The sequence below is a fragment of the Clarias gariepinus genome, chromosome 4, assembly GCF_024256425.1.
Source record: "Clarias gariepinus isolate MV-2021 ecotype Netherlands chromosome 4, CGAR_prim_01v2, whole genome shotgun sequence".
In the NCBI taxonomy this organism is placed as follows: domain Eukaryota; kingdom Metazoa; phylum Chordata; class Actinopteri; order Siluriformes; family Clariidae; genus Clarias; species Clarias gariepinus.
In genome coordinates, this window is record NC_071103.1 from 26,180,264 (window position 1) to 26,252,352 (window position 72,089).

General features: G+C 36.7%; 3 protein-coding genes across 7 annotated transcripts; 1 reads left to right on the top strand and 2 right to left on the bottom strand.

Annotated features, from left to right (window-relative positions):
- Positions 1 to 16,338: 16,338 nt before the first annotated feature.
- On the bottom strand, positions 16,339 to 34,025 carry trmt11 (tRNA methyltransferase 11 homolog). Its single transcript, XM_053493780.1, has 13 exons — positions 33,921 to 34,025; positions 33,639 to 33,704; positions 33,288 to 33,361; positions 31,890 to 31,971; positions 31,723 to 31,815; positions 31,388 to 31,522; positions 30,912 to 31,068; positions 29,058 to 29,138; positions 28,790 to 28,954; positions 26,139 to 26,211; positions 24,271 to 24,405; positions 20,445 to 20,565; positions 16,339 to 17,436 (listed from the first exon to the last, which is right to left on the bottom strand). Exons 1-13 carry the CDS (start codon positions 33,996 to 33,998, stop codon positions 17,284 to 17,286), a joined length of 1,413 nt encoding a protein of 470 aa, XP_053349755.1. The 5' UTR covers positions 33,999 to 34,025; the 3' UTR covers positions 16,339 to 17,283.
- On the bottom strand, positions 33,642 to 43,355 carry hint3 (histidine triad nucleotide binding protein 3). 2 transcript variants are annotated; one of them, XR_008357884.1, is made up of 6 exons: positions 43,210 to 43,355; positions 41,751 to 41,868; positions 41,504 to 41,573; positions 41,255 to 41,381; positions 39,921 to 40,033; positions 33,642 to 33,704 (listed from the first exon to the last, which is right to left on the bottom strand). XR_008357884.1 is itself a non-coding variant. In XM_053493798.1 (5 exons), the coding sequence occupies exons 1-5, from the start codon at positions 43,336 to 43,338 to the stop codon at positions 39,995 to 39,997; spliced, it is 483 nt and encodes a 160-aa protein (XP_053349773.1). In that variant the 5' UTR covers positions 43,339 to 43,355; the 3' UTR covers positions 39,357 to 39,994. The 2 variants fall into 2 exon arrangements, 1 of the variants encoding a protein (XP_053349773.1); XM_053493798.1 differs by lacking the exon at positions 33,642 to 33,704 and having other exon boundaries at positions 39,357 to 40,033.
- Positions 34,061 to 36,309, top strand: si:dkey-29b11.3 (actin-binding Rho-activating protein-like). Of its 4 annotated transcripts, none has more exons than XM_053493799.1 (3): positions 34,069 to 34,129; positions 34,991 to 35,353; positions 35,588 to 36,309. In XM_053493799.1, the coding sequence occupies exon 3, from the start codon at positions 35,694 to 35,696 to the stop codon at positions 36,144 to 36,146; it is 453 nt and encodes a 150-aa protein (XP_053349774.1). In that variant the 5' UTR covers positions 34,069 to 34,129; positions 34,991 to 35,353; positions 35,588 to 35,693; the 3' UTR covers positions 36,147 to 36,309. The 4 variants fall into 4 exon arrangements, with proteins under 4 accessions (XP_053349777.1, XP_053349774.1, XP_053349775.1 ...); XM_053493800.1 differs by lacking the exon at positions 34,069 to 34,129 and having other exon boundaries at positions 34,806 to 35,156; positions 35,243 to 35,353; XM_053493802.1 differs by lacking the exon at positions 34,991 to 35,353 and having other exon boundaries at positions 34,061 to 34,129.
- Positions 43,356 to 72,089: the final 28,734 nt, after the last annotated feature.

Below are 72,089 nucleotides of genomic sequence, written 5' to 3' on the forward strand. Positions count from 1 at the left end.
CTTTATTGTCACATTTCAATCTGTGTCTCATTTGGCTGAATCACTTTTTCCCCCCACGGCTCTTGACTAGTGTCTGTGGTTTTTGATCAACTAAAATAACTTTCAGTGTGTGCAGTCTTCTTTTTAATAAAGGGTTTGTGCAAGTCATCCTAACTATACTGTACTATCTCTATTCTGCTGTGATATTCTCAATCACCTGAAGAACAGCTCAGTTTTCCTCACAACTTACTGCAATGCAGAAATTAATATATGAGATTCCAATCATAATGTGCCACACATAGTCACCTACAGTTAGACACCTACTGTAACTGTAGTCACCTAACTGTATGACCAACATGAGTTGAGCTTTACCTGCAATTTGTTTTGATGTTATATTTGTACATTTATAACCAGTCTTATACCTTTTCACTATAAGTTGCAGTATAAGTACTGAATGAATTTTAGTTGATAAAAAATTAAATTAATAAATGAATAACAAAGTAAAAGTTTCAGTTAAAAACTGGAAGCAGGTTTGATTTGAATTATGTTCTTTTGTGTGTGTGTTTGTGTGAAACCCTTTAGGAGTTAAAGAGAGCTCCTGTTGGGGTTGCCATGGCATACTCATGTTATCAGGTCAATGCTGCTCAGATAACAATGCAGTCTGATTTTTTTTTCCCATCAATAATCCCAGTTGCAATCCAGATAGCCAAATGGCGCCATGGTGAGAAGGAGAATACACGTACACATATACATATGCACACAGCCAGACAAAAGACATAGCATCTGCCTGGAAGACTGGAGTCCATGGTCAAAGTTTTCTTCTAGGATTAAATAAACTCAATCCAGGCATCTGACTGTGAGAGCCATGGGAGCTCCTCCTGACAAGAATGTGTGTGCGGTGAGGCATGGTGCCCTCTGTTAGCTTAACAGTTTGTTTTACGTGCTTGGGTTCACTGACCTTAGTCAGGGAACATATGGGACTACACGGACAAGATGCCTCTCAGGCTTGCAGTTCCATTTGCTTAGTCTCCTCACTCTGATGGCCTTTCCTTATAGTACATCAGATTTCTTTTAAATCTGATCCTGTCTAGTTATATAACTCAATGTGTCAGAGCGGTCTTACGCTGGTGTGGGGGGTCCTGACAACTTCCTGTAGGACAAGTGGAAAGAAAACAGATCTGTTGGTGATGTGTTTAAATCAACATTTCTACTAAATCCTCTCTATCAGTAATTTGTTGTTTGACCCATGACTGGTTGGTGAAATTAAGCAGATCCAAACAGTTTATCATGGTCAAAGTGCTACTGAGAAAGACATTACAGATGATGAAGTTAAATAACAACTATTTGTGGCTCTGGTTGGTTATTGTTACTTTGATTAGCAATAAAGTGTACATGCATTCCAGGATCATCTTCAAAAGTCAGTGCCTGTACTTTTGTAGTACAGTTTAGTATAGTTTATAAAGAACTTTATAGTTACTTTTCATCATTCCATTAAAAATAATGTTACTGACAAAATGTAAACAATGCAAGCTAAACCCACGGAAATTACACCTTACATATTGATACCCACGAAGATATAGATAAATACTGTAAGCTCTGCCTTGCTGGTCAGTGTTTGTATCCCCACGAGGGTAAGGCAACCTTGGGGATTAGACCAGGGTTGGTTCAGACGGGTCCTTTGGAGACAGACAGAGATCGTCATGCTGCCAGAAGTTAGAGTCACTCAGAGGTGAAAGATCCTGGCTGAGAGGGCAGGAAGAAAAGGGGGACTCGACCTTCACATGGAAAAGACGGCAGTGACGGGTGAGGGTCATGAAGTTTGCAGCGAAGACTTATGGGTGATGAATAGCACACAGGCCAGATTAATGTGGTTATTATTTCCAGATGGAAATATGATAGGGAGGATTCAATCTCCTGACAGGGATACACTAGGTGACTCACTAAGGCTTAAGGGAAGGGTATAGCTTATGGATGGTTTCTTACATACCATTTCAGTTTCAGGGATAGTCACAAGAGCTATATAAACACAGAGCCTAAAGATGGCACCAGTATGTCAAACTACTTCTACTTCTATGTTGTCTGTTTAGAAGGCAAGATATGAATACAAATGAATATTTCATACCATGGCTGGCAGGTGCATGGGCTATTCTGTTTCAGAACAGGTCCTCTGTGACCTTACAAGAGAGGGACAGAACCCTTCAGCAGTATTTGCCCTGACAATGAGCCCTTGCCATCCAAATTCATGTGTGTGTGTGTGTGTGTGTGTGGTTGTTAAGGAATTACCTCACGCAGAGTTGCTCTTCTTTCTCCCGCATGATGACCTTGCCTTGACCTGGAAAAGGATCTTTTTCACCTGTCTGAACTGGAATACTACCTCCTTCTTGATTCAAACCATATCTTTCATTGTCTCATAAATAATGCTATTTTTAATTAATTATCTTTTGAATAGTTTTTATTTATCCTTGTGTAGATATCTTTGGTGTTTGCACTCTTATTGCTGACCAGTATTCAGTGTTCTTTACCCACTAACTCCCTCGCATAGAGCCATTGGACATAAAGATTTACCCGTGACTGTATTACAAGCATCATATGTTTACCTATAACACATTATGTCTTTCCTTATGTCTTTCCCTGTTCAGTTATCGGTAGCTGGTTAATTTCATTCTCTACAGAATCCAGATTATATGATTGTTTATCATGTTTGAATTATCTTAGGCTTCTTATTAATACCCTGAATTATTTTTCTTTAAAAACATAGTTCCATGATTTTACTAAACCAATATTCTCAAACAGAAGTACATATTTGGTAAATTGAGCTTGTCATGTTAACTGAATGGTCAACTCCGTGAAATTGAGAAACAAGACCTTTAAAAAACAGTTGTTGAGGTGTCTAAAGTAAAATGCAAGAAGTGAAATGTAAGGAGAAAGATTGGTCAGATGAGCGGCAAGGCTAGAAGGTGAACCTCATGGTTCAGTGGCATACAGGCAGTAAGTAATTAAGGCATGAAGCAGAATGTCCTTTAGTCCATGCTGAACAAGAGGCACTGTAACCAGAGTACCAAGGAACACATTACCTCAAAGACTTTGTAGAACCTGACTTGTGCACGCAGGACCAAAAAAGTGTGTGCAGGGGCGGGGAGGGTGGGGGAGGGGGATCAGAAGCATCTATGGATCTAGTGATGGAGATGTCCTAGGTATAGTTGGCCATTTTGGATCTTCAAAGGGCACAGGTGAGAGCAGCATTGTGCACTCTGGCTTCTCACATTACTCTTTCAACTTCCAGAGGAGGAAGGACATCAAAGAGGAAGCTTAAAAAGCCTGTCAATGCTTTCCTCCACATACCTCTGCAAACTGCTGCTTTGCTCTCCTTTAGTGAGGCCCACAGCTATAAGGCAATGGTCTCTAACTGTTTTCTTTCAGACCAAACAATTGAAAACTTCTAAAGGCCTCTTAAATTTGTCTGATGATGGATGCATTAGAAATCTCTGTGGACCTAAGGGTCTATACCAGTTCCATTCACTGAAATGAAATCTATTCGGCTGCAAAAATTTCTATGCTCAGTTTGGGGGTATCTAGCCAATTTTATCTTTAAACCTGTCAATCTTAAGGTATTATTATTATTATTATTATTATTATTACAGCAAAGATTTTTATCTGGAAATTTAAAGAACATTTGGTTTCCCCCATGTCTCATGCTTTTGGGCAGACAGACTCCTGCATTTGACATGAGATGAACTTTTAATGCTCATTGGCAAGCAATTGATACCGCTGGCTAAAACCAAATGTGAATATACACATATTAAATTTCCATAATATAAATCAAGTGGGATTTAAAATTTTCTCAAGATGTGGTTTTTAACCAGAAGCTTCAAAATGCATTGTGGCATTCATGTATGTACAGGCCAAAGAAATATCAGATCAATAAACTTTGCTCACTTATAATTTACGAGATTTTTAGCTACTTGGAGGGGAATAAAACAGAAGTGTCCAGTTTTGCTAGGATGAAGAGTAACACTCCTGATCCTACAAAGTGCCATTTATAGACCACCTGATTAGTGAATAATTAACATAGTGATGCCAAGCAACAAAACTCTGCTATTGCATTGCACAGCTGCAACTTTTTAAGCCTCTTTTTTCCTTCTATTAATCACGCTTACAGGACAATGATTTACAATGCCGAATCCAGGCCAGTATAAAGCGTTAGTTAAATGGTTAAAAGCTAAATATATCAAAAACGTATGTAATATACTATATACTGCATAACTCCTGTGCTTAGCTTAGTATTTGATCTATATCTTTTTTTACCAAGTCGGTACAATATATATAAGCATCAAGACCTTACTGGACAGCAACATCTTGTTTCCCTTAAAAGAACAGAAGCTAGAACCTGTCAGACCAGCATTTATAAATAGGGCATGCACCATCTCTAAGGACCTCATGATTCACCTTCATCTCAAAATTCCTGTAGGGTAGAAGTTCATGAAACTTAAAAGAGCAGCAGGGGGCTCTGCCGATGATCATATCTGCACAAATGGATTTCATTTCAGTGGAATTACAAAGTCCAGGCACCATAAAAGAGAACAGACGTAAGGAGATTGTTAATGAGTAATTTAAAATCATGTACGATGGATTGACGTTGTTTGCGAGTATTCTGCAAGACGAACAAAGATCTGTAATAAATTTTGACTTGAAAAAAACGAACAAGTCTTGGTTTACGAGTACCGAGTATCATGTATCACACATGCGCTTCTGGTTTTGATGCCCAGTGTCACGTGATCACAACTGAGCCAACGATTTTTCTCTCTCTTGCGCTGCGGAATTGTGGGTAATCGTCTCCCCTGCTGGGTCTTAGTGCACGTCTCTCACTGATACAATCAACAACCGTTCACGCGTATACTGTATACTATAAAACTGTAACCATGTGTGTGTGCGTAAAACATCTTTTATTTTGTGTATGTATGCGTGTATGTACAGCAAGTGCAAGTGTAAAGCAAGAGCAAGTCTCATTAGAGAGGTTAAAGATCCAATTTCTCTCTCTGTATCAGCCTGCTTTTTGTGTCTTGTGACACCATGCCACACACACACACAGACCCCTCCTACTATCGCCTTCACAGACACACAGAGACTTACACACACTCTTTCTCTCTTCTCTACACAGAAACACTGCTCTGTCGCGATTCTTTTTAAAGGTAAAGTGCAGGTTAATTTGTTTTATTTTTACTTTACAGCAGTGATTTCGTTAGTGTCGCTTAATTAGAGTGAGAGTCATTAGAGAGATTTCTTGTTTATTTTTCCAATAAAACAGTGTTTCCACTGTGTGCGCACATGTGAAAAGAGTGGAGGAAGGGTAACTGTGTAAGACGGGAAGGGGGAGAGGGGAGCTTACTTTAGATTTACACACACATGCACAGCGCCTGCGCTTACAAACAAAAACACGATATGTCGGGATTTATTTTTACTTTTTTTAAAGGTAAAGTGCAGGTTAATTAGTTTTATTTTCTACTTTATATTTTTGTTAATTATTTATATGCATTTATTTTATGGGGCTTTGGAACGAAAAGTTTGAGTTTTCATTGTTTCTTATGAGAAAATTTGATTTGTTTTACGAGTGTTTTGAAATACAAACAAATTATGCTGGTAATCCAAGGTTCCTGTGTATATTACAATGAGATGACCAAGCAATTTGATTGCATGAAAGGCATTCCATCAATGTTGATGCACATAAACAGCCCAAGGACATTTAACTGTATGTATCACTCCACTTTACAGATGTTTTAACAATCATTATTTACCCTAACTGTTGCAAGCTGCATATCTGTACTGTAAGTAGTACTGTAAAGAGGGAAAAGCAGCTGCCTGACAAAGCCCACATTTAAAAGCATTCACAGAAGCACTTTCCGCAAAAACACATCTGATTGCATTACATCATCTTGAACAACACTTTGCTACCAACTACTATGTACAGTAGTTCCAAATAGCCTCTAAATTGTCCATGACAAGCTTCTAACACAGGGCTAAATTGCAAACCCCTCTCTAACTACTTGCTGTTCAGAGTAAGGGATTTTAGCCCTTTAGCTTTCCATTCTATGCTGTTTATATATTTCTGCCTGTAAAATTGTGTGTAGGTTATGACTGGATTCCTAAAGTACATTTGTCAGATTAATTGTATTTTTTAAAGAAACTTGATCCTGAAACAATACAAGTAAGCCTTTGATGCATTGCATATAATACACACATATTAATTCATATTAATTAACGGATGGTTCTTAATTAAATAGATTCATTTTTTGTCCAAAATAATGTATGATGTTCTTTTTTCCTGGGCCAAAGGGACAAATCACAGCCAACATTCTGAAATTGAGACTATTGGGAGATACTAATAAACAGAACCAAATTATTTTAAACAAATAAAAAAAAATGTCTGTACAGATGCAGTATTTAAATATTTGATACACTGACTGTGATTCTACAAGCATAGCATCATATAAACTTTAATTGGGGAGAGCAATTCCATACAATTCTAAAAAAAAAAAAAAAAAAAAACGTAAGCAAGGCTCTACAGTGTTTGCTTTCAGTAATGTTACAAATAAACTGACAAGCAGGCATATAATTTGGTATTGCATTTGCCTTTTTCCTGTTGCTGGGTTTAAGATTCCCATGAGAACCTGTAATACCTAAAAGAACAGAAGAAGAGCCCGGGACTCTTTAGTGTCCTGCTCTGTGATTTCCCCTCTGTGCTCAGTTTCAAAATGTTCCTTCTCCACGCACATCTGATTCAACTCACAAATGCCTTGATAGTTAGCTAAAGATCTGGATCAACTGTTTGGGGGAAACAAAACCTGGAAAGTGTCCAGGCACTAAAATTTCAAGAGTTGACAAGAGATGTCTAAGAATAAAATCAAACTACTCATTTTTACAGTGTAGACAGCACACAGGTGCAATCCTGATAATGAGGGGCTGATGTGCTATCAGCAGCAAAGCACCATATGTACTTGGTGAGGCTCCAGGCTCCATCTTTTTTATGGTTCCATCTGGTAGAAAGTGATGAGGTGCTAAGTGTCTCATAAACTACTCACTAAATCAGGTAAGGGTCTTACAAATCTCTGCAAACCTCTGCGCTACCTGCAGGTTAGCTCCACTTTCCAGTGATGTTTAATGCATAATAACTTCTACTACATATTTGAGAAGGCATTATTTATTTTGGGGGATTTTTTTTATCTCTCACTACAGACCTAGAAGACTGTTGAAAGTATGGGATATTAGTTCGATGATTGCCTGCTTCAAGGAATTACACAAACTCATACATCTTCTGATTACCACTGACAGACTACTCCTGAAACCTTTCTCTCAGTTTATTGTTTATTATTTTTATGTGATTTAGGATAACCCCTGAGTTATGTATAAATTACACCAATTGACATGGGAATAATTTATCTTTCTTTGCAATCTAATAAAACACACACACAAAAAAAAGGCTTTTGTGCCACCCTCATGGGTTGTGTACTAAAAGCCACTGCAAACCCCTAAAAATAAGTTGGTTGATATATATTGAATACCGCATGGGTAAGCTCTCGGAATATTAAAAGTGACTGAAAGTCAACACCATTACAGTTTAAGTTTCAAGAGACTTTAATATATTTCATAAGAAGTAAACATAGAATGACTTCTACTATGGCATCCAGACATAATAATTCTGTAAAAATGTGAATAGCCTGCTGAGAACAAAAGATCTGTGAGATCTTGCTTTCCGTCATCCTAGCCACAGAATTCAAACTGTGAGTTCCAGAGGTACATATTAGTCTTATTTAATTTGTTTTTTTCATAATTGTCCTATATGATTCTTTAACACAATTTAGTGCAATTTAGTGCACAATTTAAAGCCTAGTGTAAAGCTATTAATAGCTTTATAAAATAAATAAAAAAGTTATAAAGAACAATATATGTCATGCAGTACAATGGGAGCATAATACCAGGGGCAGCTGCTATAAATGAAATTGCAACTCCCCTCTGTTTTTCAAAGATAAAAAGCTTTAACTTTTACAATTGAAACAATTTAATATTCAATTTTTGCCCGTTTAACTTGATTATAAGGTCTGATTAATAGCAATTTATTTAGGTTTTTGTGGAATCAAGCACAACAGTACAAGGAACTGACATACTGTAAATAAAATACACAGAAGAGTATGAAGAGAGGCTGGGGCCATATGGCTATGCAGCCTAGTGACAGTAGTGCCAGTTGATTACACAAAATTCCACCTAGATTTGTGTATCTAACACATTATCAACAATGATTGATAAAACAGATCACATTAATAGATACATCCACAATATGTAGCTAACATTCATGTCTTTGGTATTTTATGCTGAGCACGTATCAGATATAGTTTTACAGTTATTTTACATGATCTCCTGACTAGTTAAGCAGTTTTCATTCTAAAGTGTGTCTTTTTTGTGGAAAAAAAAAAAAATAAATATAGTAGGTGGCTTAGCAGTTACCTCATACCTCCAGGATTCAATGTTTAACTCATGCCTCCAGTCCGTGTGTCTGGAGTTTGAATGTTCTCCTAGTACTTTGTGGGTTGCTTCTAGTTACTCTAGTTTTCCATCATATTTCAAAGACATGTTGTAGGCTGAGTGGAGTTTCCAAATTGCCCATAGTGATAGTGTGTGTCATAGGATTGGTACGCATTGTGCCTGGGATTCCTGGGATAGGCACCAGGCACCTGCAACCCTACACAGGATAAGCAGTATTATAAAAAAAATGAAGTACAATTTGTGGTTTGTTTCCCCACCTTCCTGCAAGGCCTCAATGCTGGTACAACAATGCAGGTATCTTGATGTTAGACTGAATGCTTTGGGAGTCCATTTAATCCTGGTAGACAGTCCTGGAAGTTTGACTGTTTTGAGGACAGACAGTGCGACAATTCTAAACTCCAACCAAAAAAAATGTAACAGTCATTCAATGCCAAACCATTGGAGTCAGCATATACCCCCAATTTCATCACTGTTTTCTTCTCACGTAACTACGCTAATAGGATACTGAAGTATTTGCACAGCTTACCAAATTGTTAGGTACCTAATACTGTATTATCAGTTCAAGATCAATGCTAAATTATCTCTATTTAATCATTAAGATAATGGACAGTTTGAAGAATGAATGACAAAGGATGCATTGCTGTGGTTTTGAGACTAGCTTGTGTTACAACATTTTTCTCCTGAGGTTTAAGGAGAAAAACATGAGGCTGTACATGAAACCTTGCCAAGCCAAATGCCAGACCAAAAAAAAAACCCAACAACACACATTTAGTCGTAATGGGAAATTTATTTTTCCTTTCTTTGTTTGTCAACTTGAAAGAAATGTCCTCCCCAAAAAATTGGCATCAAGGGTTAGCTTTGTGCCAAAATAAACAAAATCAGTCTAGATCAAAATCAGCTTAACCTAATTCTCTAAACATAGAAAAAAAAATGTAAATCAGAAAACAGAAAAAGCCCAAAGCCCACTGGTCAATAAACCATAATGAATGCTACATTTTAAATTAATTTTACAATGATGACATTTGGCAGATCAGTTTTTATTTAAATTCAAATTCTATTTTTTGTCACATGCACAACTAAACGTGATAAAATATAAGTAAAATCAAATCCACTATTAATTAAAATCATTTTTATTAAAAAAAAAAAAGTTAGCAACAAAAAATAAGAATAATAATAAAATGTGCAAACGCAAACGAGAATAAATGAAATAAAATATATAAAATAAAGTCCAATGAAATCAAATAAATATGTATACGTTTATGTATAAAGTGAACTGTAAAAATGTTGAATTTAGGTTTGTGTTTAGATTTGTATTCATAAGTCTAAATATATTGCAAATCTAAACATTTTTGGACTGTATACCTATTAGGGTAAAAACCATGGTTCCACATGTACATTTCCTATTATTAATGCTTATAAGATGCTCCTTATTTGTGAACATTCCTCCTGTTAAAAAGCATCGAGAGTTATGTGCCCAATAGCCAAGGTAATCTATTAACTAGTGATGGTTCACTTAGGAGAGCTTTAAATTTTGATCTAAAATTCTGCTTTTGAATTTAAGGATTTTGATCAGATTGAAATATAGCCAAGCCTCTGTAACTCTTTGTCCTGTGGGCCACAAACAGGTGGTACTCAATTTCAGCCAGAAAGGAGCATGTTTACCTATACAGATGTGCCTCGATAAGGGTGTGGAGCTGTGAGAGAGAAAACAACATCCTAGCAGCGTATGTATTTCCTGGCCTCGGCTAACGCATGCCCTCATCGTGAGTGCATTCCACCATGCAAGGCAGCCGTGAGAGCAAAGTTTGGCAGCTATGCCTCCCCCCTACACACAGAACCAGTGCACCCTCCCCATGTGCACTCAGACACATTGCTGAAATTCAAACTCAACGACCCTCATAGCAAACACTTTAGAACCAGAACAGTTTACCTAAAAAGATATCATTTCTTAAGTTCACAAGATTTAACCTTTAATGGATTTAAACCGTACTACTATGGACATTAATGTAAACTCTCTTCCATCAACAAGTGATGAAGTTATAAACATTATTGCATAAAGAATTTGCCTTATCTCATACATTTCAATAAAAAAGTCTATGTGAGCTCAGAAATATGGTTAGTAAATTCTTTTTGATAATATTAAGATTAAGAGCATTGACCCTTAGCCTGAAATCATATCAGCTTGCATAAAATAGCTTTATAGTCCTGTATAAGGTGTGCATATATCAACATGGCAGTACTGAATATATTTATTCTACTAGAATCCGTATAGCAAGCTGTTATCAAAAAATACATACAGTATAATTTAAAATATATAGCTGTAGAGACAATATGAATCTGTAAGTTCAATTAGAAAAGGAAATGTCCTAAAGATAGAGTCAGGGATCCCCTTTTACCTTTTTGGCATTCTTAATAATTACAATAATTATGATTATTATTGTAATTTGATAAGCCCAATAATACATTACCTTATTTTTGACTAATTGTTAGCCACTTTTTTCTCTTTTATCCAATTTTGTTGTTTGTCAAGGCCCTTTTTACATTTTATTAATCCATTAAACTCAGAGGACATATTGGCTGGGCCAACTATACATGTCTTTGTCTATTGATTTGGTAATAGAATAATGCATAGTAATTGTTATATATAAATTAGATGACTTTTTAATCAAAAGTGAATTGAATGGGAACTAGAGAGTTAAAGCACTTATATGAGCTTATGGTACATGGTGCGTTCAAAATAGACCCTCTGTGTACTAAAAAAAAACCTTGTTGTTTAATGGTATTGGAATTAGGCCAGGATAGCAGACGCAGACTTCAAGTTGTAGGACAGGCCGGTTATTGACACTGTTTATTTCCAGATCACTGACCTGTCCAAAGCCAAAAAAGACACAAATGTCTATCAAACATTTTAGGCTTTATATCTTAAGGATTAGCACACTCAGCTTTTGAAATAACTGTGATTATTATAAATGAAAAAATGTTGTTGGCAATATCATAATAGTATATTTTTAGGTTTTGGGCAAAAAGATAAATACCTTAAAAAGAAAGTTAGGATAAATAATTTTGAGTATCTCCTGCAATTGAGCTGTTACACTGTTTTTTTAAACCTATTTGTCAGTGAAATTAAGCAGTGTTTATTTGGTCCAGAGTTGTCCAAAATTATTTTCTGGCACTGACCACTAGGCTAATTTTTGCTTTCTCTGAACTCCCCCCAACACCTCCCACCCATTAGCACACCTGAACCAAGAACATTCAAGATCATAACTGAACGCTGTGCTTGGGGCCCAAGTATTCCAAATCAGCTAGGGGTTAGGGAGTTGTAGGAGGCAAGAACTGGTTTGTGAAACACTGCCTAGGTATAAAAAAATATATAACACTTGCTCTCATGTTACCATCTGCAGGGCAGTCTGGGTAATCACAAGTGACCTTTGAATGGACAGCCACAAGAAAAAGACCACTCCTGACAATTTCTGTATTTTATTAACAAACTGCCTGCTGCAGTCCTGATTATATCGCTTACCTTTAAATTTTACTACTAAGAGAAGAGCGCAAAATTGTTAACTCTTTATAAGATCTAGATCAGACAACCAACCCTGCTGGAAAGACAAGGTTTTTTTTGGACAGCACCAATGAACAACAGGTAATCCAAAGGCTCGCACACATCTGGTGTTAGTCATGTGCGCAGAGGCATATGTTTACATTGAATTTAGCTGAAATCCTCCCACAGCTCCAATCAGTCAAAACCAGTAAATGAGGAACTTTATCAGATTGGCACTGGGACCCTTAATTGGTCTTTGCTTCAAGCTGACCACCCTGTATCTCCATGTCTCTAAGGGAGTGATGGCTATATCAATCTTGCCCTAGATACTGCCGTTTAACTATTCCAGACATCTGAATCAGCATTTTAGATGAACCCTTTTCACATGAACCAGAAGACAAATTAAAATGTTACTGTCTACCAATAAAATATATTGGCAAAGGATGCCTTTTTAATCAATTAGCTTAGTCAAGTTCAACCCATGCAAATTTTTAAAAACTTAGATTTAAAAAAAAAACAAAAACATTATAAATACTTATAAATATATATAGTATTTAACAACACTGTTGGATATCAAAATATTGTAGTATGTATTAAAGAGTCATAGGAACATGCATAGACATACATTATATAACTATTATGTCAGTTATAAGAAATATGTCAAATACTAAGTGCAACATATATAATGAGGATCTTTTCTTTAGACCTTGCCATAGTTGTTACATGGTGGCAAATTTCCACAATGGGGAAAGTGGAAAAAAAAAACAACAAGCTTGGACTACACATCTGTTCCTCTGTTCCAGTGTTTGTTTACTTGAGTCGAAATGAAGGAGAGAAGGGGGAGTCCTTATGGCTTATCCCAGGAAGCCAAAATGGGAACTTGAAACTATACACATTGAAAAAACTAGCATCACGTGACTGCCTTTTCTATGGACAGCATATTTAAAGCAATAGCTCATTGATAAACATTTGTGGAGAGACAGAATACCACAAATTGTGGTGGAGAATTCTGAGGTGGATAACTGCATGGCCACTTGTAAACTGTGGCTGGGAAAAAAACAAAAGCTGCTGACAAACTGTGAAAAATATAGAACTAGAGGGTGGATATTTGGTCTCGCCTTGGCTGGTTGTTCACTTCTTCCCCTAAACATACTGTGGGGTGTGTGGGTGAATGAGAAGCATTTGTTTTTGCTACCATCTGTTTCTAATAAAGCAGTCTCAACTGGACTTCTTAGTTTGCTATAGCAATGTGCTTATTGTTTTTGCAGGTTATTAGTTTCATTGGCTTCATTGGAGTACCCACTTGAAACCTCACAGGTCATTAAAAAAAAATACATATTTAAATAGGATATTTTCAATCACTTATAAAAGTAAGAGGCAAAATACAAATTAAACACTTCGATTTGAGTACTTACTCACTGTCTATACCGCTTTATCCAGTATACAGGAGATATATGTATAGGCCTATATAAATAAATTATATATGTTATATAAAAATAAATCATATATATATATATATATATATATATATATATATATATATATATATATATATATATATATATATATATTATTATTATTATTATTATTATTTACAATTTGATTTTGACTCCATTGGCTCCATTAATTTTTCTTCACCAAAAGTACATAAAGTACATATATGGGGTAACTTAAATTGGGTCACTGCCCAATATTGAAGGATGCATACAGAAAGGACGACGTCATTTTGTTAAACGATGCATACAGAAAGGCATTATATATCTGAGCAGTTGAGAATGAAGGGCCTTGCTCAAGGGCCCAACAGTGACAACTTGATGGTTGTGGGGCTTGAATGTGGGACTTCTGCACCATAGTCCAATTCCCTAACCACTGAGCTACCCCTGAACCCCTTGTACGAGTCCCCCTTATGCTACCAAAACAGCTCTAACCCGTTGAGGCATGGACTCCACAAGACCTCTGGAGGTGTGCTGTGGTATCTGGCACCAAGACATTAGCAGCAGATCCTTTAAGTCCTTTAATTTTCAAAGTGGGGCCTCCATGAATCAGACTTGTTTGTTCAGCACATCCCAGAGATGCTCCATCAGATTGAGATCTGGGGAATTTGGAAGCCAAATCAACACCTTGAACTTTTTCACGTTTCTCACACCATTCCTGAGCATTGTGTGTGGCAGGGCACATTATCCCCCTAAAAGAGGCTAATCCTAATAATACTGTTGCCATGACTGTGGACATGCATATGATCTACACCAATGTTTAGGTAGAGGTTTAGATAGATATATTTTATATCACTTCTTGACTTAATTCCCATGCTTGCATCTCATTCCAGGCGTATTCTCTTACTGCACCTCACATAGTAACGCTTGCCTTTACTCATACTGTGCAACCTAAGCCTAGGTTGTAACATTCCTTGGACAACTTTTGGTATATCATCGCTGTAAACATCCCATAAGACTAATCATTTTGGGGATGCTCTGATCCAGGCCTCTAGCCATTCCAACTTGACCCTTGTCAAAGTTGCCTGGATCCTGACATTTGTACATTTTTCCTGTTTCCAACACACCAATGTTAAGAACAGAATGTTCACTTGCTGCCTAATACAAAAAATAAGTTGGATTTGAATAAGCAAGTTTTTAAGAGCTTTTATTCAGATAGTTCAAGCAATAAAAGCAATTAAAGAGATTGCTGGAATTACTGTAATTGGGATATGAACTGTACAATGCATTATTAAAACCTGGAAGAATAGCGGTAAACCATCAACTTTGTGTTCCGATAAATCCAGATTGACTCTATTTCAGAAGGGAAGCACATGAAGTAATGTACCCATCATACATAATGGCCACTGTACAAGCCTCTGGAGGGAGTGTTATGATCTGGGGTTGTTTCAGTCGGTCAGGTCTAGACTTAGCAAATTATAATGTGATTCAGCACTCTTGTCATCAATATCTGATCTCAGCCAAACATTTGTGCAACTCCAAACAGAAACAAATGAGTGTTGTGAGAGGTTGTCAAACAATAACATGACGATTACATGCCGTAATCAAAGCTTAAGATGGTCCAAACATAAGAGAGTGTGACTTTCTCTGGCCAGTACATGCCATGTACATGCCACCTCATTGACAAGTGCCACTGTAACATAATAATCAATCTTATTTACGATACTTGTCAGTGGTTTTAAAGGTATTGCTGATTGGTGTTGATTATATGTCCAAAATGCTTAAAAGTATAATAAATTGTCTAGTCTACTTGTCTGCTAAGGCTTTCCACAAAATTTTGGAGCCACAAGAGCATTAGTGAGTCAGGTAATGATATCAGGTCAGGAGTCAAATACACTCCCTGTGCAGTAATCAGAGAGGGAATCACAGATAAGAAATCAAAAAAGTAGTTCAGATAAAGATTACATTTAGACTTTGTAATTTATATCTATTGGTGCGGGCGGCACTGTGGTGTGGTGGTTAGCACTGTCACCTTGCACCTCCAGGGGCCGAGTTTAATTCCCGGTTTGGTTTTATTCCTGCCTGTAGTTTGCATGTCCTCCCCGTGCTTGGTGGGTTTCCTCCCCAGTCCAAAGACATGCAAGCTACACTAATTGGTGTGTATGTGTGTGTGCCCTGCGATGGATTGGCCCTGCATCGTGCCCTCCTGGGATAGGCTCGGGAGTCCCTGTGACCCTGAATAAAGAATAAAGCAGTAAATATGATGATGATTGAGTGTGATCTATCAGTGCAGGTGAGCCAGTAGCTTATTATTAGCTTATTTTAAAGCAAATTATTAAATCCGGCAAATAACTATGCATGACAACCCTTTTACTCAACATTTTGATTTGAGTGCTGGACATATGTTTGCTCTAACAACCCGTGTTTAATCTCATAGCGGCGCTTGACAATACTGCTTGTTATAAGTGCCACATGTTTGGAACATAGGCCTAAGCCAAACTGGTTTTGAAATTCCAGCAGGAAAAATACATTGATCTGTCGATTTATTTTTGAAGGTTCAGTTTTCACATTCTACTTTTCCTATTCTTGTTTGGTGATGGTATACACCGTAAACTACCACATTAATTATCTCTTTTGAGTGTTGTGTATAGCCATGCGACCTCGATGGAGAAAAAGCGCTATATTTATTATATTTTTATATTTGTATAAACTAAGACATCCATTTCCCCATCACAGACATTATTACACTTCCCAATCAGAAGATGCTATTCTTGAGCATCCTGAAGCTGTGTGTATTCATCAAGTGGGACTCCAAATGCAAAAGTATTTATTTTAAATACTACACCTACTATATGTGATGAAGAGACTTTATTGGATAATCTATATACATGTGAAAGATCACTAGAAAAGATCCATCCCCATGCCTGGAGGTTATCTGGGGTTCACAGAACCAGAGTTACATACATAACTAGCAGTATTGTGTTTGGTGGAGGAAAAAAAGAAGAAAAAAAAAACAAAACAATCCTCCATTCATGCTAATTCATCCTACACGCTACTGTCATTTCTAATAACACTCTGCTGTCATTAAAAGGTTTTCTTAAAGCAACAGTTGGCCATCACACCAACGAAGATGAGCTAAACTTGCAACTAACAAATTATAACAATGATAACAACAAGAAAAATTTCACATGAGATTTGGTGACAGTTGGAATGTACTATCTGTAATGTAAACCCATATAAAATGACTTCTACCTGAAGACAATCCTTGGAGAAACACTTGGATGCGCATCCTTCTGATTTATAATATAAGACTTATGTCAAACCAAAGAAGAACAATTGCTTTTCTTAATGTTCATGGATCAAATTTATGTTGAACATAAGTCTCCCAGATGATTTTCTTGGAGGTAAACTCAAAAGCGATTCATTAATCAGATATCTTAACTAAGTTCATACAACAGGAAGCAGCAGTCCATCATCCTCCCACAATGTACAGTAGGTGAAACTGCCTCTACATCATTGCTGCCTTTGCTACGTGAAAGCGATTACTGCAATCCCTTTCACACTTTATCTAAATACTCAGAGATAATGCAGTAATAAATAACATCAGATCCTTTTGGGCTTGCTTTCACCTGAGGTGAGATAAAAAAAATAAAAAAAAAACACACAAAAAAAATGTTGAGGCATGCTTTTTAAAATGAAATCACATGTATGCTTTAAAAGAAGTAGTAGAAATTAAATTACAAAAATTTTTAATTAAGTATTATGTAGTACAAATGTGCTAAAATCAAATCTTAAACTTCATCCATCATTCTCCTTTGTTCGATGCTGTTCTTTTCCGTTGCCCTTTCCATTCTTTTTGGTGATGCCACTGAAATATTTTTCCCTGAAGGAATTATGGCCTTGGTACGGACTGAAGCGTGGGTCTGCTAACTGTGCTAGCTCATCTGAATTCTGCAAGAAATCACAAATGTATGTCAATATGACAGCATAATTATTATTTTGACCATAAGCCATTTTATACTACTATTAAGGCATAATATTTTGGCATAATGTTTGTTGTCCAAGCAACAGCACTCCCTGTATTTATTGTAGACTTTTTGTGAATACAGAAGCATGTTCCACATACAAGACTTGCTTTTTTTTATTTGAGTAGATCCCATAATCACCACAGACATTACATGAAAAATGAACGTTTCACTAGGGATAAACTGGTTGGGATAGATTATCCACTTTTTGATTCCAACATGTTGTTTAAAACATCACTGCAGTCTTCATTTAGCCAGCATTCCCCTAAAAGTGTGCTGTGTCTGAATAATCTAAATAAATCTCAGAGAATAAAGCACCACCATTACACCAAGGACAATTATAAACAACAGCAAATTTCTGCTAACATTCTGCTATCTTGTTTGTGTAACTCATAAACCCAGTGTAATGGCTAATGATGGAAAAGTATTTAAAAAACTCTTCAGTTTATTCATTTGGAAGCATGGTGGTATAGATGTTAGAACTGTGGCCTCGCACCTCCAGGGTCAAGGTTTTGATTCCCGCTTCGGGGCTGTGTGTGTGTCGAGTTTGCATGTTCTACCTATGCTTGGTAAGTTTTCTTCAGGAAATCCAGTATCCTCCCAAACACATGTAGATCAGGGTAATTGGAGTTTCCAAACTGTCTGTAGTGTGTGTATGTGTGTGTACACGCTTGTGTGCCCAGCAATAGATTGGCACCCATTCTAGGGTGTGCCCCATGTTCCCTGGGACAGGCTCCAGCCCTCCTGTGACTCTGTACAGGATAAGTGGTATAGAGAGTCAGTGAGTTTTTTTTTTTATGTAAGATGTTGAGGCCTGGTTGTTAGCACAGCTTCTAGATGGGGACCAGAGGGAAAACACATAATGAGGTGCCAAAGACATGAAGAACTGGAAGTGACTAATCCACCACTTTGCATCATCAGTGACACATTCAACTATTTCCATCCATTTTATACATCGTTTCTTCCAGTCAGTCTGAATCCAGTCATACCCCAACACTAAAAATCCCAAATAACAGACAGAGTTAAAGTGGAGCAATAAAGAGGAGAAAGAGACTAAGTGTGTGTGGAACCGACAGAAACCAAGACTTCATCGGAGCCTGAGTGTTGCTTGACAATCTAACACGGCAAAAACTTGACAGCACACTGTATATCTGACAACACTACAAGACAGATTCAGTTTCCATTTCTAAATTACACGTGCCTTTAATTTACGAAGGAGACTTAGACAATGTTAAACATTTTCACATAGATCACCATCTGACAATACTTGCATTTCCACAAAAAAAAAAAAATAGGTTAATGGCAGAAGTCTAAAGTCTGAGTCAGTTCACTATGAATACAAGAAACTAAATTAACTAAAGGTTATTCATCAAGGATCTTAAAAAGCTCATGGACACTGCCTACAATTACATTCATTGGATTTAGAAGAGGCTCTTATCCAGTGCGACTTACAGAAGTCCTTTTTAGTCTCTATTAAAAACACATTCTCATTCACATCCAACTATGACAGGAACGAAAAAACAATCAGTCTACAAACTGTTTAAAAGGATAGTATCGTATTAACAAAAACACAAAATGTTTTGCACAAATGTACCAATCTAATTTAGGTGCTTTTATTGATTCTACTTTGAAAACTTGAAAAGCTGTTTGACCAACCAAGGGATGTTCATTCCAACACCTGGGTGCCAGAAGAGAGAAAACCCCTTAATGCATGTATTCTTTGTACTCTAACGGAAGGTGGGCCCAATCAAACAGTGCTAGAGACACCTGGTACACAGCAGCATGTGATAAGTATGCAAGTGCTGGTTCTTTTCTTTTTTGGCTTTGTTCCCATGATGCCTTTCTACTTTTAATAGATTTTGGCACATTGTAATTTGTAGATGTGAACTTGTGCTGATATAAATGGTTAATATGCTTATGTAAGGAGTTTGTCGATGTCAGTTTTAAGATACTGCAACTTACAATATCTGCAGCGCCATAAAGGAATACCTAACTATAATGCAATATAAAATATATATTTTATATATTACTCTGAAGTATAATTTATTGTTTTAATGTTTAATTTGCAGGGAAAAGCCAATCATATGTACCACTGCATGAAATATCAAAGAAATATTCAAATGAAAATTCAAGTATGCTCTTCCAGTTGCATAAAAAATGACAGTGTTTACTGCTTAATTACATATTTATTAGGAAGTATGAATGTAAATAACACCACTTCTGGAAAGAAGACTTCTCCAGACAATTCTAGAGACAGGAATTGCTAAATTCTTAAACATGTATAAAGTGATATAATTTAACAAAGGTTTCAAATTCAGTACTACTGTTTCAGTGAGCCTCCTTAAAAGGCTGAGAAACTTTGAGCAGTGAAATTACAGATGGCTTACATGAAAAATAACAAGTGCCATACAAACTAAAATATTTATTTCTAAGAAACCCCGAGCAAAAATAAATTCTTGGCTGAGAACTGCAGTCGTGATCACATGAAAGCAATCAGGCTCTCCTGAAAATCGAGAGGAGGGGGCAAACAGCAGCAACACCACAAGTTATGAAACGCAACACGTTATGTGTTCCAGGTTTGATGCTCAAATGGCCTGAGATACATGCCAGTCTCTGCAGATAAAATACAACTTTTTTGATTGCGAATGATTCACGCAGGCCTTTATCGGAATAATTTGGGGTTTTGAAGTTACACGGTCATCAAATGCAAAGATTGTTTTTCATATGACATGTGATTGAAACACTAATGTGTAGTATCAAAAAGTGAGTCAACCACAGCCAGATGGTGAGGTTTTTACTGAGCTTAAGTACTACTCTTACAACATATTGTAACCATGACTGCTCTAAAAACATATATTTAAATGAAACACACACACACACACACACACACACACACACACACACACACACACACACACACACACAGAAACAAACCTTGGGTTCCTTGGTCTTCTCCATAGTGATGAGCCTTCGGGACGTGTGGCTGGACAGAGTCTGCTCACAATTGCTGATGAGTGTGAGACAAGGGTGTAACGGGACCATCTCTTCACAGTACCTGTAGCAGCACATGAAACACAGAAATCATCAGGTGTTCAGATAACGATTCATTTTCTAGGTACGAGTGACACCTTACATGATTTCAGTGCCACAATAAGTCTCAATAAGGCCCAATTCTATACAAATTAGAAGAGACAAATCCAAATGATTGGCATGAATGATTCCTTGAACAAACACCATGATGTTTGTGGTCTGATGTTTCTTTCAGCTTTATTTAATTTCCCACACACAATTTTTCCACCTGTAGCTGGTAACTTAACTCTATAGCATAAATTGTCTATGTAACTAGTAGAGATAACTTGTATTGCTTATATTACTGAAAAAAGGTAGTACAAAGCATAGAGCATTAATTGTATATAATTAATTAATATGTGTAAATCATATATTAATGCATTGTGGTTAATTTTTGACACAGCAACACACGTCACTTGTCACTTGCTGGTTGGGGTTGTGTGATTAATCAAATGTTATTTTCGTTACCAACAATTATGAAAACAGGATAATCAAGATGAAATGATTATTGTGATAAACTTTTTATTAAATCACGGTGCTTTCATGCCTCACTATAATTTCAAACTCCTGTTCAGCCAGGCTATGGCATTATTATTATTATTATTATTATGTTTTTTTTTAATGTTTATATTTAAAGAAAAGTCACTGTTACCAGGTCTTTTTAAATGGGACATATTATACAAAATTTATTTTATAGTCATTTTAGATATTGAGATAGGTCTTCAGTGCATATGTACAAACAAAAACATTGGGGGGGGCATTCCTTGCTTTCTAGCTGTTCTCCATTTTTGTTTTGGCCATGGTTTAAACAAGAAGGGATGTGGCTCAGCAATAGCTCATTTACATAGACACTGAAACAGTGCATTTAGAGGAGGAGTGAAATAAAAAGAGGAGGGGGTTTGTGGAAATGCATTATCCTAGGGGTATTTCAACTGGACCATTAACAGACACACTTGTGGGGAGCTCTGAGACAGTGTTAACTTGTTAAAGAAACAGTAAAACATACAACCTTTAAAGGTCAATGAACAACAGTCAATGTCAGTGACCAAAAAAATTATTTATTTTGTTTGTTTTTTATATGAACATGCACAATTCGTAATGTCTTCCATTTCCCTTCAGTGGCCCATAACCTGGAGTGTGTTTACATGGCTAACTGAAAGATACACACACATCCTTCATTCAGAAGTTTACATGGTGCTGCTGTTGTCACCTACGAGAAATACTGAACATGGCTTGTTTCTGGGAAAGCATCCTCTAGACAACCAGTTGGAGAAATCACCTGACATCACTTCTTTAGAAATCGTGTTGTCAGCCCGTGGATTGATGCCAACGCTGCTGCTGAATTCTTTATTTTAGACGGATTCACAGAGTGGCAAATCATATGGATTCCATTCATTTGCTTTTGTCTTGTAGTGTCTGCGCTGTTTAGGCCTACACGTGTTATTATGTCAGACTTCAGTGACAAAAACAAAGCTTTCACCCTGTTTATTAGCTTGCATGTTTTCCTATTATTTATATATCGTGCACAACTCACAGGACTTTGTAGATCTTTCCTATGATTGCTAACAAAACAGGCTCATTAGTTGTCTTTAACAGTTGTTTGAAATGACTATTTAGGTAAATATTAACAGGTTCACTGCCTGATACGATTGTCTATATAAACAGTAGATTTAATTCTGTAACATCTACATGAGCAGAGCACTGTAAATACATGCAATGCAATTCACTTTCACCACAGTGTCTGAAAAATCACACGGACTCACATTTCTGGAGTTCTGCTGGCTTACAAGACATGGCAGAAGAAATTACAGTTCGTGAGCCTGCATGTTAAGCAGAAGCTGATGTTGGTCCTTTTTTTTTTTTTTGAAAAAAAATGCATCAGATAGCTATGTATGTTCTGGTCAATACTGTCAGAAATGAACGCTGCTGTGGCTTAAACATTACAACAGCTCTGACATCAATAAAGTGGAAAATGAGCCGAGTTCAAGAAGCTCCAGAGGCTGTGCTCCATCTGCACTGAGGTGCTCAACTGCTGTGGGGGTTCATGGTGAACTCACTAGCCAAACCTTTGTGCAGCTCTAGGGAACGTTCACTGATTCCCGAAATGACTGTGGGTTTCCCAGTGGCACCACAGCACGACATTTCTGTGGCAGTCATCCACTCTTTTAGACATTGATGTTTATAAGAAATTTTTTTTTTTATTGCTTCACACACACGCGCAGTTATTCCAAGTCTGTCAAAGAGACCCTGCAGATCACCAACTGAAGTAAGAACTACATAAAGACCCTTCTGTTAATCTTTCCCTATCTGCTCATTACCACTGTGAAAGCATCACTTTGACACAGCAGAAAATAAGCTATACAGTATGTAACTTTGGTTAAAAGGTACCATTAGTGATTTTTAGGTCACAAATATGTACATCCTGTCCCTTTGGTGTTCCCTGCCAAGCAATAGACTAAATGGCCTTAATGCTAAAGCATAAGAGAAAATTGTTTGAATCAACATGAATAACAGGCAAGTTTGTGGCACATCCTGATTGGCTAGATAATGGTGATACGCATCATTTTGTATGTTTTTGGCTGCTTAAACAGCCTTGTGTGCCATAAAGACTGGAATTGTCCCTCCCTAATAATTACAAATCTAAAAAAGTAAGATAAACTTCATATATTACCAACCTAAAAAAAACAATACTGAACCCACCTTTAGAACGCATTTGTTCTACCCTGTAAAACCTAACTGCTTACATAACAGGGAAATGGCCTCCTTCGTGCATTAACAGTGCTCACTTAAATCTTTTACGTCTGTTATTAGACCTTTACACGTTCAGGTCAATCGTAACAGGACACGCATATAATCCCTAAATTAGAGCATTACTCGGTTTAATCTACACGTGTTATTATGGATTAACCCTAAGACAGTTCCCTGAGTGTCACCCAGAACGAGAAGAGTGTCCTAGCTGTGTTATTAGAATTCCTCAGACCACATATACAAGCCTAACGTATGACTTTCTGAGTCAGCAAGCCTGAAGAAACGAGATTCCCCCACAAACAGAAAAAAAATAATTGATTGTGGTTCGCACATGTCAGATGAGGTAAGCGCTAACTGTAAAACAGATCTTCCCCTCTGCTTCAGTTTCTTTTTTTTTAGCCCTGTAATCAGTGGCAGAGTGGACATGGCTTTGTGAAGTCAGCATCCGTATGAACAGAGTGGAATGTCCCTTTTTCCCACCTGCTCCACAGGCAGCAGGCCTCAGCAGGTCAAACTGAGCAAACTCATAATTATCATGGAGGTTACAGCTTCCACAAAGCGCCATGCTGCCCCCTAGCGAAACAGCTGCAATAAAAGTCTGTGAAGATTCTCAGTCAACCAGATGAGGTTGTGTTAAAGTTTAGTCATATCAACTGGACTTCTTTCTTTTTGGGTAGAAACCTTTCGCTGCTCATCCAAGAAGCTTCTTATCTCAGACTGAAGTGGCCGAGTAGTGAAACATTTCTAACTAAAAAGAAAAAAGTCCAGTTGACATGACTAAATTTCCAGAGCAGAGATAAAACTAAATGTTTATACTAAAAGTAGATGCTGGTTAGCTAAATGACATCACCATGACCGGGCTAACACTAACCATTGCTAAACAGACTATAGACATGTTACCATTTTAGTATAATTGTGACGTAGAATAATAACTATAACTTACTCTGGTCTGTAAATGGGTAGCCAGTAAACCAGACGTCCACCGAGGACCAAGTGATGAGCTGCAAAATTCAGGAGGTCTGCAAAGATGTCACTTAAATGGTATTCCATGGAAACAGGGACATGACTCTCACCAGCACTGCACGAAATGAAAAAAAACACAGGAGCACATTAATGCATCATTTATACAGCAGCGTATATGTATAAAGAAACATATATAAAACAGGTACAGTAAAACCTCTGATCACGAGTAACGCGGTTTGCGAGTGTTCCGCAAGGCGAGCAAAGATTTTTAATACATTTTGACTTGGAAAAGAACAAGTCTTGGTTTACGAGCACAGAGTATCATGTATCACGCATGCGCTTCTTGTTTTGACGCCGAGCGTCACGTGATCACAACTGAGCCAATGTTTTTTTTTTTTCTTGTGCTGCGGAATTGTGAGTAATCGTCTCCCCTGCTTGGTCTCTCACTGGTATAATTAACATCCGTGCACGCGTGTACTGTTTACTATAACACTGACCCTGCGTGTGCACGTAAAACATATTTTATTTTGTGTCTGTATGCGTGTGTGTACAGCACGCGTGTAAAGCAAGAGCAAGTCTCATTAGAGAGGTTAAAGATCCATTTTCTCTCTCTGGTCAAGGCTTAGCCTGCTCTTTGCCTGCTGTGTGTGTCTGTGTGCGCGTCATTGGACACCGTGCCACACAGACAGACACGCAGACCCCTCCTACTTTCGCCTTTACAGAGACACACACACTCTTTCTCTTTGCTCTACACAGAAACACTGTTCTGTCGCAATTCTTTTCAAGAGTAAAGTGCAGGTTCACTTTATAGCAGTGATTCCGTTAGTGTGTTGCTCAATCAAATGTCATTAGAGAGAGTTTTTGGTTATTTTTCAGATAAACCAGTGTTTCCGTTGTGCGTGCGCGTGTGTGTGTAAAAAAAGGGGAGGAATGGTAATTGCGTAAGACGAGATGGGGGAGAGGGGAGCTTACTTTAGATTTACACACATACACATCGCCTGCATACACAAACAGAAACACTTATCTGTCCGGTTTTAATATTTTGTGTTTATTATTTTTGTGTGTTAATTTTTTTGGGCTGTGGAAGAATTGTGGAAAAGTCTTCATTATTACTCCGCTTCCGGAATGAATTATGCTTGTAATCCAAGGTTCCACTGTATAAAGTTAAAAAAGACAATTCATAAAAAAATAAAAACACAACATGATGTGCAAGCACACTGGTTTCTTAGTTCTTGTTCTGTATGTGTGTTTTATTGGTTTGTTTAAAAAAAAAGAAACAATGCCAAATGCTACTATCATGCTGCACAAAATTTTACATCGATCTGTGGTAATTTTCCAGTCAGAAATCTTTCTGAAGTCTTAACATTTTATATAAAGGATTGCTTAAGTTTTAACGGAGAAAACAGTACAGATGAATTGTTTTTTCATTGCCTATTTTGGCAAACATTTCACATTGCTAAAATATTTTTTTTCTCACTGAATTCCTTGGATGGAAACCTGGCTAAATGTTAGACTTAGACTTAGATTAAAGCAAAATTAAAACTTTGTTTGACAAATATCTGAATGCATGTTTCCTTAAACACTTGGCACATAAAAACTAGGAAATGGTTCTTGACTTTATAGTATTGTTACCAGCACAGGATTTTACAGAGAACTATAAACCAGACTGTAAATACTTTATAGGTGACTATTTTCTCAGGAGCATTTATAGTGTAAGACAAATTTAAAAGAAATATCTACAACCCAATACGAGCTCAAACTTTACCTGCATTTGCATGGCTCATAAGCTAATTGAAAAATTGGTGTTAAGCATAACAAAATGACTAAGGAAAAGCATAATAGACTTACAAGTTCTCAGGAGGAGCTGTGATCTCTTTGTGAGAGCCCGTCCGCCTTGTGGACTCACGAATTCCGTAAGGAGCTGTAAAAGAGCCAAAGCAGAAAAGATGTAGGATCTGACACTAGAAAAATTTAAATTAAGAAAATATGATAAATGATTAGTGATTTTTTTGTTCCCAACAATAAAATAAATAAAACATATGAGCAAGTAAATAGAACAAGTATTATATTTTATCTGAGTAAAATCACGATGAAGACTGAAAACATCATATCAAATACACATTATAATCATTATCACTGATTTATCTACTTGGGCTGGATATTGAAAAAAATGACTAACAATTTCACCTGGACCCGTAAATTTGTGCACGATTTGAACTGCATACAGAACATTCTGTGCTAGTCCCACAACTTTTATTTATAATATGCCTAACATTCTTTATATACCCACACAGGTCTGCTCTAAGGGTGGGGATATTGGGGTTACACATAACCCTGCCCGAGGCACAATATATTTACCTCCATCTTTCCCTCCCTCAATCACTATACCGTTTATCCTGTGCTGAGTCACAAGGAGCATGGCTATCTAAGGGAACTTAGGGCACAAGGCAGGGAACACCCTGCACACACACTGCAGGCAATTTGGAAACACCTGTCACTGGGCTGTGGTGGGAAACCAAAGTACCTGGAAGAAACCTACCAAGCATTAGGAGAACATTCAAACTCCACACACAGTCATACATTTACTGTTATTGTTAAATATAGGGCTGGTCCGAAAACCATTTTTTGAGCTTCGAGTATTCGGTAGTGATAGTCGCATTTTTGTATAATATGGATACAGGCAAGTTGCGACACTTTCAGAATGAATAAAACTTTAATAAATGACAGAACAGCACGAGCCGAAAGCCGGGCGCTACATGCGGCCCGGGCAGGATTTATATTATTTAAGAACAAACACTGCACTATAATAGTGTCTACAGTCAATTTAAAGTGCTCCCACACAACTGAGGTCTTCGGCAATTTTGTCTTCTCTCTAAGATAAAGTAAATCGCGATGTTGGCGTTGCCGCAAGGGCTAGTCATTTAAACACGAATGAGAACCGTTTCGCAGGGATCGATGTGACGTGTTACATTTTTTTTCTTCGAATATTCAAATCTTAAAATTAAGAATCGAATGCCATCCCTCCAAACGAATATTCGAATATTCTGGTCCAGCCCTAGTTAAATATATAGTATAGTATATATAATAGTTAAACTTTATTTTATACTTTACTCTACGAACAATATGCACTCCACAATGTACTCAACATACTCGCTATTCATGCCATCAAAGGACTGGACTTTATCAGAGACTGCAAGAAAAGTCAGGCAACTTGCATTTGGAGGTAAACACTATTCATCGAAAAATCACAAGTCATAGACTATAGCTGTAAAGATGGGTACAATAAAATAAGCTATACATGTGGGTAAGCCACTGTTTATACAACAATCATCATGTCATTGTGATCATCATCATCGTCATTTCAGTCGCCATTTCAATCTGACCAATGATTTGCAGCCCTCAAAAACACTGTACTTGTAAATGGTAGTTAGAGACTTTATCTGTCTGTCACTTCAAGGGCAATGGCCAAGCACCTATTTCCAGTTTCCCTAAGCTAACGATGTTTGTGTGATGCTTGTGTGAGTGTGAATAAGGAGCCCAAGTTGCCACCCTGTCTATAATTTCTAAAGCCTGGCCTGTATACTTAATACATCTGCCTTTTAGATCCTCAGCATTTCACATAGTCATGCCTTTAAATAAGCAAAATCAGATTAAAAAGTTAAAGATGAAGCTGAAATATACTAGAAAAACTAAAATAGAAAATAGAAAATAGAAAAACTCGTAACAGGTATTATACACATCTGCAAATCTTATCCACACACCTGCTACCAATTCAGGAAATCCCTGGCAGCTGATTTCCCCTAATAATATTCACCCCAGAAATATTCTATCGCATTCCAATAAACCCAAAGCTATTATAATATATTACAGCAAACCCTTCATAAAACATTTATCTGTCTCTGTGTTTCCTTACCTCACATTGGCATGTACTGTTATGTTTCCTTTTTTGTGGCTAGTACACTGCTTGCCCTGGGTTACATATAAGCCTGGTTCTATAGTTATGTGCAAAAAAAACAAACTGTTTGACTTTACACTTCTACAACTTTATCCAGCCATGATTTATATCTTTACTATTTAGGGTCAGCCAGAATAAGGTGAATTCTCTTTAGAGTCTGGTTCCTCTAAATGTTTCTTCATCATATAATTTTAAGGAATTTTCCTGCCTTCTTCTTTGAGGTTCTGCTTTGTAACGGTGTCTACTGTTACATGTGCTTTAAAAATGTTTAAAAAATACAATTGAACTTAACTACAGACAGGTGAAAGCATCATAAACTTCAAAGCACCTCATTCGCAAAAAGAACCACAGTCGCCAACTGAAAAACCTGAACAATCTGGAATCGTTTTTAATATTTACAAAATTATGTATACGTTTGCAATTTTAAATAGATTGCTACCTGGCAAATCAAGCATCATTTAGAAAAATGCAATAAAAGTCTACTAATAAAATGAAGCAGGTGTATTGTGTGAAAAGGGTGTGAAGTCCTTAAGTAGAAACATACGATCTGTAATAATGGCGTCGAACAGTGCTCCCTTCCTCCATACGGGTTTTGAGGCATCAGAGACCATGACATCCACATAAAGGCACTCCGACCCATACTGCCTGAGGTTTGCTCGGATATTCTCATCCGGACCTCTCCATTTCTGATTCTTCCTACTGGCTTTCCCTGTACACCAGAGAAACACCAATATGTTGCTTCATTAATTCTTGGTTTATAAAAAGTAGAGTAATATTTAATAAGATTACATATTACAGAATTTCTCATTTACCTACTCCATGTATAGTGTTATAATCAATGTCTGTCCCACACACATAAGCTCCAAAGTGAGAACATGCTACAAGAAGACTGCCTAGAAAAGAAAAACAGACAAACACAATTTTATATATATATATATATATATTTTTTTTTTTTTTGAAAAAAAGATTAACAAATTCATTGTTAATTGCTTTAACATTGCAGGATCTAAAGCTTGCACAGAGAGCTCTGTCCGGACATGCCCAGGTCTTCCACTGAACTGGTAGGAACTAAGCACATCTGGGCAGCAGATTTCACACCTCTTTTTAAAAAAATGGCTGGCACAACCGCACATGCCTGGCAAAAGTGCAGGCACTATGGCACGCTACAAACACAAAGAAAGGCAGAACAAACCTTAGAACTATTAGATGTGGTTAAAGTTATATTCCACCCTTAAACAACATAAGCTCCAGAAAAAATATATAAATTATGTCATAAGGTTATTTCCTTTGACCATGCAGACTCCATGTGTTTTAATCCTGAATACATCCTTTCACATGTCAGTTAACAACTTGGACCTAATTCAAAAGAAACAAACGTTTTTAAATTAAACAATGCAACTATCATAGATTGTTATAATATTTATATTTTACGCCAAACATCCATATTTTTCTTCAAATGTGTAAATAATGTAATATTTTGCACAATGATTTGGCTGTAACTCAGTCTGTATAGTCTCTAGTCCTTCACATCATCCTCAACATCACCATCATTTGAAAATTAACACCATGACTACCCCAGATTCCAAATAAAGTTGATCACATATCAAGCATATACTACTATATCAGCAAAACAATGGCTCAGTGGGTTAAGGCTCTGGATTACTAATCAGAAGGTCAGTGTTTCAAGCTGCAGCTCCACCAAGATGCCACTCATTAGGAACTTGAGGAAGGCATTAAGCTGGTTTGCTCCAGGAGCATTGTTTCCTTAAAAGATGGTATATCTGAAGAAAGAATTTAACTATGCTGTAATGCCTATGTGACAAATAAATCTCTTCTTTAATTTAACAAAAAATATTTAGTAGTACAGTCAAATATCAAAACATTGCATTATTCATTGAAAGTCGGCAAATGGTTTTGAAGCCTGTGGTTCACACCTCTATTTGGTAGAGAATCGATGTAAATTGTATTCTGCAGAATGCCTTTCAAGAAAGCTAACTCGTCCGTTTACATTTCACACATAGGCTTCTGATTTTAAAAAGAAATTCTTACGCTTATTGTACTTCAATTAATTTAATAGTAAACTTAAATAAGACCCATAGAACATGGCATGCAGGCGCAGGGGATCCAGAGTTTAAGTTTAAGTTTCTGTGTATGTTCTTTCCATGACATTGTGGGTTTTCACTGGGTTCACTGAGTATCTCCTCTCACAAAAACATCCCAGTATGTAAATTGTAATTTTTAAAATAAAAGCTTGTGCACAAATATGGAAAAACTTCTTTAGCAGTCAACTTTACTTTGAGATATATATATATAATTTATGAAATAAATAAATAAATACCTGGAATATGGATTTTGCCTGTCATTTCAATAAAATTTAAAGTGATCGTCTATTTTTGTATCTTTATACTTAGAAAAAAATGTGACAGCTAAATAAGTCTTGATAGTGTTCCATTTTTTAAATGATGTTTGTGCTGATAAATAAAAAAACACAATGTGCAGAAACTCAGTTTAAATGTTTGTAAAATAGTTTTATAATGTCCCCATAATTGCTGTCCATACTTCAATGTGTATCTGCACATTGTATACACACTTGTAAACACAGTGTAAAAATATACTTAGGATAAAACATGACAGTTGGGCTTGAGTGTGAGTGTGTTTTATCTAACCTGTTCCAACAAAAGGATCATACACCAAATCATGAGCTTTCACTTTGCCATGGTTGGCCATTATAAAAGAAAGGCCTGCATCCATGCTGGTGTTCCCAATGAAGTGCCTCTTCTTTACACTGTGCGAACGGATTAGTTCTCTCTGCCCATCTGCAATCTGGGAGAAAGTATTACTCAAAACCTGTAGCAACGTGTCATTCAAACTAACAAATACTACCTCACTACAGGAAATAATTTAGGCCAAAACCAACCTCTTTTTCTGTAATGCCAGATAACCCATGAAATTGTGGTCCATTAAATCCTTAAAATATCTTAGAATTTTTGCTTACAACTATCAAGGTGTGGTTACATATTTAGAATTGAAATATGGCTTAATACCAATTTATAAACCAATTCTGGACTATGACCTTTACAGAAAAGACAAATAAAATAAATACTTGTCTAAAAGAAATATAGTGCTGTAAATGCTTACTTACAAATCTTCCAAAATATATGTATAAAGGCTCCTCAGGAATATCATTGGGATCCAGTCCATAGTCTTCCAATAAACAGAAAGTGTGATCAGGATCCTTAAGATTGACTTTACCTTGAAAAAGGAGAAAATCCAATGCCTGACGGGGGGGAGAGCTGGTTAACTTTCTGCCATGTCAAGACTTACACAATACATTTAGACATTACAGTATTTTTTCCATTTTGCAAAGCAAAATATTGCTTTGTAATTCATTTAAAGTCAAGTCTAATGGCATGGGTAATCAGACCCTTGTAAATAAAAGTATCTACTAATGCAAAGTGCGAATAATGCAATACTTACATCTATCCTCTTTATTCTGTCTTGAAACAATAATGTCTTGTTGAAAGTGTAGACATTAATCTTGTATGTTGATTCCGGTTGTAGGAATGGCATCTATGTGCCCAAAATTTATAAAAGTTAGTGAAAAGAAATTTACAAAACAATAAATAACTAAGTCTAGCACATACCATGTGTTCTCTGGGATACTCCAGGAGTGATGACTTCAGCTCAGAGAGTGTTCTTCCATGACCCCAAAGCTCAAATGCAGACCTAAACAGGTATTTAAATAAGTACAGAAACACTCTTTCTCAAGGACTTTGACATTATAGTTGCAGAATTGTGAAATCAACCCTTACATTTCCATTTTAATATAATCATTTAGAAATCACTTTTATTTAAAACACACTGCAAGAAACAGTACAAAGTACTCATACAGATAAACTGTTGAGAGTGAATCATTCTGGCAGTCCTTGGACTTTATCTAAACTTTCCTAGTGCAAAACTGTTCCCACTGAGCTATGGTAATGTACAGGTTCACAAGTATTTGGACAATAAAAAAAATTCACATATTTGCCTCTGTAAACTATCACAATATAAATCAAGCAAGAAGCAATTAACGTGTAGACTTTCAGTTTTAAAATGCTCTATTTTTTAGGCTTCAATTTTTAAAGGCTCAAAAGTATTTACATAAACTAAAATAATCATAAATATTAGGATTATTTAAATAACTGGATGCAATAACTCTGACCCTTGGAAATCACCTAATGCTGAGTTTTTTAAGTGCTTTGCCAGACTTTCACTATAGCCACCTCATTTACTACTTTTTTGTGGGTCTTTTTCAGCTTAACCTTTAGTAAGTTAAAAGCATGATCGGTTGGGTTAAAGTCAGGTAACTAATTTAAAATAATATTAATAATAATATTTTATTATATAAATAATAATAAAACCCTGGGTTGTTTTGGCCCTATAGTATACAGTAGGTCATTATTCATCCATACTGTAAAGTGCTACAGCTTTTTCCTGAATTTGAGCAGAAAATGTCTATACTCTATATAACATTCATCCTGCTATTTCTGTCAGCATTCACATCATCAATAAACACCAGTGACTTAGTTACATTGGCAGCCATATATGCCCATGCTATAACACTGCCTCACCCATAATGTGGTACTTTGGATAATGTGCCCTCCCGCCCTTTCCATGTTCTTCTGTTCCATTCATTTTGGAACAAGTTAATCCTGCCAATGCATTACCATTTTTTAGGAACATACCAAATTCTTGATGTGGACAATCCTAAAGTTTCTGCTACCTCTCTGGTAGTGATAATGATGGCCTCCTTCACTTAAATGGCTTACGAATCCAATTGTGTATACTGTAAAGAACAGCTATATTTCTTCAAGGGATAATGCTATATTTTTTGTTAAACCTGAAAATCTACACCTAAACTTTAAATTAATGAATCACATATAAATATTGCACTGCTGTCCAAATACATATGGACCTGACTGCACGATTCATTTCTTATAGCTTTTCTTTCCTGAAAAACAAGCTGATGAGTTTGTCTGGTCAGTGTCACTCACACTTACTTGGCACAAACTGTTCTTGCCATAACACTCCTCACGTCATCCTCAGACAGGCCATGCAGGCGCCAAAAGGGTGACTGGAGGGGGGGAAATAAATCACACATTGGTTTGTTAAGAGAAAAGCTGTAAAAAGCTAAGCGAAGACAGAAGCAAATAAAAATGATTGTAGACAGATCTGACATTAAGGCAATTCATTTATCTGGATAATTAGACACTGGAAGCCATTATCTTTTAAAATATATTTGCAGATCTTTTTTGAAAGCTGATATGACCTCAGTGACCTTACACTGCTATAAAACCTGACAAATAGATGTTATGTTTATAGCATGTGTTAGGTGGAATGACTGTTTTTACCCTTTCGTTGAAGGTTTCTGTTGGAACACACTGCTGACCCACAAGGGATAGTAATGATTTTATCTCCTGAAACAAACAAACACAATAATAATAATAATAATAAATGCAGAAACATTTTAGACAGATTATTTAAATGTTTATTTTATTTTCGTTACTTCTGTTGCGGATTGTTCAACTTTATTATCGCTTGCTAACAGGATTTTACAGTAAAGCCGCGCATTAAATTCATACAATCATACTCCTTCATCGAGCACAATAAGAGGTTATCATGTCGACACATACCGGTAGTCTGAAGTGCACATTGTCGTGCGCTAAATGTAATAAATATTGCCGGCATGCTTGCCCACAGTGTAGCGCCATTGCGTTGTGTACCTAACAAAACAGTCCGATAGGCAACGCTGCCTTCATACACACAGTTCCTACCCGTCGTCGGCAACTGCATACGTACTGTCTGTTACAGGGAAGGTGATTCGGGATGCCGTGTGACAAGGGTGTGTATGAGTTTGTTCAGTTGTTTTACCTTGTAATACTTGTATGTGATCAAAATAGGTGCTGATCCAGCATTTTCTGCAGTATTTTAGTTAAAACAAAAAACAATATACGTTATTGTGGTGCAGCTAATGAACTGCAGCACATGAGGACTGTACAGTAAGTAGGTCACTGTTTATACTGTCAGACTACAAGCAGGAGATTCTACTAACTTTACAACATGAAACAGATCGTTGTGCTGTAAGTCCTTCTTTACTCTCATTTTACTGCGAAAAACAAAATGCTCAACACTTAGCCCCCCGCAAAGCTTTTGTGCTTCAGCTTAGACTTTTATGGAATATGTTTAATAAACACAACAGTAAAACATATTCTTCATTTTGCCATAGCATGTATGTCTCCAGGAGTGTCTCATGACCTTATTGCCCATAATTGGATAAAAATAATACGTCCCACCCACATTCAGCCACCATTTTAATGAGATATTGGAAATGTAGCTGTGATGAGAAGGGCCAAAATGTAACGGCTAGACAGCTGGGTTAGAGCAACTCTAAAACTGCAGCTCTTGTGGGATGTTCCATGTTGCAGTGGTCAGGACATAAAATAAATAATTCAAGAAAGTAAAACTGGGAACAGGGACATGGGGAGTAAAGGCTGGCCCGTGTACAGTCGTGGCCAAAAGTTTTGAGAATGACACAAATATTAGTTTTCACAAAGTTTGCTGCTAAACTGCTTTTAGATCTTTGTTTCAGTTGTTTCTGTGATGTACTGAAATATAATTACAAGCACTTCATATGTTTCAAAGGCTTTTATCAACAATTACATGACATTTATGCAAAGAGTCAGTATTGGCCCTTCTTTTTCAGGACCTCTGCAATTCGACTGGGCATGCTCTCAATCAACTTCTGGGCCAAATCCTAACTGATAGCAACCCATTCTTTCATAATCACCTCTTGGAGTTTGTCAGAATTAGTGGGTTTTTGTTTGTCCTCTGGGTACTCCGGTTTCCTCTCACAGTCCAAAGATATGCAGGTTAGGCTAATTGGTTCTCAAATTGCCCATATTGTGTAAATGGGTGTGAGTATGTGTGCCCCCCAATAAATTGGCACTCTGTCCAGGGTGTACTCTGCCTTGTGTCCTAAGCCTCCTGGGATAGGCTCCAGGCCCCCTGCGACCCTGAATACAGGATAAAGCGGTACAGAAGGTGAGGGATGAAACCTTGTTGACAGGTGTGTATTGAGTAGCAAGTAGATTATGTTGAAAAGTGATGTATTTGTCTTTTCTAAAAGTTAATTTAAATAAAATCTACAGCCAGAGTGTGTATAATTTTTGACTCACCCTCATATATTTCCTAGGCTGACACTCAGTGTCATACATTTATTTTTCTAAGGGTGGCTCTATTTTAGAATAAAGTCAAAGACTGCATACAGCAGGTTAACCTTGTTTGTATAAAATATTTATAGGTTTGCTGGTGCTGGATCACCTTGGTATCCTGTAAACAACCCATAAACAGAGCTTTAGCGCTGCTTGTGTCTGTCGGTGCAACACGCAGATGTTATAAAGTTTAGCATGGAGACAGAAAGGCATTCAAAACCTCCTAAAGACAAAGCAACTTCAGTGAAAGGACTAACACAGACCTGGCAGAAATGGTCTGAAGATCACAAGGATTATCAGAAACATAATCCATTCACTACTGATGAGGTCCTTCGTCTTGATTGGGGTCAGGAGGACTATGGCCGACCTCGGGAGGGTTCTCACACCGAGCGTAGAGGGAAGGAAGCGCACTCCCACATCGGCAGAGAGGTGACAGAGCTGTGCCAGGTTATTAGAGAACTTGGGCACAGGCGAGAAGATGGAGGATGGGAAGTTCAGTTTGGCTTGCTGTTTGAATATTACGTCCCAATTTCGAACAAGCTGGTTGGAATCCTGCTCCGGGCACGAAAACAAGGCCTGGTGCAATTCGAGGGAGAGATGCTGTGGCAAGGAAAAGATGATCAAGTGCTTATCACACTGCTTCCATAAGTAATTGTTAAAATACAAAAGAATAATATTCGTTTTATTATACTGAATTGATTTTGAATAAGGTCAATGTTCTTTCTCTGAGTGGGTTCGCAGTTCTGAATTGCTTGAGTGGACTTGAAACATGCATTAAAGGATCTGTATGTAATTAAACCCCTCTGCTGTCTTTTAAGAAACTTGCAAATGCAATAAAATCATTTAAACATCTTCCCATATCTCAAGGATTTGACTAGGTACAAAGAGAACCTGATTATTAAAATTATAGTGCACTGCCTTGCCTTAATCGCTGTCATTATTATGGGAACTTCAAAATATCACCACCTTTCTGTGCTCTATTTGAGAGGCAGCTAGCATTCATCACTCATTCATCTTCAGCCTTGCGAATCCTGGGCCAGAAGGTGGGAGTCAAACCTTCAACTACAGAGCTAACCACTACAGCATTGTGCCGCCAACATGTCTCATATTTACATAAAAAAGAGCCATGAGAAAAACTAACTTTCATGGTTTTACGACATATTATTAAAAAAGTTATTAAGGGCAATTACCACGATGTGGTGAAAGTCACATCAGATAGGCAGATCTTAAGACAAGAACATTACTATTAACATTATTCTTTAGACTCACAAAAAAGACTTAGTGAAGCTTTAAAATGCAGTTGATGTTACATCTGACATTTGTCCCTTGCTGTCAGGTTTTCACATAATGCAAGAAAAGGGTCTGATTAAATTTTTCAGTATAATGAATTATTTATTCCATGCATTAAAATACTGTACTGTGACCACCTACTAAATAGAGATGCATGATCAGCTTAAAGTCACTTTTATAAAAACTATAGGCAGTGTTTTGCCTGAGTAGAAGCAAACAAAAGAGGTTTTCATTCTACACAGTATGGCAAAATTAAGTAATTTTGCTTGTGCTAAATTGAACAAAAGGTCACTGACTATCTCACTGAGCAATTCTAGGTACATCACTTAGAAAAAAGAAAGAAAACTTCAAGGTAAATTAAATCAAGCTTCAATGTACCACTTCTGCAAGCATTACGGCTGCCTACAGATGATCAGCAGTAAAATCACGTGCAAATAGAGCTGTTGTTTCCTTATGAAACCAGCAGTGCCATTTTGCCCACAGGACACTGCATCCATTTTCTTCCCCTTTATTTTTTTTTTTCATCTTATTTGGAGAAAAAATACAATTAGACTTAGCCCTTTAGACTTGGCTATGTGCTGTATTTAGAAACACGCACACCAGGACTATGAATGATTTGTTTTCAAACATTTCATGATGTAGCTCTGCTTAAATAATGTAGTGATAAATATTCATCCTTTGCACAGTGCACTCACCTTCCCAGTGAGTGGAGTACAAAACATTGATGCTCTGTAGGTGCATCAAGGTTCTGTAGATTATCTTAGACATAAAAATTAATTAATAAAAATGATTTTTAATATAATACAAAACCATACAAAAACAAGTCCTAAATCATCTACTTATCATTCTCATCATGATGACGCAGTAGCAGTCTCTGCAGTACTTAAATCCATTTTTTTTTGCTATTATTTCTCTTTTCTTTGTTGAATATAGTGCTTTTAGATAAGTCCAATATTCTTGACTTTACTCTGAGTGAATTTCCAGTTGCAGCAAAGTTTTAATTCTGCCTTGCTTGAGAGGAATAGTTCAGTCCCACGTGTATTAAAAATGCAGTGTGCTCAGAAAATTGCAACTACAACAAAACTTTCACAATTTCATAACCTAAACCATCTGAAAAAACTAACAAAAATTAGTAAGAGCACAGAATTACAGATTCAATGCACAAACTTCAAGATATAGAATCCTAAGGAACCCAAGTATTAATAATTGCATACATTTTCACGAAATTACAAAATATTCATTAAACTAGGAAAGAACAGTCATATTTACTCCTTCATCATCAATAACTGCTTTATCCTGGTCTGTCACAGTGAATCATGGCAACAGTAGACATGAGACAAGAATGCTCTATGGCAGTGCCAGCTCTGGGTCTGTTGGTGCCCTAGGCAGTTTGTTGCATTGATTTTAAATAAAAATGCAAATTATGATAATTAACTTAAATGTTATTTAGAGCCAGGGTAAATCAGTCACATATAGCTGATGTGTTGCTGATAGCTGGCATCACCACCATGAATAAAGCATGGATGTTAAGTCACGTAAAAGACATGCTTTATATCCATATAACCTCTCAGACTACTATTTTAAAAAGATCTCAGCAGGAAAAAAGGAGCAGCTTGTGTGGTCCCCCTCACCATGGCATTTGGCACCCTAGGTGACCTCTGCATCATGGATTGGTGCCAGTCAGTCCCTCACAGAAACAAAAAAAAATTATAATTATATTTAGTAGCCCAAGGTATTAAACTTGCGCTACTAAGGTGAGGATTAAACTGGAGACCATAGGTGTGCCACTGTGCTGTTCCAAGCCCAAAATTAAGGCATTTTTACACAAGCAATTACTGTTAATTACATTTTTCATATAAAATTGTAAGTTTGTAAATTAAAGAAAAACTTTGCACTTTAAAACATCAAGTTGTTTAGTCACAATAATTTATTAATAACTAATTTTTGGAAGAAATGGGCAGGGTGTCAATAGTCCATAATAATACAAATAAATAATAAGTTTTGTAGTGTAAGCATACATATTAAATTATACACAGTGGATTTTTAAAAAAATCTAAATAATTACACATGCTTGAGCAAGATACAGAGAGGATACAGATACAGAGTACTCTGTATGATTGTGTATGTGAAAAATAAAATTTGAATTTGAATTTGATTCCTCTATACTGATACACTGTGAGGGGGAGGGGAAACTTTAATTCACAGTAACCTTTGTACACTCACGCTCACTCACTGTCATTACTGCTTTATCCTGTATTCAGGGTCACGGGGTGCCTGGAGCCTATCCCAGTTGCACGTGGAACTACATGCACTAAAACAGGAATTAAACCTGGACCCTGGAGGTGCGAGGCGACAGGGCTAACCACTACACCACCATGCCTACTTTTGTACACATACAATGTTTACATTCTTAAATACAGCAAACCAAGGTTAACCTACAGTTAATTACCAGGACTGAACAAGTCCAATGTATCAGCAGTTGTCTCTCTGTCTTGCTCTCTCTCACTCACACACACACACACACAGTTCGATCAATGACATTATTATAGATTTCACAGACAGGATATATCTTTCATAATTAAGATAAAAAAAATACAATGATCCTTCAACAGTGCAGATCTTAAAATCGAATATGGGACACAGTTGAGGCCAACTATGATCTCAAGACAACTTAATGTTTATTACCTTTATTCTCTTTTATGTGATTTCTTTATATATTTACTAAATGGTAGTGAATGTTAATTTGCAATTAGCCAAATCTGAATATACTAGAATGTACTACACCTTAAAATTCTTTATTAAATCATTACATGCTACTATATGTAAGGGTATGGCATGCTATACAAATATTTAGCGGCACATAGATGTGTGCATTTCGGTTATCAATAGAAGGAAAGTTTTATGAAGTTATTCAGACAGACAGGAATATTACTGCAATATTGATACATTTTTACGGACTGTGATGTAAATACTGAATTATTCCCAAGCATTCACGAGTTAAAAAAAACATTAACTCAACAGTCAAATAACTGTTAAAACAAGATTTGCCCAGTTTGTCTGGCAGAAGCAGACAAAGTGACATGCAAAAATAATGTTTAACATAATCATAACCTGGAGGCACTTTAGCTTCACCTCTTTTCCTTAAGCAGGGAGTCTGTCCATGTCATTTCTCAGTACAACAGCAACATGATATTTCCTTCCTTCTTTTAGTCCATTGAGTTCAGTCTTTGGAGCAACTGGTCAGCCTATAATAAAAAAAGACAGTGTACATTTTTTATTTGTCCCATACTTACAGAATATTTCTTTTAACATGATGACCTTTTCTTAGCCTTGAAAAGAATACAACTTTTATATTTATGCTAATTAAAATGCTTTCTTAAACATATGAAATTAAGTATCTCTGCTTCCTCAGATTTTAAACATATAGTTGAGCACTGCATGGATTGGGAATATGACACCCCGAGTGACTAATATTTTTAAATACAATCTAAAAGTTACAATGCTAGGGAAATACCATGGTGTGAATTTGACATGGTTAGAGATAAAGAGTGAAAGGTTGAAAGAACAGTTTTGCGAGGTCTAACAAATTGTTTGTGCACAGTAACTTGACAACCTACTAAAGAAAGAAGCAGAATGCAAGTCTCCTTCACAGATACGAGTTATAACTACAGTGAGCAGAGACAAACAGAATGAGTTTTGTATTCTATGCCAAAACAGTATTAAATAATTTTCTTTGTGCTTAAAAGGTCAAATACTGTATACAGTATATTTAACTTCCATGTGTCAAATTAAACCAAATCTTAACGGAATACCGTAAACACCTAGGGCACTACACTAGGCACGACTGATTTGTACAGTGCCCAGGAACAATTGCTCCCCCTCCCCCTGACATTTACATTATTATTTTTCTCTGGACTCGGGCACATTTGCATTTTTTCACTATCTGACACAGCACGTGGCAGTATTCATCTAATTGGGTTGCGAGCCACCATTAGACACAAAGAAAAGAATGAGGAAGTCAATCTTCGCATTATGCCCAATATGATTGATATTTCAGGAAAAAATGTCAGAGCAACACTCTCTTGTCTCTTTCATTTTATCAGCTTTGGCTGTGTAATTTAGAGGATGAGGCCCGTGCTACGTATACACAGATATTTCAAAGGAGGCAGACGGCACTGAAGACGTCCACTTCCATTTTCAGGTACAACTGGCTTCCATATCTGATTCGATCCATGCCCAAATATGCTGTATTGTTCTCAAGACCATGATTTTCAGCGGACTTGAGCACAGTTCCTAAGTGCGAAACTCTTATGTTCTCATAATAGAATGAACCACAGTTTTGGGGTAAAGTGTATTCTGAAATGATTCCAGGACCCTAAATTGAAAGTCCCTAACAGTCTTTAACCTTAGTCACAGACTTTTCAGTGGAGCCCCCTAAAACAAGTCCATCTATTCAGAATTCTTACTGTGATGAACCAGTAGGAGTTGAGGCGGTAGATAAAGCAAGAGATGAAGCCCATCTGACTGGCAGGTGCCAACACGTGAAGGTGCAGATGTGCAACAGAATGAAATGGAGGCCAGTGAAACCCAAACCTACGTAAAAATACACATTATCAGGATGCTTAAGAAAAAAAAAAACAAAGATGCACATCAAAACATTACTGTACCAGCAATGTTACAAAACATTTACAAGACAGTAATTCAGTTCAATTCACCTGACATCATTTAAATCACTGACGTTGTTTTTTTGAAGAATTGCTTTTCCAGTTTCCACCAATTTCTCCACTAGGAAAAACACAAACACAGAAAGCTGAACACACTTTAAAAAACTGGATCTATCTTAGAGTCTGCAAAAACAAAAAGAGATAAAATTCTAATTTTTATGAAATGCATTCTCTCCCCCAATAATAAAAAATAAATGGATCCCAGAAGCCCGTGAACAGTGAGTACTTGATAACTTACCTAGTGGAATGTGTTCTTTCCGAAGTGATTTGCAATTCCCTACGTGTTTTGTTGGTACAACAAGATAGTGATGAGGAGCTCCCGGTCTTATATCTCTGAAACACGACGTGTCTTCATCCTAAGGAAAAAAAATAAACATTTACTGCTAATAAATGAAAACACTAAAATTGCAATCATTTACGGTCAAATATTATACATAAAACAAAGCACAACTGGATTTCAGAACAACAAAAGGATCACATTTTAAATAGCAGCATAGTCATTTGTATTGCAACAACTCACTTACATTGACTTGCATGACACGCTAAATAAACTAAACCCAATAGTAACCATATTAGTTTACTACTAACATGCTTGTTAGTATTTAAGAATGGCATGCATAAAATTGGTGCTCTCATTTAACTTTTATGGAAGGGCTTTGTCACATGTAAAAAAAAAAAAAAATGGTTCTTTAATTTGTCAGCAAACAGAAAAAGCTTAAAACAAAGGACTTTTTGTTTTAGAGTCTATGTGTAACACAGATTTTTCTTTGTCTTTACAAGAACTCATTATAGCTGTTACAGCATCAGTGAAATAACTTGTACAACAACTTTAAATGCATAAAATGTTATGACAAACTGATAATATGTTTAAGTTGTTCAACTAATTATAAAAAAAATGTTGTGGTATAAGAGGGAACAGACAACTAAATGATAAGGGTTTAGAGGTCAGTCAGCTCAACATTCATTCATTCATCTAGTATAACAATTATCGCACACGCTAGCACAGCAGTTTGGGAATGCCAGTTCCGAATCTGCATATCTTTGGACTCTGGTGGGAAACCGGAGTACACAGAGAAAACCAACCAAGCATGGGGGAATAAACTGCATGCAAACAGATGCAAGATTTAAATAAAGGTACATTTAAATTAAGGTTTTGCATGGAATTTACTCTCCCTGTTCTTGGTGGAGAATAAACTCCATGCACACAACCCAAAATTTTAATAAAGGTAAATTAAATTAAGGTTTTGCATTTTTTTAGCTGAAATCTTACACAGAATATAACGTTATATTAGTAGCACTATGGAGGTGAATCTTTTCCCCTTACCCACTATATCTGTCTGTTGTTTTTTTTCCAGAAAAAGGCATTTTGCAGAAGTAGTGCCTAAATTACCAGGCAGAGCTACAGTATTAATGTACTGTATATAACACAACCTTACTGTATAAATAATACTATAACATGAATTAGGCAGCTGATTAAAACCACCCCTCTTAACACACTTCAGACAATCATAAAGCACCTGTCAACCCACTAACAGCCGGAAGCCTCTGATAGGAAGTTAAGCCATAAATACTGTATATAATTCTTCAGTAAATCACGCTGTTACGTACCTAGCTATTGTCATGCTAAGTCATTAATGCTAGCTTGACATGTCAATAATTAGCTACAATAACATTAACGCCGGTCTGTTAAGACTCACGCTGTGCAGAAGCTCCGTGTCCACCTCCCTGTTCACAATCTTACAGAAAATACACTTTTTATCATAACTGTCTTGTTCTTTCTGAACTAAGTCGCCGTCTACAGCCGGTGTGTTTGCGCTGCTTGCCATTTTCAAAGCCAAGCGCGCGCGCGCGTGCGTGCGTGTGTGTGTGTGCGCGCAGCTCTCGCGCTTAACGTCATTCCAACATGGCGGTCTTTTATTCTGGTTCTTCACTCTACTATCGGTTGGGAGTCTGAGTTAGAGACATTTAGGGAGTAAATAATATTAAAATATATTAATAATCCTGAGTTTTTACAATTAGATTTTTCTTATGCCTTTAGATATACTGTAGCAACACTCACTGGCCTCTTCATTAGGTACACAGGTGTTCCTTAAATATCTGATCAGCCAATCACACTGCAGCAACTGAGTGCACATAGACCTGGTCAAGACAATCTGCTGAAGTATGGGAAAGAAAGGTGATTTAAGTGAATTTAAACTCTTTTGTAGTCTTTCCGAAACTACTGATCTACTGGGATTTTCACAAGTAACCATCTCTTGGGTTCCCAGCGAATGGTTTGAAAAAGTGAGCTCCGTGCGAAATAACAGGCTAACACACCATGTCACAAAGCTTAAATAGTCTCAAACTGGTATCTTTAACATGATAATGAGTTCACTGTACACAAATGACCTCCACGGTCACCAGATCTCAGTGCAATAGAGCACCTTTGGGATGTGGTGGAATATGAGACAGCAACTGCATGATCCTATTGTGTCTATGGACCAAAATCTCAAAGAAATTCCTCCAGAATCTTGCTCCCAGCATCTGTGCCATGAAGAAATAAGGCTGTTCTGTTCCAGCCCAGTACTAGCAAGGCTTACTGTATCTAATTAAGTGGCCAGTGAGTGTTTTTTGACTACCACTATTATTCTTTGTATCATTATGCATTTACTTCTACTGCTACTATTCATACTAGCTATACAGTATGTGCATTGACCCTTTACTCCAAGGTAACAGGAGGACCCAAACCACACCAACAAAATGCCTCCACAGATCCACTTAGGTTATTTTCCTTTTTTTTCACCTCTATGTACATGTATCTGATATACCTGTCCTTTTTAAAGGTGTTTGTTTTTGTAGTGTTTTTTTTTATTTTTTTTAATAAATAATCCTTTTAGATTTTTTTATTTTATTTTACTCGCATATTAATTTTTGATATTTTGTCTGTAAGGAAATCAATTAATCATTGTCTTGGGCCTTCCTTTAAAACTCCTTGAATATTCTGATAAGGTCAAGCAGATACCATGTTTTTTAGAATCAGCTTAGAAAGCTCTAGAGAAGGATGTTAAAAAGTTCTGTAAAGCAAAGCTGTTTTCCAATTACTAGCCCACTGCTGAATGTTGTTAAGCTGATGAGGCATTGTAACAGCGATCTCATTAAAATTCAGTGTGAGTGCACTGTCTCCGGAATTAATTTTGGGAAAGTACTTGTGTTTGAAAATCATTTGTAAACAAAAGAGTATAGATGTCAAGATTAAAAAAGTGGAAACACTGAAAGCACAACAAGCTCATCCGTGCAGTTAGGAACAGTTCACAAAGTCAGGTAGTTTTGCTTTAGTTGTTGTTGATGTGCTAGCCAATTAAATTTCTTACTTAGATGTATGCATAACAGGACATTTTGGTTAGAGACATCTGTCCCTAAATAACATTTATAGATCCTGTACTTTTGTATATTAATATCACACAAGAAGGGACACTCGTACTGAACATCAGCACGACTGTGAATCAGTCGTAGGCAAACTGTGCTGATATTCAGTTCAACAGTGCGTCCTTGAGTGTGGTATTGCCTCTATTCATCAATAACTGCTGTATAAGACTAGATATTTCTGACTTAAAAATAAAATTGGCAAACCAATTTTTTTTTTGTCAGTGATCATGTCTCCAGTTGATGGTCCTATCAGTCCCTCATGCTGTAGACTGATTCTAGGGATGTGGGAAGGATTTGGAGTATGTGTGGGGGGAGTACTAACTGAATATGGTCGGGCGTGCCTCCATGCACAGCAAAGGTTTTAAAACCAAACTGCTGGAGAGGGGCTGGACTCTATACTGAACTCTTAAACGTTGCAAGCCTACATTGCAAGGGGTCTAGGTATTTTCCCACCCAGTCACGTGTTTTCTGTTGACTTTGTGGAGAAAACCTATGACCAGGTTCCTTGGTCAGGATCAGTAATGCAGGCAACGTATCAGACAATTGTGATTAAGAGGGTGCTGAATCCAAAGGTAAAGCTTTCAAATTGCCAGTCAATCTACAGTACATTCCAGGAATCACCTACAGTATGGTCACCAGCTTTGGATTATGACTAAAAGAGTGATGTGGATACAAACAAACAAAATTAGTTTTTTTAGTAAGATGGCTGGACTTGGCCTTAGAGATGGGATTAACTGTTCAGATATCCGAAACGAGAAAACACTGAAAGGAGGATACACTGAAAGGAGCCAGTTGAGGTGGTGTGGACATATAATGCCTTCCAGACGCCTCCCATTGGAGGTTTTTCTGGCCCACCAAACTAGGAAGAGGCCCTGGGATAGAACCAGAATACGTTGGAAAGATTATACTGTATATCTCATAGGATGGATACTGGTAAAAATGCATCAACATGTCTAAAATTGATAAATTGCAACATACAAAAACAGACAATGATCCAGGCCACCTACAAACTTCAATTTATGGGTAAGGCAAACTGGAGAATGTGGGAACAAATACAAATTCAAAAATACCAAAATAGCATACACAGAAACAAAACAGCTCAATGAATGGAAGGGGGAAACTCAACACTTGTGAACACTCAGTGTAAACAACAACAGAATGCAGATGTTGGCTGTGTTGTTCTCAATGCAAACAGGTAACCGTGGCAATACCTTACTGTGTTACTGTGTCTGTTACTGTAATGTTGTAATGTTGACAGAGTTCTTATAAGTGGTAGACAGTCATATATCACATATAAGTACCTGTCATTGATGAGAAAAAATTTTGAAGGTTGAGTATCTTATGCCTTGTTTACGCCAAGTTGTACTTCTTTTGTCGTCAGCCAAATACACTCCCTTCAGTAATCAGAGAGTGAATTACAGATGAGAAATCGAAAAAGTAAATCAGATAAAGATAAAGTTTTGTCTTAAAACCACTCCAGCTGGTTATTTCAGCTGTGAAAATATGAAGATGATACTTTCTAATTATTATTTATTGGTGCAGGTGTTTGTTTACATTGAGCAAGTAGCTTATTATTAGCTTATTTTAGAGCAGATTATGAAATCCTGCACCTAACCTGCTTATAACATCGCTTTTACTTACTATTTTGCTTTAACTTTTGGTGCAGATCAAACTTTAAGCAGATAAGTACTGCAAAAGTTTTAATGGATTCTGTCCAGTGGTCGATTTAAGACACACCCAGTACGCTGTCAAAACTTGCGGTTTATAATCTGGCAAAAAACTGCTCTTAACTTTCCTTCTGCTCATCCTTATGGTGCAGGTTTAACTGAAGGCAAATACTGAAGGACAAGTAAAGTTTTATTTACTTTTGTCCGGTTTTGTATTATGCTGGGACAAAGTCTGACAGACATAAAGAAAGACAGACGTACAGACAACCTTTTTCTGAGAATGGTTTTGGGTCTTCCAATGTAGGAAACGTAAAGATATAATCGAAAGAGCAGGTTCTGACCAACATAGAGACAAAAACCTCTTTTATTTATATAGATTTGTTTACTTGTTTGTTAATCTGTCATGTAATCATAGCACAAAGTTAACAGAACCTTTTATTTTTTGGCTGCTGGGAATATTTACAACATGAGTTGCCCTTCCTTATTGCTGCCTAGAGATACCCCATTATGGGATTTGCTGTTTCACTGACTGAGAACAATTATAATGATAGATGTTCCTTGATGCACTCCCCAAATGCACACAGCCCTAATGTTCAAACACTCACATACTGTATGTACCTTCAAAACCCTATAAAATACTAAATAAGGGCATATCATTAGTATATCGATCAGCCACATCATTATGACAGCCTGCCGAATATTGAGTAGGTCCTCCCTTTTGCCACTGTAATGCACCGTGTTTTTTGACAGCTTTGTTTTGGAACCAACAATAACCTTTTCAGCCTGCAGTAGCTCTTCCATTGCATCAGACTACAGCCATCCTTTTTTGGGAGAGAACCATCAACAAACCACATAATGGAGGAAGCTTTCAAATGATGCATACCCTGTACCTTGCCAAGTGATCTAGGATCCCCTCAAAGCTGCAGTGAACATATTGGGAGGCACATCTTTAAATGAGGGGTTCTATCAAGTTAGCACCAATAACAGCATGGCACTACAGCACCAATCACCCACCGCACTAAAGTCACATGATCATGAACACCTGAACCACATTTACGGACAATGAACACCAAGATTTGTCATGTTTATACATCCTAGCTTGTCAAGCATTTGTTATAAGTAATGTTATTATATGTTGTCGATATGTTGTTTTCCATCACAACCAGATGCAGAAATGCATCACTTCACCATTTCACTTTACATATACTTTATTACTCATGTGCTTCTGAAAGCAGACTTGATGAAAAGAACACTTGATGGGTTAAACAGTCAAGAAAACCATAAAGAATAAGTAGATGCCAACATCATCTTCTAAACTGGATAGCAGGTCAGCCTTCCAATTAATCCTGTGCACTCCAGTATCTTAGGACATCACATTTAGCACAATGTAATGTATGCAAATTATGCCATTAAAATGCATGTTCATGTTTAGTTTCTAAATTAAGTGTTCATTTGCACTACTGGCAGTCTAAACAATCCAGAGATTCATTACAACAAATTACAAGAATAATCATGACTCGAAACATCAAATTGACTCCCCTCCTTCATTGTCTCCTATTTAAAAAAAAAAAAAAAAAAAGCATAATTTACAAACCAATCAGCAGTCTGCAGTCACAATATAGAAGGTCATAAGCTTGCCAAAGCTATTATGCTAATTGTTATGTTGCTGTTCCCATACAATAAATCATAACCCAAATCCTGCTGATGTGCAATTACAGCTTGCTATGGTGGCATAATTACAAAACTGTAAAGTCAAAGAATTATCACTGGCATAAACTGTGGGTATACTGTACATATACTGATACTGGAGTGAGAAAAATGGATGTGATATAGGGTTGTATATCTACAGAATAATTCTCATTTTTCATTCTTTCTAAATCATTCATGACAAAAATGCCAAGAGAGTTCTGGTGAAATTACTGTGTTTCTGTCCTGAAGTGGTTGTGCAATTATTCATGAGATGCAGACTTTGTAAATAGATCCCACTGATTAAAACAAGAGAAGCAGAAAAAGGGGAAAAACACCTAGGGAACACTGCAGAGGACAACATGGCATAGAAATGGCACAAAATCACTTTCTTTAATCATCTCCTGAGTTTCCCTTGAATTTTGAGACATCCTGCTGAGATCAGCTCTGCTCTCACTGGTCGCTGTCGCACATCATTAGATGAATATGAAATCATTCCTTTGCACTGCACTAGAAGTATGAGTTCGATGTAATATCCTACAATGGTAACTCCTGTTCCTCTAATGCCCTCCAGGCTTTTTTTTTATGCCTTTATGAACACTTAATAAGGTGCTGTTAGTGTTTCTGATTAGAGCTGACGTACTGTATATTCAAAGGTGACCCAAAAAGCCACTGTCTATTAAATTGGCCCAACATTTTACTACCTTTAAATTAGAAAGTTCTGCCGCCAAAGCTTTGATAAAGGCAATAATGAATACTAGTACTTGAATATTTATCTTATCTTATAGTCTAGCTGTCATTTTTAAATATGTCACATACTATTTTATACTTTACAGAATTAATAGAAATAATGCAGTGATCTAAAAGTTGGTCCTTTTTCATACAAATGCATTTACTGTCAAAGTAATGCATTTATGTCAAAAGTATTTAATAGCTATGCATGATGCAGGCAAACAAAATTAATTATAAAACACAAGAAGGATAAATATAATATTGGCACTTTGAAAATGACTGCATGTAACTCAAAGCTACAGTAACAGAACACAAACAGAAGAAACCTGCTAAATAAAACAATACCAGGCATGCTGGGAAATCTAATCACAAAACAGCAGCAAGACTTACAAACTTACCCAGGGGCTACTTTTTGTTGTTGTTGTTTTAGACTGTATACTATGGGGTTTTGTGCCAGAAGCTAAACAGAAAAACCAAAAAAAAAAAAAACACTAGCTTTTAATTGCAGATTTTGTAGTAATGTATTCCAACAACAGGAGGCAGTGTTATCATACTGAATGCAGGTTGCCTTCTAAATGGTGGCGTCCAACAATGGATTGGAGTTCTATCCGACAGTGTATACTGTATCATCACAACTGTTTTTTTCTTTTTGTTGAAGCTACTGTATCTTAAACATCATTTGTGATTAAGATGGTAATATACTGTAGGTTCAGATAATCTAGTAGGTGAGGAAGTATACCTACAGTTCAAAGGGATAATATTCCTTATTCTTATAATGGACATCCCAAATTGCTCGATAGTATGGTGAACAGTATCTCCTTATGTGGTGCAAAAGACTGGGCTTTGATTCCTGATGGTTATGCTGTTTTTATAGGGCAGCGATGGCACAAAGCCTCTGGGTTACTGATCAGAAGGTAAGGGATTTAAACCCCCACCACCGCCAAGCAGTGTTGGGCTCCTTAGCTTCTTTGCTCCAGGGGTGATGAATTATGACTAACCCTGTACTCTGACCCAGCCTCCTAACATGCTTAAATATTTGAAGAACATAACATTACTGCATTGTAACCTATATGTTAAAGATGCGCAAGTCATATCAGTGTCCGCCAATATTTGCCGTTTTATTTGCCATTGGCCTATCTGCGAATAAATTGGCATTCAGTGGTGGCAGTGATCTATGTTTTTCTGTTGTGAATTGCATTAATTTTGTGGTGGTTACATGTTGTGTTGGTTATCCGTGGTCTGACTGGGACAAGAGTAGTCAACCTAGTAGCAGCTTTAAGAACGATCCAATATCTGGTACCAAATTACCACCCAAAACAGCCCCCTTTGCCAGGCCATTCTTAAACAGCATGATGTTGTGAGTGAGAAAGCGCTGGGAGCCTGCCCTTAGCCCCAGGATAGCTGATTAGCATATAGAGCTGACAAATCGCTTGCTTAGGGATTTCCACACTGTACCTTTATACTGACAAAATAAAGCATCGAGTCTAGTATCCACAACATTACATTCACTATACCATACATGACTGGAACATAGAATACAATAATCATTCCCTACACCGGTCATTACAGAGGAAAAATTTCAGCATGGAGTTTAGTTAGAGCTGCAACATAGTACCCTTCTTCTCTACACACATTCAGGTTTAGTTTACTGTAACAAAAGAAGTGCCACCTTGTGGCAATATCCTATAGTTACATCATATTATCGTATAGCTACATTACTAAGCTTTTGATTGTTACAACGTGTACACCAAAACATATTCCATATAAAATACTCACTGTAACCAAACGAAAAAAATGTTGAACATCAGTACAGGTATGGGCTCAGAATTTCAAAATTGGTGCATCCTTAATACTGTACTGTGTGATATTTGTTAAGCACAGTGAAGTGCAAGGTTAATGTACTGTAATAAGAGTGTGACTAGAGTTAGTTTTGTCTTACAGGGAGATATTGTGTAGCAGCTCAGAGATGGTCTGAACTACTGAATCTTTCTCACTCTCACAGCACACTCTGCCTCACTTACCGTAACGTTTACAGTTTGGCACTTTTATGGCAGGTACTTTTATGCAGAGTGACTGCCAGAAGTTCTTGTCTATGCTAGCAAACAGACTTGACGAATAATCCTACCGTGCCAACACATTGCAAGAAAAAAGGTCTGTACTTATAAGAACATACATAAGTTGATAAGTTATACAATATTTTTACCCTACACACAAACCATGCTTACATGATAGGAAATCAAAAGTTTATAAGAACCACTTACTTAGCAGTCCAATCATCCTTTACTTCAAGGAGATTACACAAGAATACCGTCACCATTCCAATAAAACACAACATTAAATCAATTAAATCTGTGTGGCACAAAAGTAAAGTGTTTGCCTTTTGTCAGGAAAGCATAAGAATAAAGGCATTACCTCACCTGCAAGCAATGCTTTGGACCCAAAATATTTTATATGGTAACTGTGTTAGGCTCTCATCTGGTTGCAACTGTACAGTAGTTTCCATATCTCAGTTTTCAGCTGTAATTTCTACTACAGCAACGAGCACCATTAGCACTCTGTTTATGGTTCCAGTGCTAATGATGTCTGAGTTGCTATTGTTAGCTTTATCCCATTGCTCCAGTTTTCTGCCCTTTCATTGTACTTTTGCTTTTAGCTCTTTTTACATGCCTTTTCCATCCTTAGGCTGTACTTTCTGTGTTAACCTCGGGATAAACTTTGAGCTCTGTCATATTATCAAAAAGCAGCCCTACAGTATCCTACTGCAATATCTCTGTTTATGCTTAACTACTTTTATCTTTAGCTGTACTCATGTTTCCAGAGTAGCTTCTCCCTCTACTCAAGCACCTGGTGGTGACTTTTATCTGTTCATACTCCTAGTTCAATCTCTCCATATGCAGCTTATAATTAAGCCTTAAGTCTGGTGCCAGATTTGTTTTAACCCCAGTCTCTAATCTGTTCCAGGACAATCACCTGGTTTTAATCTGGTGTCTGTCCCAGCTCCTGACCTTGAGGCTGGAATGATTCATGTTACGGACTTGTTAGGATCAGCTTCTTCCATTAGTAGTTTACTCCATTAAATCCAATCCCTGGATTAGATTTAGGTTCTGCTCCAACCTCCAGACATCAGTTATTTTTTAAAAAACCCCTCGCACCTTGAGCTTTTGACATCCCCTGTAATGTGCTCTGTCCAAAGTTAAGGAACTGCAGTGGCAGGTCATGATCATTTTCTGTGTGCTGTTCCAGACCACTCCGGATGTTCTTCCCTTCCACTCTTAATCCTTGTTCTTTGCCCAATATAAGAGAATATGTTCTCTCCACCTGTGCATATTTCACATCTCCTTTTTTTCTTCTCTCCATCTCTCCCCCTGGCACTATCTCTCAATTTTTTGTAGATCTTATCCCAAACCTTGAGCCTTGTTGACTCTGCAGTGAAAGTGTGGTTGCCTCTGTCAGGCTTTGATGGCCATTACTTTTGATACTTTGTACACCTGTTTTTCTCCCATTTTGCTGCCTACTTTTCTTACAGTATTTGTGCATTGCATTATGTTATTTTTAAACACATGCCTTCTTGTGATTGCCTTTTTGTGAGGTTTTACACTTTTTACTGCATTCCTAAGACATTTTTCTGTCATCATGGTAGCTAATTAGTAGGTTTAAGATAATGTAGTACTGTAAATCCCATACTAACTACATGTTAAGATACAGGGAAGCTACAGTGGATAGCATTTATGGACAGAAATTACTCCTGCTAATTGGTTGGTTCCACCAAAACAACAAAAAGATTTTTTTTTTCAATAGAAATTTATTAATTGGTGTGTATTTAAGTTTTTTTTTTAAATCATGATGACATTGTAAGTGTTCAGTGAAATAAAAGTTAAAACACAACTAAGCGCTGAATAAGGCTAGGTAGGCCATTAGCCACTATCTTACGCATCTTTATCTTTTATGAAACAGAACGACTGGTGATTTAGCTCTATATTCGCCCAAGTTTAAATTGTATATTTCTAAACAAGTTAAAGTTAAGTGTTTAATTGTGAAATAAATTGCACACATTGAATCTGTTTCTACTAAAAGCCCATGAAATTGTCTTTAAAAGTTTCACATCAATTATTTGGTACATATGACTATTCCTTAAAATTCTCTGGGTGAATAAAAGAGGGTGCATTCCTCAAAATTATTCTCCTGTTTCAGCAAGCAGTACAAGTTATCATTAACCATACTAGCCCCATAGTTTCCCCAAAATCAACACATGAACTTAACAAATAATAACTTTATTAAAGTTACATTTATAGCTGCAGGATCTGAGGAAGTTGACTTACAGATAGTCAGAATAGACCCAGACTTGGGATTTAGTATTCATGCAAAACCAGCTCACAATTACACCTCGTTCAGAAAGAACTCACTCACTCACTTACTTACTCTCTATACGGCTTGTCCTGTGAAGGGACAACACCTATCACCACAGGGAACTCTGGGCATTGGAGGTAGGGTTATCCCTGAATGGGGTTTCAATCCATCACAGGGCACATCTTTGGAATGTGGAAGAAAACCAGAGCACCCAAGAAAACCCTTCAAGTACAGAAAACATGCAAACTGCATGCACACAGACCTGAGGAAGGAATTGACCTCTCAACCCTGGAGTTGCAAAAGCAGTTTATGTAAAATGTTTAACACGCACATAACTGTAATTCCCTCAATAGTCTCACCTAAAACATGTATGTGGGAAAGAAAGGAGGTTTGCATACACATTAGAGACAAAGGTGACAGTCCGAAAATGATCAAAAAGTGAATTTTCACAATAGGTCCCTTTTAAGATAAAACTTATACTTTAAACTTGCTTATACAAAAACTACTTGAGCCAAAAGAGGATCTTGTTTATTTTATGTGTTTACTAGCTGTACATGATTTTAAAAGGCCTGGATCACATTAAGAACTTGTAAGTGTACTTACACACATCAATTACTCCAATTTAAATCTTTAGTAAAGTGTTATGTGTTATACTGTAAATATCCACAGTTTGCTTTAGGCCAACACTGATGTTACATTACAGTTAATTATCATTAAGGCAGTAAGTATATATGACATTTCAGGTGCCTGTAATGAGAGTTTTTTTTTAAAGGCATTTTAAGTGGTAATGCTAAGTGAGTTTCCACTGATGTGTCCTCCTACTGAATTTTTTAAAGCACCCATGCTTTCCATGGTTGATTTGTGTCTAGGAAACTGTTCACAGTATAGCCAGCATAAGAATCACCCCATATTTAACCTCAGTTATTCATGGAAACTGAACAAAATATAACCACACAATGATTTGTTGCACTGAGATATGCAAATGATTCACCTAACTGAATTACATGATGTATGATGCATAACTTGTATAAAAGAGGATTGGTTTAAGCTTCCCCAGCAAGTTATTGAGGTCCAGTGACAATAAAAGGGCTCATTTCTGAACTGTAGAGCACATATACAGATTTTAAATATATTTTACTGTAACAACATGTGGCAGCACAGAGTGTTGATTGGTACGAGTACTAGTGCTTGATTTCATTTTTGATTTTCTGAAGCCGGACAGCTAATTATGGTCTGGTTTATGTGTTTTAACAATTTCCAGCATAAAAATGTTGTCTTGAAAGTAGAACCTAACACAACCTTTAAATAATGAAGTCCAAATATTTTCTTTTGAAATACAGATTATGTGTATATGTGGCCCATTTCCGCCATTGCCTACTTTCTTTCTTCACACACACACATACAAAAAAAAAAAAAAAAAATCTGTTAATGGCTATAGCAATGGGGTCTGCCCAGGATTGACTGTGTAAGTACCCTAATACTTAGAATAACAAGAAACTTGATGCAAGGAAATCCAAGCCATGGGAAACTGATCAAAAGTTTATTGCATTAAAATGAAGAACAGGTTTCCAACAGTCAGCAACAAGGATTGATAAGTTCTCAGGAAGGTTTTGAAACAGTTTACGTATGACTGTGCACCATGCGATAACACCGAACATGCTCAAAAAATTGGCAGGCAACCTAGTGGCATCAATGAACCTCTCATGTGGAAAGTTCAAGAACCCATTTGATTGTGGAAAGCATGGAAAAGCTTTAATTTGCTTTTCTGTTAGAGTTGTTTCTGAGTCGCCAGGCTGAGGAGAACTTTGCACTGCTATGGTGGGCAAGGCATTTCAGGCCCTTCCTTTGTTTTTGCTAGGCTAATTAGACAGCATGATAACATCTGGTGTGAGAAGACAATGTGGCACCGCTCACATACCCTTAGTGTGTGTTTCAAGCACTGAGTGCCAGAATAGGCAAGCAGGGGAAATTCGAGCAGGGATAGCATATGGCTTCAGCCATTCTGATGTAGCTGAATAACCCTCACACTTCTTTTACTTCTCTTTCTGCCTTTCTGGATCCTCTGCCTCACACGCATACTGTACTGTATATATACAGATACTTAGAGAATGTTAAACAGTCAAGTTAAACAGGATTTTAGAGAGACGAGAGCAGACAAAAAACAGAGAGATAAGATTGAGAGAAGTCCTGATTAGATTGAAATGCCATTTAATTTTGTAAATGCTTTAGGTGTGTGTTTTTTTTAACATGTCTGTCTTTGTAAAAAAAACAAATCATTAAAATATTCTCTACTTTAGACACAGTGAGAATTGTATTTAAAGTTATGAATATGGAACAAAGAACATAAATTTTATCTATCAGCATATGGTATTTGCATGCAGGGATATAGAATGATCTCTTTCATTCCTACTCAATGGTTCTGCTGGATCACAGAAGCATGAAATGTGTTCAGCTAGGTGCGTAACTACATCAGGTCAGTAATTTGCAAATCAATCACAAAATGGATGAAAAACAAATGTAAAACCTTGACCAGACTAACAGTCACCATGCTCCTCTGGTCACCCGTGGCTGAGTGAACAAATTGCTCTTTTAATGAGGAGCACTCATTCCAGACTGTTAAAGTGCAGAAGTAAAATCAGCCCAATAAAAGTAATGTGGATTAATATGTACAGATGTAGTTCTGAAGCCCAGGAAATTAGATCATTCCGTTTTTTTTTTTAAAGATACAATTTGTAATTTTTTAAGCTATTTAACTTAAAGCTATTTAATTTTACATTACTGTATGTTGTCAAAAGGATGTGCTACAATAATGTGTCCTAGTGTCATTATCATAGCTTTTTTTTTCTTTCAATGAGCTGACCTACAGTATTTTTAAGTACCTGAATACCCAATGTCCTGAGAAAGTGAGAGTAAAGATGTCAGATCTATTTTTTATGCAATCCAATCCTTATGTAGATACAGATGGCTCAGTTTAAATGATTACATAATGTGCAAATAGTGTGATAAATAGAAGATTACATAATTTCATAAGGCACTTTAATTTTTCTGACATTTTGAAATATGAAATGCATCACACCTACTGTTTTGGAAAAGAGTAAAATGATGGCAATTAACCATCAACTAATGAGTTACAGCTTATATTGGAGTCAGCACTAATATCTCATATAAAGCAAGCAGATAAACATTACAAGTTCATTTAGAAGAGTCAGACCTTTGTTAACTACAGGCAGAACAGTGAGCCTCCACTGGGTGGCTGAAGGTCACATCCTCTCCCTGCTGTTCCAGTTACTTTAGAGCTGTATCGTTCCCTTACCTTGGCGAATGCTAAAAGATAAGTGTGTTCCTGGCTCGTGCAGGCTGTCTGACCATATGGCCACATTCATCATGTATCAGCTCTCATTAAAGTAGCCGTCATTAGGTGCTGGGGCTCTGCTGGATGCAGTTGCCCACACCTGACAGCTTCTTTCTTCTCACCTGGAATCTGCATCATAACCAGCCTGTCACACAGCAATGCAGAGGCAGTAATTGTACAGCGCAAACAGCCTCACATGTTCACACAGCTGCCTGATCAGCAAACACAATAATCAGATTTAGTGCAAAACAAACCCTTCTAAACACCTGCTCCAAAAAAAAAAAAAAAACCTAGGACACAGAAATTTATCCACACTAGATAGATGTGAGATGTGCTAACAATTATATGGCTAGGGATGGAAATGCAATAGCGATCTTAATATGCCACTAATCTTTGGAGCAGATCATATGTCGACACACTACTAGTCTAGTCTTGTCGTTGTTTCTAGACCATGCTGTTTATCTCGGTGTGACTCTCATGTGACCTGTCCTACCCACGCCTCTGCAAGTGTGTACAGTCCTTGGCAGAAGCAGTGACTTACTATGCGGTAAAGGGTGACAGAATCAGGGGGTTGCCTCAGCTTGCCAGCAGATTGCAGATTTCATTTGCATTGTTTCTTTCTTAGCATCCATCCATCTTGGATGACTATTGGCTTTGTATATTCATAAAGTGGGATTCCCCTCCTCATATACCACAATGTATGACAGATTTACAGAATGCACTGTATTCTTGACCTTTGGTTGACCTTGGATCTTTTTCTCTTTTCTTTATATGTTCTTATATGGGTTTATGTAGGTAAAATAATGCCATACCATAAATGTATGAGTGTCCTGAAAAATTACTAATAAAACCCATTTTATAAATGTGCAGTTTTATTTATTTATTTTTTGTTTTTATAAATCAGCATAAATTTTCTTTTCAGCTAAAAGCTGGTACACTTGGCTAATAGTGAAGGAGATTGACTCCTGAGAAAGTTGGCACAGGTTGTTAGGGCGATCGCTCACTTGTTTCTAGTGAAGGTATTGCAGAGGAATTGCTCTTTTCTTTTATTCTAGCTGCAAGTGAAAAACAAAAACAAACTATGAAGAATTTTGGTACATATTAAATGAGGGTGATGTGGTTGGATTTTATGTGATAAAAAAAAAAGTAAAAAGCCATTTTTTTTCTTCTTTTTTTCTAGGTATATGAGATTATAACCATGGTCTATAGGCACCTTTGAAGAAATAAATCATTTTAATTAGACTTTACAAATGCTTTTTAGGAAACATGTGAAAAGTCATGTATTGGATCTAAAGCCCATTCCAGAAATGCTAACCAGAAGGCAGAAATTCCCACCTAATGCAATGCAAGTCAACCACAGGCATGACCATGGACATGCCATAGACATTTTTTTTTTAGAGCCTTAGTGTAACCACATCACATCCATTTTTTCTTTGTTGCTATGACCAACATCTGCTTATTTATACCAGCACTAATCTATTAATGTGTTATTTATGTGCGTATTTATAAGGTGTATTTTTATTTAAATGCAACATGTTATAGAAGGACAATGTGCTAGTTGATTTGCTGATCCTATGGCGATCAATTTGATTAGAGACCTAAATCTGGGTTCTGGGTTCTATGTTTTTTATTCTGCATTAGACTAAACTGATCCATTAAAGTCTGCTTTACTTCCTCAGGATAAAAATATCTCAAGGTATTTCCACTGTTTATATGAGCCTTAAAATCTATTAAAACTGTCTTATTATTCAAGACAGAATAAAGAATTAAGAATGCTCTCAAAATATTTTGGAGGTACAGTATTTGACATGAGGTATAGGAAAATTTTGCAGTTGTCATATTTGATAGTATCATGTGTGCAAGAACTGGAGCTAAGGTCTGTCATTCTGCCAGGTAAAAGTGGTTTCATCTCATCACAACAATAGACGCTTTTTTGTTTGCTGTGCTCTGGCATCATCTTTAGCCTCAGCATTACATGTGTTTTGCCTCTGAGCTACACAGAACATGATGTTATTGTACAACATGAGCTAATTGTCCCTGGGACTTGGTCTTGGCAGTTGCTGTGATCCAACAAGAGGCCCTTAATGAAGACTTACAAGGGAAGAGATAGCTCATACTGATGTGGGGAAGTGGGTGTACGGAATGAAATCTACAGCTAAAGCTAGACAATGTTTAGGGTTTTTTTTTTTTTTTGCTTATAATTTATCTCGAATTCTGCTAAAGAAATACAGCATTACAGCTGCTGCATACTGTCATTGATGAATATCGCTCTATTTTAATTAGACTACAGATCTGTCCTCTCTGTGATACCCTGGTAAAGACCAGAAATAAATATGCAAGCATTTGCATTTTTATGGGTGAAGTTTCTCTTCCTTCTGGCAAATTACAGCCCAATTTTTACTGTCCCTGGAATATTACCAAGATTGATCTTTAAGTCAAATGACAAGTGAAATTTAATAAGTGTGTGTGTGTGTGTGTGTGCGTGCGTGTGTGTGCGTGTAAAATGTGTGTATGGGTAAGTTTATGTGATAACTATACTTAAACTGTTGTTATTACAATGACAATATCAGCTGTTTAACTAAAATGTACATAAAATGCGAATATGGCAACTTAAGAATGAGACCACAGGGGTTACTAAGGAGTTCAAGGATATACAATGACTTTGAGAAATAAAATGAACCATCTGAATTTCTGTGTTGCAATAGACCGAAATGACATTCAGTTTACTTTTGAAATACCATCCAAAACTGGAACAGGATTTACACATAAATCCCAAAAACAATAAAGCTCACTTAACTTTTCTGGGTCATGTAGTACATGTACTTTTTGTATCTATCCGGATTGGAGTTAATTAGATTTAAATTCATTCAATTCAATTAAAGATGATCTGATTCAGAAAATAGGCCGAAATTCTGCATGGAGTGAAACCCAAATACCATTTTAGGCGGACTTTTCATGCAATGAAATTCGATGTACATTAAGTCATTAGAAAATCTAATAGCTGGCCACCCAAAGTCTATTTCTAACTTTAACCTAAGTAAATTCCTGTGCATGTATTGCTGGCTTGAATTTCTCCACATATCTATGTCATGACTGTTTTGTTCCGTCTGAATGGGAACGACTTTTTTAATTCAATTAATTCATGCAGATTATTCCAGTATTCCTGTAGTTATAAGTAAAGGGAGTTGTGATATAGTGTTGTAGTACTAGATGTTTGCTAATTAACTTGGGGCTCTTATGCTCGCAACAAACATTATAGTTTTTTTGGCATGTCCTCTGGAGTATGAAAATTAACTAGGAACTTTGTCATGTTATTGTAAATTACTGCTGGGATTTAAAACGTTGCATGAGAATATTATAGCAGAGATTATGTATTAGAACCTTCACAACTTAACTGCTTTGGTAAGTTGTACATTATTTGAGACACATTAACAATATATTCTATGAAATTACTTCGTTTATTCATATAAAAGTTATATAAATACATTACTGAAATTACTGTATTTTCTGGAATTTATCTATCTACTGTATCTATTGCTCAAAAGTATTTAGTCATCCCCCATTTCTTTATATTTTACTTCCAAAGAGCCAGACTTTCCTGTATTTTTTATGTAGTTTTAAAGAATCGATTTCCAAAATTCCTGAAGGAGTTTTTTAGCTCTCATTTTTGCCAAGATTTTGGCTCTCATTTTCAATCCAGTCCTTGTACAGTAACTGATCGGTTTAAGAGAAATGTCTTTGTTTATTAAGCCACACAGAGACCTATAAATCATTCATAAAATAAATAACTAAATATTTCCAACATAAGGTATGAACCAGTGAGAAGCATGTGCAGATGATGACAAATGATCAACCCGCTGATTACTATACTGGTGATGCTGGATGGTCGTTACCGACAGGGGAGATGAGATTGCTGCTATGGTTGGTACATAAACAACCTATTTATATACTGGTTGGTTATGTACCAACCAATATAAAGAGATGCTTGTATCTTTAGGCACTTTGTAGCCTGTTGCAGTAACACATTTCGTCCCACGTCTTTTATTTAAAAAAGTAGTTACTGTATATTTGTGTAGTATAGTTGCATATTGTATATTTGTATTATTTGTGAATAGACTTATATTTATTATGTGAAAGACAACCTAGTAAGTGACCTGTTAATTGCTGCTTAAAATGTCAATTAGTTGGTTATCAAATGGTTAAAATATGTTTAAGAAGTGAGAACACTCTGACTAGTGTAGTGTTCATGACTGTTCAGAAAAACTGAAAGCACATGCTGTGAAATTGAACAAGAATGTTTCTGGAATGGTTCTGTTTTTGCTGTTATTATTCAGTCCCCAGATCACAGCTTGACTGGCATGAAAGAGAAAGAGAAAGAGAGAGAGAGAGAGAGAGAGAGAGAGAGTAAATGTATTAAACAGAAACCCCTGGGGTCATGTCCAGTGTATTACAGGGACAGGATCCTATCCTGGATAAAGTAGTTCCTGAATTAAAGTCAGTAAACATTAAAGAAGATTTAATTTACAGTTTTTAACGTACTTCACATGCATGCTTTTCCCCAATTTTGTTCCTGCCAATTCCCACCCATTCACTACCCTTCCCCATCACATGACACATGCTACCAACAGGGTACACAAGATGCCAACCAACACATCTTTTCACATTGGTACATTACATTGCAGCTGAACACACTTGGGGGAAAAAAGCATTAATAGCAATCTTCCACATTTATGTGCTTACAGTGTCTGCTAGACATCTTTGCTTTCTTGGAACCTTTGTCATTAATGTCTGTGTCATCATCATCGTCATGTCCTGATGGCAGGTGAAGACTTTTCTGTTGTGCCACTCTGGAGTTTTTTTCATATGTTAAATGTTAAAGCATTTGAAGTGGCACAGGCATCTGGATTGTGCAACATGGAACAAACAGACAACAAAAACATACCCATAAAGGAGCAGAGTGTAACATGTGCAGAGTCCTGAGGCCAGACTGTGATTAGGGGAAATTAGTTTTGTTTCTAAGGATCATCTGGAAAGCACACTTTGTCATTCTAATTTGTCTTTATTTCTTTTACCCTATATGCACACACATGTTCACACACATTTGCACATGCAAACATGCAAAATGAATTAAATTAATAAAGGGCTGTAGAATTAGTCTTGGCAATAGAAGCAGGATGTATCTCTGTTAGGCTGGAAAACATGGCAGCAGTTGTGTATTATTTTCCTTTTGATAATTGTAACATCTGCAGTCATAGGGACTTCAGCACAGCTTCTTCTCCTTGGCAGTTCCCTCGAAGAAGTGAACAGTTGTTTTCAAGTTCCAATAAATTCAGTCTGAACAAGCAAAGCTGTTCATCTCCTCATTTTTTTTTCTTTCCCAGGAAGTAAGTGTAGTTCAAAAAGCAATTTGAAATAGCGTGTCCACTGAATTAATCCACTACTGATGACTCTTCTTGTAAAAACAATATTAAATAAATAAAAATGTGTCAGATGTAGGAGTGGTAAAGTGCTCAAACGATTAGTGACAATAATTTGTGTTGCTCATGGATCTTGTTCATTTTTATGTTAATGATGTCATTAAACACAACTCATCTTGCTTGAGTGTAAGAAGGATGTGGGCCAGATGAAAAGCCTAAATGAGGACACTCTGGGGTTTCTGAAGAGTGGAGAGTGGTGCAGAGCCGGCCAAAAGATCAGGATAATGTAGTCCTCTTGGCAAACATTCTGGGAAATCCAACTGCCTTCTATTTCTCAAACAATTTAATGCCAATTCTTAACCCTTATAAGAATAAAGCACCAGTTCAAGTGTGTATTTATTACACAAAAAATCCAATTTAAATGGATATTTTAATCAGATATTTACCTTTGTTCTTATATAATTAAGTTATTTCACTTTTTAGGAATGCACAAATGTACTACATTATTTAGAAAATATCATTTACATTTTTTTTTTATTAATTAAGTTTCTAATTCTTTTCGAATACAAATTAGTCTGTGTATACATGTATTTATTTATTTATTTATTTATTTATTTATTATTATTATTTTTATTTTTTACATTAACCTGATGCATAAAGTGTGTACACCATTTTATAATAGACCAAAGGACTTGGCTCAACAATTCATGGTTATACTCAAAGGTCAGAAGTAATTATGATACATCAGTGATTCTAACCAAATACATATCTATTGTTTCTACTGAATGTATGGAAAATATTTTCTTGGTTTTAGATAGTGTCCTATGTGCTTGAAGGGCTAGTCTCCACCACAGAACCTGGTAATGAACTGATTGGTTGAATCAGCTGGGTTTAAAAAGAAGAATGACCAAACTGTGGTGGTCACTGCCCTTCAGGACTGGAGTTTTGGAAAACTTCTGATCTACAGAATTTTTTTTTTTTTTCTTTCCCTTTTTTTTTTTTTTTTTTTTTTACAATGGTACCAATCAGGACAGGCATTCAAAATCATTTCCAAAATGTTATATGTACCTTGTCAGACAGTGAAGGCCACTATCAACAAGCTGGAGAATTGGGGCACCACAAACAACACAAGCCCTTATCAAAGAGACTGCCAAGAGACCTAATGCAACATTAAAGAAGCCGCAGCAATATCTGTACTGGTTACTGCCTGTGCTACTTATTTGGGATATGGGGTAGGGAGGTTTCTCATTTACCTTACCAACAAAGTGCACACATACTTATAAATGTAATACTTCTAGTCATGACAAACCATTTGCCAAATTGTGTTAGAACTTTCTGGGTGTTAACAAATACCCTTAAGTAAGCATGCTGCATCATTCTAGGGCTGGTTTTCCTAGCTGGGTCTGGGGGATAGCTCCAATTTGTAATGCATGGGCAAAATAGTTAAATTATTGGGCAACAAAATATTATCAAGCAACGAAAAGAACTAAGGAGATTTGAAATTACTGGATCTGGGTTATAAACCCTTCAACATATTATCAATACATGGAAGGATAGTGTTAAACCATGAACTTCACTTACACACTTTATCAAGTTGCATGGTAAAAAAAAAATCAACAGTAAAAGTCATAGCTATTCTTAATAGTGAAAGTAAATGCATTTCCCTATGCATAAAATTTGATAAAAGCTCACAAAATTGGGATTAAACAGCTGTATCATCATAAGAAAATTACTTGTTAGTGAGACTGATCAGAAAAAAAAAATGCTCCAGTTTGCTTTAGGGAGCAAAAAGATTGGACTTTTGAGCCATGAAAAAAGTTCACATGGTCTGATGAGCTCAGATTGACTCTGGTCCTGAACGATGGGTGTGTCAAGGTAAGAAAGGAAGCACATGAAGTGATGCACACATCATGCATATTAGCCAATCTCCAAGTTTCTGGAGGCGGTGTTATGCTCTGTGGTTGCTATGCTCTGGGGTCAGGCCTTAGCAACCTTAAATGATATGGCAATTAAATGAATTGAATGACCTGAATGAAGAGGAGTGAATGACCAGGGTATCACATTAATGGAGTTTTTCTTCCCTGATGGTACCGACATATTTATAAATTGTCAAGGTGTGGTTCTAGGAGCATAAGGAACTATTTCAGACATGAACTGGCAACAACAGTGTGTGCTGTAATCAAAGATAAAGGTGATTGAATGAATGTGTGTGAGTGATGGTGTTTTTTTGTTTTTGTTTTTTTGACAGGCCATGTAGATCTGCAGGCTTCTGTTATATAGCTAAAGATGAAAAAAATGTTCACATTCTGCCATGAAAATGACCCAAACCACAAATCCAAGTCAACAACAGGATGGCTTCAGAAGAAGAAGATCAATTTGGAATGGCCTAGTTAGAGCTCAGATCTAAATCCTACTGAAGACCTCTGGAAATACTTGAAGAGGACTGTGCACAGGAGATATCTTACTACTATTTGTTGGACCTTCTTTCAAGGAATAGTGGAATAAAATTGCCAAATTAAGGTGTGCTTTTAGTAGGTTGCAGACTCTTACCCAAAAATTGCTCTACTACTTTTTGCCATATTATTTAACAAAGTATTATTTCAAGAATGCGTACCTTTATGCAACCATGGTAGTGCTTTCTTTTCGTAAAATCTTTCAGTTAGGTTTTTTCATGTGTATTAGTTTTGTATCTAGCATATTTTAACATGTTTTGTTCAGAGGAAACCTGTAATTTTTTTTTTAAATATAGTAAAAATTTATAAATATGACAATGCAAACATTATTTCCCTGCTGTCATATATTCAGAAAAATCTTTTAAATACATACTACTCATAACCACTTTCAGGACAGGGCTGACAGACCTCATGATCTGTTTATCCTGAATTACTGTAGAGATATCTTGCCAACATTTTTTGCCGAAATGTTTTGACTGCATCGGTCTGGTGAAGAGATAAATATTGACGCATAAGGAGTGTTAAAAATTTTGGTATGTATAGAACAAAAAAAAAAATCACAAATCTTCTGCATCAGCTCTGACAGGCCCACACTGCACTGAAAGGGCTTTATTGGAAGGATAATAATTCATCTTGTTTGTTTTCTGCAGCATTTCAAAAGTAGGACATTGGCGTAATAGGTAAATGCCTGAGCTCAGCACATGCTAGCCTAAACATTTTTGTACGCCTCCTATACAGCTCTGACAGGGCTGCTGCTTTAGATGACAAAGCTCCACTCCTTGGGGAAAATGTCTATTGATATAAGAAACTCTTGTGAAAGTCTTAGCAAATGTTCTTTGATTGTCAGCTCACATATTTTTGTTCTCGCTAGATGTTGCTCAGGGTGTCATCTCATTCAGAGTAATTACAGACCAGTGAACATTTCAGGATCAGTACGATTGTGGATATAATTGGAAAGTATGTTTCATTTTGGGTGTCTATGTGCTTCATTCTGCACTGAATTCCATCCTTCATGCTGGGGACTTTTGATAGCCTGATTGCAATTAAGTTTAAAAAAAAAACAACAACTGCAGAATAGAGCCCCTCCAGTGTTACTTTTTAAGATAAGCGAGGCTATATCTTCCACACCTAAATGGTACTGTATCTAACCCTTACAAATCTTTAATTCTTTAGGGTCAACAAAAATAATTCAATGCTCCAACAATATCTCAGTTATCTTTATCATTGTCTATGTATGGCTTACTGTAAATTTTAAGCATTAACTGTCTAGTTTCTAGGGTCTAGGGTCGCAGGGGCCTGGAGCCTAACCCAGGAGACTTAGGGCATGAGGCGGGATTGTCTAGTTTCTGAAAATAAAAAAATCAAAATCGAAAAGTTTTTCTTTCAATTTATTTTACAGGCATGACATTACCAGCATAATTTCAGAATCGATAAAAGAATCAACTAAACATTTTTTTTTTTAAAAAGAAAAGTACATTTTCTTAGTAGCACCAAACACTAAATGCTACTAGCAAGTAAATTAACTTTTGGATATGGACAGGGTCTCCCAATATTAGCCCCAATCAGGGCATATTCCCACCTAAACCTCCTGAGACTCGGAATCTACTGTTGTGCACACTGCAGTTGCTCTTCAGTGTTTCTCGATAACTATTCATTTAATTAATGTCTTTCAACAGAAAAGTGTTTGGCAAAGGAATTAGGCCTACAGTGGGGGAAGTAAATATTTGATCCTCTACAGATTTTCTAAGTTTGCCCACTTACAAAGAAATGAAGGGTCTGTAATTTTATCATAGGTTTATGGTAAAGGATTGAGACGGAATATCAACCAAAAATCCAGAAAAAGCACATGATACAAATGTTATGAATTAAATTGCATGTTAATGAGGGAAATAAGTATTTGATTCCCAAGAAAAACATGACTTAGTACTTGATAGAGAAACCCTTGATGGAAAGCACAGTGAGAAGATGTTGTAGTTGTTTACCAGATTTGCACACATCTTGGGATGCATTTTAATCCACTATTCTTTACAGATTTTCTCTAAATGTTTAAGGTTTCTTGCCTGTTGCTTGGCAACTCGAAGTTACAGCTCTCTCCGTGAGTTTTCTATTGGATTAAAGTCTAAAGACTGGCTAGACCACTCCATGATCTTAATGTGCTTATTCTTGAGCCACTCCTGAGTTGCCTTGGCAGTACAGCATGTTTGGGGTCATTTTCATGCTGGAAGACCCATCCACAACCCATCTTCAGGAGGTTCTTATCCAAAATTTTACAACACATGGCCTCATCCATTGGCCCCTCAGTGCAGCAAAGACAATTTGTACCTTTAGCAGAGAAAAAACCCAAAGCATAATGTTTCCACCTCCGTGCTTGACTGTAGGGACTGTGGTGTTCTTGGTGTCATAGTCAGCATTTTTCTTCCTCCGAAAACAGCAAGTTGAGTTGATGACAAAGAGCTCAATTTTAGTCTCATCTGACCACAGCAGTTTATCCCAATCTTTCTCTGTTTATTGGCAAACCTCAGACGGGTCTGTACATGTGTCTTCTTGAGGAGGGGAAGCCTTGCTGCGCTGAAGGATTTCACTCCATGCAGGCGTATTGTGTTACCAATGGTTTGTTTGGTGACTGTGCTCCTCACTGCCTTGAGATCATTCACAAGCTCCTCCCATGTAGTCCTGGGCTGGTCTCTCATTTTTCTCATGATCATTCTTACTCCATGAGGTGAAATCTTGCATATAGGGCCATTAATGGTTATTTTGTATTTCTTCCATTTGTAAATAATCGCTTCAGCAGTTGTCTCCTTCTCACCAAGCTTCTAGCTGATGGTCTTGTAGCCCATTCCAGCCTTGTGAAGGTCTAGAATCTTATTCCTGACTTGCTTTGACAGCTCTTTGGTCTTGCCGATGGTGGTGAGGTTTGAACGGAAAATAGAGATTTTGCGGACAGGTGGCTTTTATACACATACCACATTGTTCTTAGGAGCACCTTCTTAAATTAATATATGTACCACAAGAGCACATAACCAGTCTGTGAGAGGCAGAATTATTGTTGGTTGGTAGGGGATCAAATACTTATTTCCCCTTATTGAAACTTAATTCACAATAACATTTGTATTGTGTGCTTTTTCTGGATTTGTTGGTGATATTCTGTCTCAATCTTTTAGCATAAACCTATGATAAAAAATTATAGACCCTTAATTTCTTTGTAAGTGGGCAAACTTAGAAAATCTGTGGGGGATCAAATACTTACTTCCCCCATTGTATAGATCATGTAGCTGGAAAAAATGTCATGTCCTGACGGTATGCCCCATCATCTGAGGACATTTATGCCCCAAGAGTATTCCCAGTACAGGCTCAGGACCCACAGTGACCCTTACAAGGATAAAGGAGTTCATTGTAGTAGTATGTGAGTGTTGTTAAAGGCATGTGTGTTTTCATCACATTTTTAGAATCCAAATGCATAAGCTACATCATTCAAAATGTGAAGTATGTACTGCTGATGTGGATTTTGAAAAATAAATCTTGAATGTAAGTAGCCAACCTGAATAAATCTCCATCAAGAAGTTGAGCTTATATATAAAAAAAAAAGATCTAAAGAAAAAAGAAATAAAGATCTATGACAATTCATAAAGTACACTATAAGAAATGACTGGGCCAGTTGGCTCATTAAACAATATGTTTGGTAATATACTGCATTTAGTATTCGATTTTTGGGAAAGACTCATATTTTAATGAATAATTTTAATAAATTTTAGTCTGTGTGCACACTACCTTTTATTTTGAGTACATTGTGGATTAATACTAAATGAGTGGCCTTAGAGCACCAGGGGACAAAATTAAGGATGTGATAAAAGGTTAAAGATGGGGATTATGTTGGACTATGGGTTTGACATTGTACTTGTGTTACTCTTAATATGTATAAAGCTTGTGATTTCATTTGCGAGATATGTGTTGTCTCTGTGTTTTATGGAACAAGCAAGCCCAGCTGATATCATATTGTTCTGATAGATAAGATCCATCAAGTTTTTTGTTGCATGTCAAGGACTGAAACGTACACCACAGTAATTCCATATAACTACATAAAAAGAATTATGCTTTCATAATATTTGTTATATTAATGGGCCGGATTTAGCTTCAACTGTCTCCAAAAACTACTCCTGACAATGCTATCCTTTACGTTCATCTAGTAGGTAATTGCCAATGGCTCATTTAAGCTCACTTTGAACCAATTCTGGGATAACAAATCATTAAGGATTGCATGACTGCTCTTGCTTCTAAATGCAAATAGTGCCACAGAGAGCTTCCACTGCTAACATGGGGGTTGCATTCACACTACCATTATCCGGAAAATAAAATGTGAAGCAGTTTTAAATTCTGCCACTATATGAAAGCTGTAATGACGGCCCTAAAAAAAACACAGACAACTCCCACACCTTCTCAACTACAAAGGGAAAATATTTGATTAAAAAGAAAGAAAGAAATCTATACGTAAAATTGCCTAGGTATTTCCTGAAGCAAAGTCAATAAATAGAAATAAAAGCAAGCTTTTACAGTGTTTTGTGTTTCTTGTAGCAAGACTACAGTAAAACAATATTTATTCTGCAGTTTGCTCTGCTCCTCTCATGCACACTTTATTAGTCACCATATATGCTTTTCTTTGTCTTGCATGTGTCTGAGTGTGTTTGCATTTTTTAATTCTTTTGTTTCTATATAAAATTTAAATTTGATGTCTTTCAGAAGGCCCAGGTAGACCACGTCATGTCTCTGCTTTGTTTTACTGCTGTTACTTTAATTTAAACTATAATTCTGTTAAAGCTAGAAAAGGGTATTTTAAAATTCTTAGGGATTTTTTTTTTCTGGGACAATCCACTCTCAGATTGACCAACACTCCATCTCCTGAGAAATCATTTTCTTGACATGCTAAGGATGTGTATAATGTAATATGAATAAAGGAAACAGAAAAATAGTCAGAAAAATGAAAACAATTGTTGTTGCATTGGATATTTACATCTTAATATTATTGTAGGATCATCTCCACATCTACTAGCTGAATCACATACTGTAGATCTGGTTTGAAAACTAGGATAGTCACATATGCATATTCCATATCAATATCAAATGTCAATCTCAATCCAAAAAAAAAAAAGGTTTACTTTACTTACACGAAATGTCTATCATGGTGGACATCTTGTACTTCAAACATACATTCATTCATTACATCATTGCCTCATTCATTCATCTAGTCATTTAATCATCTGTTCACTAACCCTTTTTTCTTTTTCTTGTATTGACTTTTCTCAGATTAATTGATCTTTTTACTTTTACTCTCTGTTTTGGGTATTTTTTTTCTGAATATATACTTTGTTTCATCTACGAGCTTGTAAAATTAATATTTGTGCTCTCTTTCTCCCTCTTCCCGTCTGTCTCCCTCACTCATTTATTGCATGCATAAAAGTTTACCAAGAAATAATTCCTGCCTTGGAGAACAAGGTTTAATCATTAGCCCCAGTGCACAAATAAAACCAACTTTATTGAATTGAAGGCTTGAAATTTGATGGGTTTTGTTGGTAATCTGGATTGGTCTCATTTTTATTTGGACTCAATCTTGACCTCGCCTCAATCCCTTTGAGACTCGATGTTGACCCAATCATAGCTAGCCGTGGTCTTGAATTTGTCTTGGATTTGGCAGTGAAGATCTTTACTACAGCCCTAAAAAGACAATAGAAATGTTGAAGAACAAAGCTAGTTTAAGGAAAAAGAACCATGAAGCCAACAAACAAAAATAAATTAGACAACAACAAAACATGTTTCACAGTATGTAATACTTTATAGCAGCATGTGACATAAAATTTCTTATTAGGAAGGATGGAGACATGAGAGAGGTTTGAGGTGAGTTTAAGTTTAGTGGTATCAGTTGTATCAGCCGCAATAATCAAGACACACATTGGGGTGCTTCTCCACCCTCTTGCCCACTCACATTTTGTTGCTCCCCAGCAAAACTGCAACAGACAAACAATAGTTACACATACTTATCAGGTGTGTGTGTGTTGTTTTACCACTTATCTAACCACTGATCCTTTCACAAATCGGTGCTTGACCATGCCCAACCACCACATACAGTACCATCACTGTGAACCATCCAGCCTGTGAAGGGATAGGAAGATGGCACCACCTCAAACTTTAATGGCTGCTGTGCTAGATACAAAAAAATGATCTGCACATTCGCATACTTTATGTACTTTATGGCTATTGAATGGACCACCCACTTGATAGCCAGCTCCTCTTTCTTGATCCTGCCTGGAGAGCATCTGATATACAGCACAGGACGAATGCTGGTGAATGCTGCTTAATTTAACCATTTTGTATGGATCTGTCCACTAATCTGGATCTGCTATACCTTTTTAGTAAGATCAGTCAACAGCTTGGTGGCACAAACTTAGAATAATAACCAACCAGGCCAAAGAGCTAACTCATGGGAGACAAGGGAATGTGCCAAAATCCCTTTGTGAGCTCCAGTGCTGAATAAAAAAGAGCCCTATCTAACTTATCAAGCAGTTTGTCAATTCGGGCCATTGGGTACAGTATGCATCAAATTTAGACAATCGGATGGTCTTGTGTACCAAGAACACCAGTCTGCTCAAGTCTGTGTGACTCCACGGTCACCTCATGTCAAATATAGCCTGAAATTCAGCCTTAATCCATTTTTATTGTGTCCAGGCAGGTGGTTTGCACAGCTGCATGCCATCAGACCTGTAGAAATCTCAATGTGGAGCTTTATAAGGTTAGTATGACTGGATAGAGGTAAAACAAATTGGAAAACTCCTTTTGCAACTCGGCAACCTGAGCTTGCTGAGATGATACAAGGGTTACCTCGCTCTATGGATTTAGTAGACTGAGGTTTAAAACCTGAATTACCATCTCTATCCATTTGACTAACCTCATAGTAAACCTTAAAGAGTCTTTGCCACTTTACGAGTAATTTGGAACCTGATGTGAGCGGTACTTTATTTCGCAGGGCTATGTCCCAGTTATACAGTCAAGTATAAGTGAAATTCTAAGTATTGTTTGACCCAGTATAAGGAGTTTTGCAGTCAGGTCAAGAACTTATTGTATTTAGTTTTCCCTGGAAGATGATCTCTGCTCCCAATTCTCCCTGATGACATTTTAGACAGCACAGGGCTTGCGCCGACACAATAACACAAATGGGAAGAACCTCTGGTTCAATTCTAAGCATCATGATGAACAAACTTATAAATACCGTTTTTAAGTCCTTGGTTAAATATTCAACCAGGTAGACCATAAAACCAAAATATAGTACAGTATATGCACAGACCTAAAGAGGGATGTTAACGGCAACACTCTTCTTAAAGATTAACATTTACTCCAAATCTCCCAGGAAAGACCTACAACTCTAGGAAAAAAAGAGCAAACGGAAACAGAAAACAATGAAACAAACGATGGCATTTAATAACCACATTTAACTCAGTTTAGTCCTGCTACATACAGACAGGGGAAATCTTT

Bases quoted from the DNA above. Each gene is read 5' to 3' on its own strand.
- trmt11 (XM_053493780.1), bottom strand. From the start codon at position 33,998: ATGGCGCTACACTGTGGGCAAGCATGCCGGCAATATTTATTACATTTA. The intron at 31,972-33,287 runs GTAAGTGTGAGT...ATACCTGTTTAG, and splicing joins GCAAGAACAGTTTGTGCCAA to GTCTGCATTTGAGCTTTGGG. The intron at 20,566-24,270 runs GTAAGTTATAGT...GTGCTGCTACAG, and splicing joins CTACCCATTTACAGACCAGA to GTACTGTGAAGAGATGGTCC.
- hint3 (XM_053493798.1), bottom strand. From the start codon at position 43,338: ATGGCAAGCAGCGCAAACACACCGGCTGTAGACGGCGACTTAGTTCAG. The intron at 41,869-43,209 runs GTGAGTCTTAAC...TTTTTTCCTTAG, and splicing joins ACACGGAGCTTCTGCACAGC to GATGAAGACACGTCGTGTTT. The intron at 40,034-41,254 runs GTAAGAATTCTG...TTTTTATTATAG, and splicing joins ACTCCTACTGGTTCATCACA to GCTGACCAGTTGCTCCAAAG.
- si:dkey-29b11.3 (XM_053493802.1), top strand. From the start codon at position 35,694: ATGGAGACAGAAAGGCATTCAAAACCTCCTAAAGACAAAGCAACTTCA.